Genomic DNA, 72,089 nt, shown 5'->3' on the forward strand with positions numbered 1-72,089 from the left:
TCGTGCCAGTCTCCATCAAAGAGAATGTCTTCAAATCACAAAGTGTAGAACATATTTGGGCATGGTGGTTAAGAGGGAGATAATGAGTTGTGGAAAGAACACGAGCACTGAGGTGAGACTGGGATCTGAATTCAAATCTTTTTTTTTTTTTTTAATTAATTAATTTTTATTTTTTTTAATATTTATTTTTTGGCTGTGTTGGGTCTTCGTTTCTGTGCGAGGGCTTTCTCTAGTTGCGGCGAGCGGGGGCCACTCTTCATCGTGGTGCGCGGGCCTCTCACTGTCGCGGCCTCTCTTGTTGCGGAGCACAGGCTCCAGACGCGCAGGCTCAGTAATTGTGGCTCACGGGCCTAGTTGCTCCGCGGCATGCGGGATCTTCCCAGACCAGGGCTCAAACCCGCGTCCCCTGCATTGGCAGGCAGATTCTCAACCACTGCGCCACCAGGGAAGCCCTGAATTCAAATCTTTACTCCGCTGGTTCAGCAGGTCATCTGCTCTCTCAGAACCTCAGCTTCCTCATCTATAAGTTGGCAGAGTAACATCTACTTCATTTGGCTGTTTTAAGATTTAAATTTCAGTGGGTAACATCTCAGGGTTAGTTTCCATTCTTAATCAGTTAGAATGTTTTGAGTTGCAAACAGCAGATAGACAAACTTAAACTGGCTTAAGCAAAAAAGGGGAATTTGCCAAAGTAAGTAAAAATCCAGATAAGGTTTTACTAGAGTTTATGATGTAATTAGAGCAGGTGGTAATTCTCACCCCCAGGAAGCTTAATGCCCAACCCTGGAAAAATTCTAAACTGGATATTGAACAGATGATCTATTAGTGCCTTGACCTCTAGGGACCAAAGCAAATTCACTAAGAACAAGTCATTGGAAGAAAGTCCTTTTAATTTTTTCAAAAAAAATTATCCCATCAGGGGACCAATGATTCTCAAGCTGTGTGGGCAGGCACCCCACACAGTTTCCAGAGGGAATTTCCACCAAATCCCCTTGTCTGGTAGAGCTATTTTAAAAACTGGAACAAATAATTATTGCACAGGGCATGGGCAAAATAAAATGTTTGAGAAGCACTATCACAGACATAGAGTGATGGGATCTCCCAAAGGATGTTTGATAAAACCCCTCTTGAGGGCTTCATAGATAAATAAGCTGGGGGAGTGTGGGACAGCTGATAACAATAGCTTCTATTGATGGAAACACGATGTAGTTTTGTGCAAAACACATAAAATCTTGAATTTTCTATTTAAGCAGAAATTTAAATTTTTTATTAAAAATGCATTAGTTATAGATGTTTTTTAAAAAAATGCATTAGTTATATGTATACTGCTCAATTAATTTTTACATATATATACCTATACACCTACCACTCAGATCAAGATATAACACATTTCCAGCTCCCCAGAAGGATCCTTCATATCCCTTCCTTGTCAATCCCCTGCTTCAGGAACCACTATTCTGATTAGTTTCACCTGCTCTTGAACTTCATGGAAGTGGAATGATACAGAATATACTCTTGTTTCTGGTGTTCTTGGCTCATTGTTTTATCTATGTGATTCACTGTATTATTAAATGTAGCAGTAATTCGTTCTTTTTCATCACTATGTAAATTTATTGGATGGGCATTTGGGTTTTGTAGGTACTTTGCTGATATCCTTTATCATAATAGCAACAAAATACTTATTGCTAACATCCAATTTAGTGGTAGAATATTGAACACTTTTCTCCTGAGTTTGAGAACAAGACAGAAATGTTGACTATCACCACTTATATTCAACTCTTTACCAGAGGTCCTAGCCAATGCAATAATTCAAGAAAAAGAAATAAGATTAGAAAGGAAGCCATAAAACTGTCATTTTTCACAGATGGCATAACTTTATACATAGAAAAGTCAAAAAATTCACTACTAAAATTAACAAGTGAATTTAGCAAAGTCACTAGCTAAGATCAGTATAAAACATCAGTTTTATTGCTATATATTAGCAACATTGAAAAATAAGATTTTAAAATTACCACCTACTTGCGGGCTTCCCTGGTGGCGCAGTGGTTAAGAATCCGCCTGCCAATGTAGGGGACATGGGTTCGAGCCCTGGTCCCGGAAGATCCCACATGCCGCGGAGCAACTAAGCCCGTGTGCCACAACTACTGAGCCTGTGCTCTAGAGCCCACGAGCCACAACTACTGAAGCCCACGTGCCTAGAGCCCATGCTCTGCAACAAGAGAAAAGTACAATCTATGAAAGAAAAAAATTCAATAAAGTGGACTGCATCAAATTAAAAAAAAAAAATTACCATCTACCAATAATGTGTCTGTGTGTGTGTCAGTGTGTGTGAGAGAGAAAGAGGAGAGGGAATAGTAAAGCAAATGTAGCAAAATGTTAGCATTTAGGGACTCTGGGTGAAGGGTATATAGAATTATTTGTAGTAATTTTTCAACATTTCTTTAGGTCTGAAATTATTTTAAAATAAAAAGTTTAAAAATGCCATTTATAATGGTATCAAAAAACATCAGATAACTAGGGATAAATCTATTAAAAGATGCACAAGAGCTACACTAAAACCATAAAACATTGCTAAGAGGAATTAAAGAAGACATAAATAACTGGAGAGAGCCACAATATTCATGTATTGGCAGACTCAGTATTGCAAGATGATACTGACCTAAAGAGTCGGTGCAATCTCAATCAAAATCCCAGCAGGATTTTTAAAATATAGATATGCAAAGGACCTAGAATAGCCAGGAGTAGGGGTTGGAAAACTTTTTCTGTAAAGGGCCAGATAGTACATATTTTAGACTTACAGGTCATTCGGTCTCTGTCACAACTTTTCAATTCTACGTAAAGTAACCAAAGACAATATATAGACAAATAGGCATGGCTGGGTTCCAATAAACTTTTATTTATAAAACAGGCAGTGGGCTAAATTTGCCCTGTGGGCCATAGTTTGCTGACCTCTGGCCAAGATAATCATGAAGAAGAAAAGAAAAATTAGAGACTAATATTACCAGATATCGCCTTATTAAGACTAATTATAAAGCTAAATGTGGCATATGACTAAAGTGGGCTTTGACTCCAGTCAGACTTGAGTTTGTGTGCTATAACCTCTCTCTCTCTCTTTTGCATATAATTCCCATTTTTATTCCAAATTCTTATTGACTTAATTTTGTTGTTTGTTTTTTGTTTTTTTATTTGTTTTTTATTGAGGTATAGTTGATTTACAATATTATATTAGTTTCAGGTGTACAACATAGCAATTCACAATTTTTAAAGATTATACTTTAAAATTTATAATTATTGTTAAATATTGGCTATATTCCCTGTGCTGTACAATTTATCCTTGTAGCTTATTTATTTTATACATAGTAGTTTGTATCTCTTAATCTCCTATCCCTATCTTGCCCTCTCCCTTTCCCTCTCCCCACCGATAACCACTAGTTTGTCCTCTATATCTGTGAGTCTGTTTCTTTTTTATGTTCATTAGTTTGTTTTATTTTTTAGATTCCACATATAAGTGATAACATATAGTATTTGTCTTTCTCTGACTTATTTCACTAAGCGTAATACCCTCCAAGTCCATCCATGTTGTTGCAAATAGCAAAATTTCATTATTTTTTTATAGCTGAGTAGTATTCCATTGTGTATACATATACCACATCCTCTTTATCTATTCACATGTTGATGGACATTTAAGTTGCCTCCATATTTTGGCTATTGTAAATAATGCTGCTAAGAGATATAACCTCTCTTAATGTCAGTTTCTAACATGTCAAAATGTAATAATAATAAAATGTAACTCCCCTTCCCCTTAAGTGGTTAATGTCAACAGAGGGAAAGTTCTCTCTAATGGGAAGCTACACAACTCTGTGTATGGCCTTGCCCTCTTCAATATTTTTAGTAAAGACTCAAGTGAAGATCTAACACCTGCTTATATTGACTCAAACCTGAGAAGAACGTCTAATATATTAAGAGAGAAAACTGAGGTTCATAGAGATTTTGACAAAGATGAAAGAATCAAGTAAAACCAGCCACAAATGAGTTGAATGCTGGGAGACAGTAAAATCTGGTGGATAAATCGTGAAGTCCAATTTATATTCAGAGAGATTAAAAAAGAGTTATGTACCAAGATGTTCACCATGGCATTATTTATAACAGTAGTGAAAATAACTGAAATATCCAACAATAGCGAAATGGTTCATAATTCATATAATAGAATATTAAGGTAAATACACACTAAATGAAGGAATTTTATATAGTCATTATGATCTTATATAGCTTTATTATAAAGTGAGGTTTTGAAGAATATGTAATGACATAAAATATATGATCTGAATTTTTTTTTAAAAAGTTAAACACACACAAATAGATAAGAAGGTAGAATGAATGATAAACATGTTAATGATTGATTTCTTTGTTTTCTTTTTACCTTTCTACATTTCCCCAAAGTCCCGCTCTTTTATAATCAAGTGGGGAAAATAGCAATAACTATTCTTTTAATATATCATGGGGTGTTTTTGCAGATCATAAGCCCCATATGAGTCAACAGTGGACAGACACATCTGCCAAAAATACTAACACAACTCTTAGCTTCATGAAGAGAAGCAGAATGTCCTGAAAATAGGAGGTGACAACCTTTGGCCTACAGATGGCTCATCCTCATATTAAACCTTGTGTCCAGTTCAGGAAACCACATTTTTAAGGACATTGGGACACTGGGGCATGTCCAAAGAAGGATGACCAAGATCATTAGGAAAGTTGATACCATGTCATATTTATTCATTAATGAATTCATCAATTCTACCTAAAAAAGTAACAACGTACCACTTAGGCACTGTGGTACTTAAAGTACCACTTTAAGTGGTACTTAAAGTACCACTTAGGCACTGTGGGTGAAATGGAAGAATTTTATCAAAAGATGGTTGATGCATCTAAGGACCCTTCTGGGGGTCACAATAGCTGTCTACAATATTTTAGGATCTATTGTGTGGAAAATGGACCAGGGGGTATGAAGGTTCAAGACAGCCCACGGAGGCATATATGGTCAAATGATTTTCGACAAGGATGCCAAGACCATTCAAGGGTTAAAGGACAGTCTCTTCATCAAATGGTGTTGGTAAAACTGGATATCCCCATGCAAAAGAATGAAGTTGGGTCCTTATCTTATACCTCATTTAAAAAATAACTCTAAATGGATCAAAGACCTAAATGTAAAAGCTAAATTTACAAGATTCTTAGGTGAAAACATAGAGGGAAAGCTTCATGACATTGCATTTGGCAATGATTTCTTGGATATGACAGCAAAAGCACAAGCAACAAAAGAAAAAGTAGATAAGTTGGAATTCATCAAAGGTTAAAACTTTTGTGTGTCAAAGGACACTATCAACAGAGTGAAAGGAAATCCATGGAATGGGAGAAAATAATTGCAGCAAATCCTATTTCTGATCCTTATGGAATATATATATATTCCATATATATATATGGAATATATATATATATATATATATATATACAGATCTTCCTTGACTTACAAGGGGTTACATCCTGATAAACCAACTGTAATTTGAAAATATCACAAGTTGAAAATGCATTTAACACACCTAACCTACTGAACATCATAGCTTAGCCCACCTTAAATGTGTCCAGAACACTTACATTAACCTACCATCAGGCAAAATCATCTAACAAAAAACTTATTTTATAATAAAATGTTGACTGTCTCATGTTATTGATTGAATGCTGTACTGAAAGCAAACAGTGTGGTTGTCTGGGTACAGAGTGGTTGTAAGTGTTATCGGTTGTTTGCCTTCGTGATCGCGTGGCTGACCGGGACCTGTGGCTCGCTGCTGCTGCCAGCACCATGAGAAAGTATTGTCCTACATATTGCTATCCTGGAAAAGATCAAAATTCAAAATTTGAGGTATAGTTTCTACTGAATGTGTATCGCTTTCACACCATCGCAAGTCGAAAAATTAAGTCAAACCATCATAAGTTGGAGACCATCTGACTGTGTGTGTGTGTGTGTTATGTGGTTACCTGCATTTCTAATCTTTTCTGACTAATGATAAGGGACTAATATATCTTCCATAGCTTAACAACCAAAAAATACACAACACAATTTAAAAATGGGCAAACGACTTGAATATACATTTCTCCAAAGAAGATTTACAGTGGCCAATAAGAACATGAAAAGATGAGCAATATCACTAATTATTAGAGAAATGCAAATCAAAACCGCAATGAAATACCACTTCACACCCATTAGGATGACGGCTATTATTAAAAAATAAAATAGAATAAAACAAACAGATAATAACAAGGGTTGGTGAAGATGTGGAAAAATCACAATCCTTGTATATTGCTGGTGGGAATGTAAAAAGGCGCAGCCACTGTGGATAAAAGCATGGCAGTTCCTCAAAAAGTTAAACATAGAATTACCATGCGATCTAGCAATTCTACTTCTGGGTATATACCCAAAAGAATTGAAAGCAGGGTCTCAAACAGATATTGTACACCCATGTTCACAGCAGCATTATTCACAAGTATCCATTGACAGATGGATAAACAAATGTAGTATGTACTTACAAGGGAATATTATTCAGCCTTTGAAACGAATTCTGACACATGCTACAACATGGATGAACCTTGAAGACATGATGCTAAGTGAAATAAGCCAGCCGCGAAAGGACAAAAACTGTATGAGTTCACTTATGTGAGGCACCTAGAAGTAGTCAAATTCACAGAAACAGATAGTAGAATGGTGGTTGCTGAGGCTCGGGGGAGGGAGGAATGAGGAGTTACTGTTTAATGGGCACAGAATTTCAGTCTGGGAAAATGAAAAGTTCAGTAGATGGATTGCGGTGATGGTGTGAAAATACGTAAAAGGAGGGTCATACCCACAAGAACAGCTACAACAAAAGACTAAGAATACCAAGTGTTAGCAAGGACATGGAACGACAAACTCTCATACATTGCTGGAGGGAATGTAAATTGGTACAACTTTGGGCAACTGCCTGGCAGTATCTATAAAGCTAAAAATATGGCCCAGAAATTCCATTCCTATATGGAAAATTCCTATATTCCTATATTATTTCCAAAGAAATAAGTTCAAGTGTGAACAAAAATACACAATACAAAAATGTTTATAGGAGCTTTATTCATAGTAGTCAAACACTAGAAACAAGCCAAATGCCCATAAACAGGAGAATTAATTAACTAATTATAGGGTAGTCATATAATGGAATACTACTCAGCATAAAAACAAACTTGAGTTTACAAAATGACATAAATGAATCTCACGGATAGTATGTTAAATGGAAGAAGCAAGACACAAAAGAGTACCTGCTATGTGATTCCATTTATATGAAGTTCAAGAACAGGAAAAACTAATTGTTGATGATAGAAGTCAGAATAGTGGTTGCCTCTGTGGGAGGGGATAGACAGGGAAAGGACACAAACGAATCTTATGTTTTATCTTTCCTTTTGGAAATATTATATGTCTTGATCTGAGTGGTGGTTACACAGTTTTGTCCATATATAAAGAATCATTATGTAATATATTTAAGATTAGAGTACTTTATGTACTCTGCTGTTATCATTTTAACAGAATTTTTTTAAAGAAAGAAATATTTTAGAAATCCAATTTAGGATCTCACATTGCATTTGGTTGTGGTATCTCTTTATATTTTTCCAATGTGATTCAGTTCCTCTGTTTTTTGTGACCTTGACACTTTTGAAGAGTACTGGTCAGTTATTTTGTAGAATGTTCTACAATTTTGATTTCTCTGATATTTTCTCATGATTAGATTAAGGTCATGCATTTGGGGCAAGAATAACACAGACATGATACTGTGCTCTTCTCAGTGTCTTTTACCCTCTCCCATTTATACCCTCTCCCATTACAATTATTTAAGTAATTGTCTTAAATAATTCTTCTATATATATTGAGAACCACATCAGACAGTGCTACGATTTTTGATTCAACAATCAAATATAATTTAGAAAACTTAAAAGAAGAAGGAAGCGCTATTGTATTTACCCATAGTTTTACTCCTTCCTTTGTTCTTTCTTCCTTTCTGATGTTCAGAGATTCCTTCTTTAATCATTTCCTTTCTGTTTCTAGAACTTCCGTTAGCCATTTCTTAGAGTAGACAAATTCTGGAGACAAATCCTCTTAGTTTTTCCTTCATCTACAAATGTCTTGATTTATGTTTATCAGTCCTGAAGGATATTTTCTATAACACTGGTTACAGTATTCTGGGTTGACAGTTCTTTTCTTTCAGCACTTAAAAAATGTTATATCACTTCCTTCAGGCGTCCATGGTTTCTGTTGAGAAATATACTATCATTTGAATTGTTTACCTCCTATAGGTAAGGTATCATTTCTATTTTGATACTTGCAAGATTTTCTTTTCTTTAATTTTTAGAAGCTTGATTATGTGTCTTGGCATGGATTTCTTTAGGATTATCCTGTCTGGGATTTTCTCAGCTTCTTGAATCAGTGTCTTTTGCCAAGTTTGGGAAGTTTTCATCCGTTGTTACTTCAAACACATTTTAAGCTTCAGTCTCTTTCTCCTTTCCTGAGACTCCAATGACACAAATGTTCTTTTGTTATAGTCTCATAGGTCCCTGTGGCTCTATTTTTTTCAGTCTATTTCTCTTTATTGTTCAGATTTGGGAATTTCTCTTTTTTTACCTTCAAGTTCCTAATTCTTTCATCTGTCCTCTCTACTCTTCTCTTAAGCCCATTGACTGAGTTTTAAAATTTTGGTTACTGTATTTTTCAGTTCTAAAAATTCTGCTTGATTCTTCTTTATAACTTCTATTTCTCTGCTGAGGTTTTCTAGTTTTTTATTTGGCTCATGCATGTTTGTCATTGCTTGTTGAAGCATTTTCACGATGACTACTTTAAAATCCTTGCCAGGTAATTCTAACAGCTGTGTCATCTTGGCATTGGTCTGAGAATCCCCTGAAATTTTATACAACTACAGTATGGTGGCCTGAGATGCTGAGAGATAAGAGTGGATAAAAATCTGTTGGTATCTGCACAATGGGGAGATTGACACTTCATTGCCTATTTGATGCCCACAGAGCCACCGGACTGCCCTGATGCTACTGGAGTGGTATAGTCAAGAGAGGGCAAGAACACTCCCTCCAACCCCAAGTTCCTGCCCACAACCAGGACCTGCAGGTGCCGGAGTTGGGGCTGTGGAGGGTAAGATGAGCTGGGAGGCTGCAGGTTTGCTGGAGATGAGGAGGCAAGCTGCACTGGGCACAGAGGCATGAAGAGCAGGTGCTTCTGGCTGGGCGTCAGCCTGAAGATACCGGTCTCAAGGGACTGCCAAGGTCTGGCAAAGTCGCTTGACATCATGGCATACCAAGGGGGTTGGTCTGCTTAGGCGGGAAGAAGTATTTTGTCACTTACATTGTTTAGTATTATCTGGGCATAGTGAGGATAAACGTAGACTGGCTTTTGTCAGTTTTATGATTGCATTTAAATTCTGTATGGACAGTGCCCCCAACACACACATCCCTCAATATGCCACTTGACAGTGATGTTGACATTGAGGCTCTTGCAGCTGGGCCCTTAGCAGGTGCCTCCTCTGACCTGAACCCAATCAAAGATCAGTGAGGGAGTAACCAAGAAGGATGGAGGGGCTGAGTGAGAGCAGACACACCTCACCCAACACACACACACACACACACCCCTTAGGCGGAAAGGAGCCTCATGGGCCTGGGAGGAGGAGGGAAGTTCGGAAGTGAATACAAGATCGAAGTTTTTAAATGGACAAAACTTAAATATTGTTAATATTAAGGCTTAACAACTTAAATGAGACCATTTCCTCCCCCCGCCCCGGCTTTATTGAGGTATAATTGACAAATAAAACTGTACATATGTAAAGTGTACAAAAGACTGTTTTATAAATGCAAATGACTAATGTTATGGGGACAGACCGAGAAGTCCTGCTGGTTGCTCATCAACAGAAGCTTACCTGCAGAAAAGAGGGTAGCACCACGGGCAGCAAATATCCGGAAAAGTGATACTATTCCTTGTTAAACAGTCACTGAGTTGCAATTCCTCAAGTAAAGCGGCTACATTGGAATTTTTTCTATGATAATGCATATGTACATATTTCTAGGAAGAAGGTGTATGCTTTCAACTTATTCTCAGAGGGCTCCTGGATCCAAAGAAGAGTCAAGAGCCTCAGGCCTCACCAGGCTGGCTACAGACCACCCAGACCATTACCTCAAATCACTCTTTCTCATGACACTTTCTTAGTATCCTGTGTTCAGCAGACATTGTCTCACCACTGTGTGACTTTGGATGAGTTACTATACCTCTCTGTTTCCAAAGTTCCTCACCTGTAAATGAGGATAACAACACCACCAAACTCATAGGGTTCTTAAGAGCATCAAATGAGTAAGTGTAAGGGAAGTGCTTAGAACAGAAGCTGGTATATAGTAAGTGCTATATAAGCAATGGCTATTATTATATTTTTTACTACTGTTACTTTCTAGACCTCTTAGGGAGCCTAGAGGATTTCTTTATGGATGTCTGGCTGCCTTGCAAGTGGCTCAGCTAAGTGATGCCTATTTCTGAGAAGTGTTTTTTCTACTGCAAAGTCAATTCTTAGAGCCAAAAGCCGAGAAAGGGAATTAGCCAAAGAGCTGAATCACTTGTCTCACCCAGACAGGGAAAACCCCACGGCTGCCATGCTCAGAACTAAACTGGGTGCCTCAGAATGCACTAGTTTAATAAACTGGGGAAGTTGGGGAGCTGTCTTCCTGTCCTTTGACTTGACATTGGCTTAATGTCCCTCCCATAACGGGAGAGCCCCAGCCCCTTGCTTCCCACTGCCTACTCATGCCCTCTGTTGCCCATAAAGCAGCTCGCCGTGCTACAGAAGACCGTTACTCATCACTCCTGCCATTCACTTGGCACCCTGGAAGAAACCTGTGTCTTCCAAAGGGTGCACAGCCAGAAGGAATCCATCCCTGGGCTGTCCCCAAGTGGAAACTTTCTCATTTAGAGGGTTGGAACCAGCAGATGGAATGGCTGCATTCACCTCTGTACCTACTCTCTTGTGAGGCACGTTGGTTATCGATCCAGAGAAGCTGGAAGCGCCCCCCCACCCTGAAATGGCCTACAGGAGCAATAGGGGTCACTCTGGTGCTAATCACTTGCACTTGCAATGCAGACGTTTGCAGATGGTTCCAAAGAACCAGATGTGAGAAGGCAAGGAAACAAACTAATTGAATCTCCTGCAAATGTGTATCAGAAAAGCTGCCTTTGTATACAAAGTCAAACATTGGAACTGGGCCAGTTTGGGAAAGCTAATGACCAGGATACTTGCCTTTGGGCAGGGACACTCTTACTACAGAGAGCAGGGTGGGCTTTCTTCCACTGTCCCAGGAAGTCCACACTCTAGGTGGAAATGCCAAAATGTGCACACTGGGAATTTCCAACAGCTGAAGCTCCTCTCAGCGCATGATGTCAGTGCTATTCGTCGTGTCTCCTTCGCCCGAAGACTCTCCTGGTTATTTCATTCTCTCTCTTGACAGCATCACACAGGGGTAAATACAGTATAGAGCAACCAGTGGAAAAAGAAGACGTGAGGGTTTTCTGGTGGTTTGTTCAAGCTGACTTGTTTGTATTACCTGTGTTGGCTGTGTCTCTAGAATCCATCTTTCTGGAAGTCAATTCTTTATGAGCAACCACCTCGCATCCCTGCACCAAAGTTAAAAATAAATGTGACACAGAATTAGGCATAGATGTGGAGCTTAAGTATGAGGTGACTGCTCTCCTCGGAAGAACCATCATTGATTTATGCTTTCATGGTTTCGTGGTAAAACAGGGTCCATTTCTGCTCCTGCGAAACTACAGCTGAAGACATCTCTGAGCAAGTATCTCAAATGCCTTACATGAGAATCTACAAAATTTAATCTTCCAACAAGGTAATGCCAGGTGCATGCTTCCTCCTTCAAACAAAACTAAATGCAGGGGGCTTCCTTGGTGGTGCAGTGGTTGAGAATCTGCCTGCCAATGCAGGGGACACGGGTTCGAGCCCTGGTCTGGGAAGATCCCACATGCTGCGGAGCAACTAGGCCCGTAAGCCACAACTACTGAGCCTGCGTGTCTGGAGCCTGTGCTCCGCAACAAGAGAGGCCGCGATAGTGAGAGGCCCGCGCACTGCGATGAAGAGTGGCCCCCGCTTGCCACAACTAGAGAAAGCCCTCGCACAGAAACGGAGATCCAACACAGGCATAAATAAATAAATAATTAATTTTTAAAAACGTAGGGAAAAAAAAAAACAAAACTAAATGCGGCTGCTCAGCTGCTTTCCTTCTCCATCTCCTTCAGATAATGATGATGAAACTCACATGGCCCACCATTTCTGTTTTTGCCTTGGGGGCTAGGAAGCTCAGGGTTAACTTTCATGCTCAAACTATTTAATCCACATTACTGAGAACATTTCCTACTTGGCCATAACCAGCTTCCAGTCCCTTTTAAAATTCTCCATTTTCACTGTATTTAAAATTATAAAACCCCTCATGTCCTTTCTTTATAAAAAGGCAGAATAAAATTAATTAACTAACTAAACCTGACTTTGGGGTTAAGCACCCATGCTACTTAAAATAGTTGATCACCTAATGTTCAGTGAGGCATTGGTTACAGCTATTGTTCACAAAGAATTGGCTCTGGGTGGGGTTTGGGTTGCTGATTTGAATCTGCTTTCTTGGAGACGATTTGAATTCATTGGTGAGGCTGAAGGACTGTCACTTCCTACATTCTTTTGTTTGAAAGGATTGTGTTTTGCATCACAGCCCAGGGAGACAGGCAGGTGCAGTGACTCAAAACAACTTTTTCTCCTCTCGGCAAAGCACTTCGCCCAGCTACACTCATCCATGTTCTTATCTTTGAGCCAAACCTTGCTACAACAAATAGCAGCCCTGCAACATTCTCAATAGAACAGAAGTTTCCTAAGCCCTGGGAACTAAAAGAGGTCCACTTATTAGAACAATTGTCAACTAGTAAAGTAGTAGAACAGCTACAATATTTGGAAGGAGCTCAGGGTTGGTTACAGTGAGGTGTGACTGTTTCTGGTTTACAGGATGAGTAAACACGGGACACAAAGTTGCCTTAGGGTTCCATTATTTACAAAACCAATCAACTACAATTCATTAATTAGAGCCCTCAGTTAACTGGAATCTTATCTACCCATCCTGTTCCTAAATGTAGGTGCTCCACCTTTAACATAAAAGGCCAAATTACAAGAAGTTACATGTATGTCTGAGAGGTAACAAAAGTACTAATATCCAAAGAAAGTCCTTGACTTAGTCCAAGTTCTTATACAGCTGTCTGTACGCAAATTGCAAGCAGCCTTGCTATACTGAGCCCATATGTGCTATAGCATCCTTAGCCACTGAAGGCAAAAGCACTGTCTTTCAATATAATTTTTAAAAAGGACACAAAAGTGTGTCAATCAAGATAGAGTGGGTTTCTGTTCAGTTAAACCAGGAAGAGCAAGATATCACACCAGTCTCTTCCATGAGCACCTTGGCAAAACAAGCTTTGCCCAAATGCATCTCTTCCAAATGCTTCTTCTTGAGACATTAAAAAATCCCGACACCACCACCCACCCCTTGTGTGGCCTGAAGGGTTCAAGTCAATTCCTTAAGGAAGTAATTCTGTCCTCAAGCCAACAAAAAGTTACTGAGTGTCTATTCTGTGCTTGGAGGAAGGCAGACTGCATGCGTGTGACCCATCTCCCCACCCTGCGCAAGTCAGATGTGGCTGATGGTCACGGGGCTCCTGCTCAGCACCGGCGGCCACCATTAATCCATGGAGCCTGGAAGACACAGCAGCTCCAACCTCCTACACCCATGTTCACTGGGTACCTACCATGTGCCATGCCAGGCTGGGAAGATAAACATGAATAAGGCACTGTCCTAGCAGAACTCACAAGCTACAGGGAGAGGCAGACATACAGACCGACTCCTAGAAGAGCTCTGACTGAGATGGTGCCTGGTGCTGTGTGAGCACCAGTGGTGTGGGCCAGTCATCAGGCCCAGCCTGCGCTGGGGGTCAGGAAGGCCCCCTGGAGGCAGAGGCTCCACATTGAGGCTTAAATACACTGCAGCAAAGAGGTCAGGCACCCAGGCTCTGGAGGCTAGCTAGGCGGGTTCAAACCCTACCTCTATCACTTTCTAACCACGTGACCTCAGGCAAGTTAGCCCAAATTTTCATTTCCTAATCTATAAAATAATAATAGTGTCTATCTCTCAGTGTTGCTAGAGGATGAAATTATAGACTCCAGGAAGGCAGTTAGCACAGGGTCTGGTACATAGTAAGAACTTGTTAAATGTCAGGCAGTCATGCATTTGACAAATATTTGTTAAGGGTTGACTGTGTGCCAGGCACTGTGCTGGGTGCTTGGGATGAATGGTGGGCAAAACACATAAACCCCCTGCCTTCCTACTGCTTATATCAGAGCGGAGGACACAGGTGAAAATGAAACAAAGAAGGAACCACATACTCTATTAGGAGATGGTAGGTCCGTGGAAGAACACAAAGCAGGAAGAGGCTGGGGAGTGTGGAAGGCTGCAGTTTTAAATACGGCGGTCAGGGGAGCTTCCACTGAGCAGGAGACAAGCGAACAAGAAATAGAAGGAGGTGAGTGGGGAGATCGTGCCATCATCTGGGGCAGGGGGGAGGAGGTCGGCGGGGAGGGTAGAGGACCATGGGAGAGCAGAAGGAAGAGCAAGTGCAAAGGCCCTGTGTGGGGTGGGCCTGGCAATGTCAGGAAAGAGCAAGGAGGCCAGAAGAGGGGCAGGGAGAGTACTGTCTAGTACCGGTAATAAGAGATGCTGTGAGAGGTCACAGGGCTTTTGGGCCATTTTAAGAACATCAGCTTTTTTCTGAGAGACACAATCCGCCACTGGAGGGCTCTGAGTGGAGAAGCGGCATGATCTGACTTACACTTTAGAAGAATGAACCTGGCCATTGTGGTCAAGAACAATTTACTAGGGGCGGGGGGCGGGGGACAGGGATCGAGGTGGGGAGACCAGTTAGGAGGCTATTAAAATAATCCAGGGGGGCTTCCCTGGTGGCGCAGTGGTTGAGAGTCTGCCTGCCAATGCAGGGGACGCGGGTTCGAGCCCTGGTCTGGGAAGATCCCACATGCCGCGGAGCAGCTGGGCCCGTGAGCCACAGCTACTGAGCCTGCGCGTCTGGAGCCTGTGCTCCGCAACAGGAGAGGCCACGATAGTGAGAGGCCCGCGCACCACAATGAAGAGCGGCCCCCGCTTGCCGCAACTAGAGAAAGCCCTCGCACAGAAATGAAGACCCAACACAGCCAAAAAAATATATAATTAATTAATTAATTAATTAAAATACTTATTAAAAAAAAAAAAAGAAACAATTCTTTTGACTTTGCACCTATTTTGACTGGCACTTGTGAAAATAGAATCACCAAAATTGTACTGAATTATTATTTTGAATTGAATAGAATGTTGATAATAATATAAAATAAATTATAAGGTAGAGATAAACTTCACTGATAATCTCTTCAAAAAAATAATTATATATAATACATAAATGTATATTTATATTATATAGAAGAGTTATGTAAGTATTAAATAAACAATCTTTGGCATAATTTTAAATGGTTAGATTTTCAGGAAATTTTATTTGTTCTGATATTTCTATTTATTGCTGAAAAGAAGAATGGAGTGAATTATAGTATTTTGAAGTGAGGTGGTTGATCTCAATTACACAAAGTAGGAAGTTTTTAGGAAGAAGATCATGGTTTTATTTTTTGCCTGTGGTCTCAGGATAAAATATCATTTTCACTGTCAAATTCTTTTTTCTTTTCGGTCTTAAATTATCTCAGGATTCTTGTAACCTCATAAATAAGACAATAGACTAACTAAATCAAGTGCAAGTGTTTTAACATTATATAAATTCTAATCTTAAAAATATCTACCTGCATATTCATAAAATTTATTTTTGAGTTATATCTAGTACAGTACTTTTTTTAGCACAGTATTTTATATTGAAAGCAGTTTCCTATTAAAAATACAGCACTAAAAGGATAAGAATCCCACCTTTGAATATTTACAAAGCTGTTTAAAAATTCTGAATGCTCTTCAATCTGCCTCTGTTTGTGCCCTGTTTAATATGTATTGTCTTAATTATTTGGAAAATGCTAACAAAAATATGAAGTAAGGGAAAAAAGTCACTCAGGAGCTTTTTTTTTTTTAATTGACATAATATTTATTCGTATTACCTTTTTTTTTTTTTTTGCCGCACCGCATGGCACGCGGGATCTTAGTTCTCCGACCAGAGTTCGAACCTGTGCCCCCTACACTGGAAGCGCAGAATCTTAACCACTGCATGGCCAGGGAAGTCCCACTCGGGAGCTTTTAAAACATATCAATGCCAGGGCTCTACCCACAGATTCTGATTGAATTGGTCTTGACATCAGAGTTTTCAAGCCCCTCCCTCCTGGTGATTCTAGTGGGTAGCCAGGGATAAAAACAGCTGCAAGTAATATGGGTTAGCAAGCAACTCCCAAACCTAGAGTCTGTTGCCATAGTACCCTGTGTGAGAACAAGTATATTATTATACTATAATTATTCTAAAGTCGTTTCATGTGTGTGTGACCTCCCCCCATAAAAGGAACTCCCCAGGGACAGGACTGGTGCCTCCCACTGAAACATAGAGGGTTCTGTCCATGGTGTGTGCTCAGTAGATGCTAAATGGGTGTCTGGTGGCCGGATTTCTATTAATGAAGACCTCCTTTGGGCTTATTCTCAAATACCTGACCACACTAGAGGGATCGCAACCTTCTGTAGACATTACATGACAATCGTAAGGAAAGGTAGCAGAGCAGTAGGGAGAAGATCCTACCAGCCTGTGGACACAGAGGGTGTCCCATTAACAGTAACAACTCAAAATTCCCTGACCCTCGTGCCATATACTCATGTACTTCTGGGAGTTTCCCAAAGGTGTTTCACGTGCGCCCACGGTTGAGGCCGCTCCTGCTGAGCCTTGGCTTCTCCATGGAGCTGTCACAGGGCACTACCATGGCCACCAGGCATCACCACCTCTCATCACAGCCAAGACCCAGGAGCCCTTGAAATGTGAAAGTTGCAGGGGGTTCTGGTGCAAAGAGGAAGACAGGCCTTCTTTGAATTATACTCCTTTGAGTTGCCGGGGGGTGGGGGGTTCCCTGAACAGTCCATGGGAGGCTGGGCAGGTGTACAAATCTGGGTGAGAGATCATCAGTCACTGGCCTCTTTCCCTGCCTCAGTCATTCTTTTTTTTTAAAAAAAACATCTATTTATTTATTTGGCTGCATCGGGTCTTAGTTGCGGCAAGCAGGATCTTTCGTTGCGGCGTGCGGGCTTCTCTCTAGTTGTGGTGCTCGGGCTCTAGAGCTCATGGGCTTAGCTGCCTCATGGCATGTGGGATCTTAGTTCCCCGACCAGGGATCAAACTGCATCCCCTGCATTGGAAGGTGGATTCTTAACCACTGGACCACCAGGGATGTCCCCTCAGTTATTCTTTTTTTAATAAATTTATTTATTTATTTTTGGCTGTGCTGGGTCTTCGTTGCTTCGCATGGGCTTTCTCTCGTTGCGGTGCACAGGCTTCTCATTGCGGTGGCTTCTCTTGTTGCGGAGCACAGGCTCTAGGCCCGCGGGCTTCAGTAGTTGTGGCATGTGGGCTCAGTAGTTGTGGCTCGCGGGCTCTAGAGCGCAGGCTCAGTAGTTGTGGCACACAGGCTTAGTTGCTCCACGGCATGTGGGATCTTCCCAGACCAGGGATAGAACCCATGTCCCCTACATTGGTAGGCGGATTCTTAACCACTGTGCCACCAGGTAAGTCCCCCCCTCAGTTATTCTTAAAGTCTCCTTGTTACTCATGGCTGTATCACCTTCTTTATTTAGAACAAGCTCTTGGGGCTTTTCCATTCTTCATGCAAATAGGGTTCTGGAAAGCCATCCCACTGGGTCTTCAGACATGTCTGAACCCGAGGTTGCATTCAAGCTGGTATCACCACTCAAGTCACAGTCTACATACCCAGTGGCAGCAATCAGTACTAGAGGGCAAGCAAGGCACCTCCAGAATATAAAGAGAAGGGGTGCCTCTAAGAGGCAAACCCGTCAAATCAATACTTAATATATGAGATTAGCCACCTGAAATAGTGGAAAGCGGAGACAAGGAACATTTCCAGATCACAGATAGTTTTCTAGATATTACATCTATTTTATGAACACCTTTAGGAGGTGGGTATAGTTACCCCCATTTTATAGATGAAGAAACAGAAGCTCAGAGAGACCATGTGGCTCAGATTTTGATCTCAGAGATGTTTGCCCTCAGTGATCTACTTTCTGTCCCTACAGTTTTGCCTTTTCCAAAATGTCAAATAAGTGGAATCATACAGTATGCAGCCTTGTAAGCCTGGCTTCTTTCACTAGCACAAGGCAGTTGACATTCATCTGTGTTATTATATGTTTCTTTTTATTGTAAAGTAGTATTTCATTGTATAGATGTGCCACAGTTTGTTTTTACTTCTTCAATGAAAGGACATTTACACTGTTTCCAGGTTTTGGCAATTACTAATTATACACCTATAAACACTCACATACAGGTTTTGTGAGTATTCATTTCTCTAGGAGTGAGATTTCTAGGTCATATGATAGATGTATGTTAACTTTACAGGAAACTGCCAAGGTGTTTTCCAAAATGGCTGTAGTATTTCTGCATTCCCACCAGCCACGTGTAAGAGATCCAGTTACTCGGCATTTCCAGAATTCCAGTTAGTCAGCATTTGATATTGTCATTACTTTTTATTTTAGTCATTCTAAATAGTGTTATATCATTGTAGTTTTAATTTGCATTTTATTAATTACTAATGATGTTGAGCATCTTTTCATGTGTTTACCATATATCTTGCCATCCATGTTTTTGCCATCCACATATCTTCTTTGGTGAAACATCTGTTGAAATCTTATGCCCTTTTAAAATTATGTTGTTTGCTTTCTTATTGTTGAATTTTGAAAGTTCTTTATATACAAGTCATTTATCAGTTATGTAATTTGAAATTATTTTTTCTGAGTCTATGACTTGTCTCTATTCTCTTAACAGTGTCTTCTGAAGAAGTCCAATTTACAATTTTTTTCTTTTACAGATCATACTTTTGGTGTTGTATCTAAGAAATCTTTGTCTAACTCAAGATCACAAAGATATTCTTATTTTGTTTTCTAGAAGTTTTGTAGTTCTAGGCTTTCCATTTTGGTTTATGATCCATTTCAATTTAACTTTTGTAGATGATGAGAGATGTAGATCAAGATTCAATTATTTGTATGCAGATATCCACCTGTCCCAGCACCATTTGTTGAACACCCTTGTCAATTTTGATCTAACATTACAGTCTTTTTCTGCCTGTAAATTTTACCTTTTCCACCATATGCCAATTTCTTGGGTCATTCATTTGCCCATCCTACCATCATCCACTTCTTCTTGCTTACTTAATTCCAGCCATACTGGTCTTCTTGCTGTTCCTCTAACATGCCTATTATGGACCTGCTGGGTCTTTGCACTTGCCATTCCCTCAGTCTGGAATATTCTTCTTCCAAATATCCACATGATTATAATTTTTGTGACTTTCTGTTTGAATAAAAAAAAAAAATCCCACTAATATCCACAAAGCTCACTCCATTTCATTCAGGTCTCTGCTCAAATATCACCTTATTTAAGAGACTTTCTTAAGGTCTGAAGACTCTGTTTAAAATGGCTCTCCCAACCCTATCTTGTGCTACTGCTTTACTTTATTTCTTTTCACAGCATGCATCACAATCTGACATTCTTTCTATCTATCTATCTATCTATCTTTATTTGCTTATTGACTATATACTCCTTCCCCCAATGCTATCAGAATATTAAGCACCATGAGAGCAGGAATATTGTCTGTTCTATTCACTAATGTATCCCTGATGTCTAGAACAATTCCTGTACACAGTTCATACTTAATAAAGAGTTGTTGGGGCTTCCCTGGTGGCGCAGTGGTTGAGAATCTGCCTGCCAATGCAGGGGACACGGGTTCGAGCCCTGGTCTGGGAGGATCCCACATGCTGCGGAGCAACTAGGCCCGTGAGCCACAATTACTGAGCCTGCGCGTCTGGAGCCTGTAATCCGCAACAAGAGAAGCTGCGATAGTGAGAGGCCCGCGCACCGTGATGAAGAGTGGCCCCCGCTCGCCACAACTAGAGAAAGCCCTTGCACAGAAACGAAGACCCAACACAGCCATAAATAAATAAATAAATTAATTAATTTAAAAAAATAAAGAGTTGTTGATCTTACCGAATAAATTCAAACAAGAAATATTTACTGAGTGCCTACTAGGCACCAGGCACAGTGCTAGGCTCTGGAGATATAACGGGGAGAAAAACAAACATGGTCCCTGCCCTTATGGAGCTCACAGACCAGCAGGAAAGACCAACATTAATTAAATAATCACAGAAATGAAATGGATAGTAGCTTCTGGGCCTTGAAGAAGAAATACATGGTGCTGGGGAGCTTTAACCTAGTCATAGGGAATTAGTCATGGAGGTGAGGGAAGGGTTCCCAAGAGGCAGCTGTGACCAACCTGAGAAATAAGGATTAAAGGTGGTTCACTAGGTGAGGAGAAGGGAGAAAGGGCCTTCCAGGTACCTGGCACTTCCTGTACAAACACCCTGAGAGGTTAGGGAGCTTGGCATGTTTGAGGAGCTAAAAAAAGATGGGTGTGCCCGGTGGCAGTGAGTTAGGCAAGGAGAGAGGCAGGCAATGAGGCTGGGGCGCGAGCCAGGAGCTCACAGACCAGGTCACGCCAGCCAAGGAGGGGGCTGCTCTTTACTTTAAGAGCAAAGAGAAGCCATTGAAGGTTGGTTCCACCTTTTTAACCACCCAATGTACATGGAACATAATAAACACTCAATAAAACACGCCTGCATGTTGAAATCAGTCCTACATGTTACTGGTGGAAGTGTACATTGATCCAACTTCTATGTAGGGCAATTTCACCACACCGTTCAAAATTACAAATATAAAATATATATACCTTTTCACCCAGTAATTCCCTTCTCGGAACGTATTCTACTGATATGCTTGCCCATGTATGAAATGACATTTGCTCAGGGTTATTCACTGCAGTGTTGTTTCTAACAGCAGAAGAATGGAGACAAACCAGATGTCTCTCAATAGGAGATTACTGAAAAAGTTGTGATGCCTCCATGCAGTGGACTAAAATGAACCATAAAAAAGGGATAATGAAGCCTTTAATGCATTTTTAAAAAAGAATTCCAAGACACATTATTAAGTTTTAAAAAATCAAGGTCAGAGCAGAGTTTGTAAATGACTACCATTTGTGTGGGTTAAAAACAACAAACAAACAAACAAAACCCCAAAACAACAACAACAAAAAAACAGGCACAGGGAAAAGAGATATGTACAGCTTTTCTGTGCTTAGCATATCTCCAGAAGGAGACCTAAGAAACTGGTAATGTTGTTTGCCTCTGGAGAGGGAAACTGGATGGCTGGGCAGTGGGTTGGAGGGAGACTTTTACAGTGTACCTTCTGAATTTTGAACCATGTGAATATCTTACCTATTCTAAAACTAAATAAATTCACATAACAAGTACTCACTGGTTAAAGGAACTAACGAACTAGAAAACTAATTTATTAAACAAATGGCTTCCATCCAGTACTCCTCTCTGCTATTTAGAGGAAAAGGTTTCAGGGATTCCTAGCTTCTGCCCCTTCCCTAATTCCTGGCACAGTCCCCATGGGGAATCCACCAACAGAGGATCCCTTGTGGCCTTTGGAAAGGCAGGTGGGAGGAAAATATTTATTCTGGTCAATTGGCATAATTTCCAGGAAAGGCCTCCCTCTTTCATCTTGAAACCACAGCTTGTCATGCGGCCCCACAGAGACACATCAGTTGGAGGCCTTTGCCAAGCTTGTTTAATTAGGTTCCTTGCTGAAAAGCTGCGCCATTGGTCTCCGAGGTGGCAAGTGGCCCCAAAAGATGGAATCACTTTTCCACAGGGAACTCTTATCAGAAAGGCTGATATTTCATGCCTTCCTGCATAAAAACAAGCACCTAAAATTTATTTGCAATATTGAGAAAAGCAAAGTGGTCATGCCAGAATGTCTTGAGCTCCCGAATTGCAACGACCCAAAGAGCTGGTCTGTGAGTTCTGATTAAATTCCAGTGGAAAGGCCAGGGAACAGCACGGGTTCGTGTCTTGGGCAGCTCGGTGTCATCACCCGGGCTTGATAAGGAGGATGAAAGGGAGACCAACAGGCTCACCTTCAGAAGGAGTTCCCTGTTCCTCTGGGACCAGGAGGCGGCTCCAGGTGCTCCAGGTACTAATGAAGGAAAGCAGCTGGGCTCTGCCCTGGAGTCCTCTCCGGAAGGCCTAAGGCTTAGGCAAGCATGCGGGTCTAGGAGGGGCCCAACAACGAAAGGAGCAACAGAAAAGAATGAGAAGGAGGTGAGGAATGGGGATCTTCAACCCTTCGTCTCCGTTTGTGCTATAATGTGATCATTTCTATAGCAACCCTATGCAGAAAAGGATTACCGCCCCCTGCCTACCTCATTCTACAGATGAGGAAACAGGCTCAGAAAAATGCAGTAACTTGCCTAAGGTCTCACAACTAGCAAGTTTCCGGCTCAGGGCATGAGCCCAGGGCTCTCTGATACCAGAGCCCATTCACTTTTTTTTTTTTTTTTGGCCATGCCGCAGCATGTGGGATCTTAGTTCCCCGACTAGGGATCGAACCTGCACCCCCTGAGGTGGAAGTGCAGAGTCTTTACCACTGGACCACCAGGGAAGTCCCTGTTCACTTTTAAGTCAGAAATAAACATTTAGCTTTTAAGAACCTGTGCCATTTTTCTCTTAAATATTGCATCTCAATGTACTACTTGACATCTGTACATTATTTCTATTCCAAAGACAAAGAAGATGAATTCTTTCTTTTTTCTTTCCTTCTCACCTTGAGTTCATCCATATGAGCTGAACAGGGGATTCTCAAATCCTTTTATCAGTCAAGAAGACAAAGAGAAAATACCCAGGAGGCCCAGGGCAGCCAGAGCCCCTTCCCGGAGGCAGGGTCTGGCTGCTCCAGTTACTTGGGTATTCTAGATGCCAAAAGCTTTCCACAGGGACAAGACCAGTATATTTTCCATGCTGGGACTTTCCATAAACTGTATCTTTTGCCTCTTCTGAAGACAAACCCAGGGAAAACAACCTTATGTTAGCAGCGTGGACTTGAGTTAGACATAAGAAAGAACTTCCTGACAAATGAACAAGGGATGTTGGATCATAAAATGAGTGACCCAGAAAGGACAGTCTTGAAATAAACTGGTTGGCAGGTGCCATGCACATAATCCAGATTCAGGGGACTGTAGTCGATTTGATTATCTCACTACCTCCTGAGACACCCTGCCATCTAGTCTGCGTCTTGTCACAGCCCCACATATATTTATACCTCTGAGCCTTTGAATCTTGCTGTTCCCTCCATCTGATAATGCCGTTCCCTCTCCCTGACTGTCCCAATTCTATCTATCAAGGTCTAGCTCAAGTCCCTGGGTCTGCTCAAAGCTTTCTCTGCCCACTCCAGCCCATGTGAATCTATTCCTCTTGGAATTCTCCATAGTCTGGAACTCAGTCATGATCATCTTGTTCCTGCAAAGTCAGGTGGCCAGGTTATTATCAGAGAGAGGGGGAAAGGACGCTGGGAAGCAGAAGCAGCAACTGTCACAGCTGTCTACTCTGCTGGAACCTGCCACACCAACCACGTGACCATTGTCCACTCTGCCAAGAACCTGCCACATGCAACCATCTGACCCTCATTTGCATTCTGTGGGCCCCTCTTCTGGGAAGAGAATGCCCTGAAGGCACACACAGATATCTGCCAACTATATTTCCCAAATGACACCATATTATGAAGCTGGCATTCTGGAACATGCCAGTTTTTGTTGGTTTGGAGCACAGTTTCCTCAGCATCCAATCATCCCTGATACAGTGATGCGTTATAATTTGAAAGGTGCTCTTACACATAAGAATTTATTTTATCCTCATAACAATCCCATAAATCCCATTTTATAGATGAGAAAACTGAGACTGGGGCAGGGCAAGTGGTTTGCGCCAGCTCACATGGCTAGAAGATAGCAAAACTAGCACTAGAGGCCAACCTCTTCAGACAACGGGCCAGGGTACTTTTCATCATACCATACATGGTTTGAAAAATGTCTGTCCCCTGCTGCATAGCACAGGGAGATCAGCTCGATGCTTTATGATGACCTAGAGGGGTGGGATAGGGAGGGTGGGAGGGAGGCTCAAGAGGGAGGGGATACGGGGATATATGTATACATATAGCTGATTCACGTTGTTGTACAGCAGAAACTAACACAACATTGTAAAGCAATTATACTCCAATAAAGACGAAAAAAAAAAAAAAGAAAAATGCCTGTCCCTAAACCCAACCCCACTCCAAACTGCTGAGATGTACACATAGTGGACATTACCCATACTGTCATTGACAGGTGACAAGCCTGTCAGTGTTCGTACCAGTTAAAATTCAGACTTTGACCTTAGCATAGAAACACTCCTACTTATTAATGTCTTGATCTGGCATTTGGGTTCTGTTGTCCACCTACATAACCTATACAGGAGCATCTGGGTCACCTCCATTATTTCCTGCAGCTCACACCAAAGGCAGGGGATAGACCAGCCTGGCATACCAGGCTCTGAGTGTGATGCAACTTCTGCCATTTGAGCTGAGTCGAGAAACCCCAAAGCTGTCTGTGCCAGTCACCTGGCTCTCTTGGATTATTCCCAACCTGCCTCTCTTCAGGCTCATTTCTGCCAGACACTGAGAACTTGACTACAGACCACTCCGCAGGGTTTGCCTCTGTTTTCTGGTTTGACTCTTGACTTTCCCAGATAGACTTTGGCCTCCTGGTACCAGAAAACAGAGGTAGATTATAATGGGTCTTTATGTAAGTTAATTAATGTTTGTAAGGTGCTTAGAACAATGACTGGCACATAGTAAGCACAAAGTAAGTGTTGGTTATTATTGTTATCATTATTATCCCCATCATCATCATCATGACCATCATCTACCACCTGCTTGGTATAATACATCTCAAATACTTAATCCAGCCTTCCCAATCCCTTGGTGTAAAGTCCCAGATCCATAGCATAGCTCTGCCTGGGCTCTTCTAGATCATCTCCTGTGGCTCTCCTCCTTGTGCTCCGAAACACCTGTACCTCCTTTAAGTCCACGGAGGTGCCAAGCTCTCTACACCTTTGCCCTGCTGTATTCTCCATTGAAATGCTCTTCATTTCCTGTCTCCCTCACCACCAAACCCCCCCAACCCCACAAATTTCATCCTTCAATTCTCAGCTGGAATCTTACTTCCCCCAGGACATCTTCTCTGTGTCAATTCCCCACCCAACACATCAAGATTAGGTTAGGTCTTCCTGCTACACTTTCTTATAGCATCCTATAGTGACTATTCTAAATAGGTATATAATTATGTCTTTCATGTCTGTCTTCCCACTACACTGTAAGCCTCATAAGAACAGGAGCCACACTTAAAGACTCATTGCTGTATCCTCAATGCCTAACAGGATTTTTAGAATGAGAAGGAGCTTAAAAACACACCGAATTGCACTGAACTGGATCAAGATAAATTGAAAAATGATGTTGGCATTGATGCCAATGAAACAATGACCTTAAAGCTTAATGTGCTATTATTTATTGACTGTATTTGCCATGACCTATTCAAAACCAGAACCTAGAATCTAATCAATAATAAAAGGATGAAGAATAGAAGAAACAGATAATAGAATCAATGTTTCTTTGTGCATCCGTAACTATTGCTACCCTGAAAGGAGACATTAATTAAAGCTGAAAGGAAAAGATGAAGGTCATGGGTATCAGGGATCAAAGATCAATGAGCAAGTTACTCATCTCTGATTGGTCAACCCAGAGGATGCTGAACTTTGCCTTGTGCACAAGGATACTGCCCAGTACTATTGGTGATGTCTTTTGAAGACCACTGAAAATGTCTTCGCCAACCCAAACAAAGCTGAAATGACCAACAAGGAAAGCAAAGGGCACCACAGCTCACCTGCCTTTTCATAGTGATGGTTTCTGTCTACCAGGACCTAAGGTTCAATTCACTTCCAGGCAACAAGGACCTGCCCAATCCCTCTCTCTGGCAACAACAGCTCACTGAGTAAGTTCTAATTTCTATGATGAGCACTGGAGGGCTTGCCCCACAAGATCCATCAGGTTCTGACCCATCACTGAGAACTTTCGTTTTTTCCTGTGGATGAAGAGTAAGAAGTTCTCCTGACAACTCACTTAATGGAAGTGAGAACTAAATGAGATAATGATATGTGATAGCTCTTTGAAAAAGTTGAAAATTTTATATTCAAATGTCATGATTTTATTGCTGTTAACAACAGCGATTGTTCCTTGCTTTTCCCAGTTAATTTTTTCTTTCCTGTTCTTAAAAAAAAAAAAGAAAATAATAATTGCAGCATCCTTCTCAGGAGCATGGGAATGCTGTTTAATGAGAGCTTTCTAAACAGCTGTTTATTAATGCCCACAGAATTTCCTCTTTTACACACCTCTGTTGGAATGGAGAGTCCTCTAGGGAATGGATGGCATCATCTACTCTTTATGAAATGCCTCTTGGGTCTGACTCAGTGTGGATGATAAAGTTGGGTGATTAATATGAACGCCATGACTTCCCCCAGCTGCATTTCTGCCTTCTGCTTCCCCGACCCAGCCCTCTACCCCCAACTTTTCCTTGACTCCATCTGCAGTGCTTGTGAAGGGGTTTTAGCCTCTCCATAACTTCTATCAAGCCACTCTAAAGCTGCCTTACAGAAACATGCAGTCCATAAAAAGCAGTATGACTGTTGCCCAAATGCAGCTTCAGACCATTGGAAGGGAAGGAAGCTTCCCTTCCAGCTGTTACTCCAAGCCCCTCCTGTCAGGGGACTGTTGAGAATGCACAGCGACTACCCACTGTAGCAGCAACCACCTGCTGAGTAACCCAATTCAACCCGGCAAAACTTGACGGAATGTTGGAGTCACACAGACCCAGCGTCAATCCTGGTTCTACCATTAATGTCTGTGAGAGCCTGGGCCAGTCCTTCACTTCTCTGAGCCCGGGTCCTCATCGGTGGAAACATGAATGCTTCCTCACATGGTTGCTGCCACAATTCGAGGTAACATACACCGAGCACCTAGCTCCATATCAAGTGCCCACTAAATACACACAGAATGGGTGGATATTGAGCAAGTGCGAGAAACATTCTAGAGACGGTAGAATTCCTAGGGAGAGATCAGGGTTGCCTGTGGATAGAGGTCAAGAAAGACTTTGCAGAGGAGCCTTGTAAGAGCCTTGAAAGAAGGGTGAGGCGTTTGGCAAATGGGCTGAGGGGAGGGCACACCGGCCAGGGGAACAGCACGAACAAAGCTGGGACTAGAGCCCAAAGCACTGGGCCCACTGGGGCAGGTAACAGGATGCAGCTGGAGCAGAGTAGGAGTGGGGAGGGAGCCCTGGAAGAGGAGGCCAGAGCCAGGAAGCTAGATCAGAAGCGCCTTTCAGGGTCATTGTTAAGTTGTAGGGGACATGGTTTGGTCCACAATATAGCGAGATTCTTGTCATGAATTCTTGTCACTCTTCTTGTATTCTGACATGGCAAGGGCCATGTCAGAATACATAAATTACAATAGCAATTGGATAATGAAAATTGAATGTCGTATATTAAAACCCCCAAAATGTAAGGGTCTCTGAACGATGGAGACGTTTGTATCATCTGAGAAGAGGTTTCCTAATCAGAGAAGATGGCAGAATAATGAGAAGATGGGGGATAACGATGAGACTCGTTTAGGAAAACTGAGTCCTTTGGATGCTTCTCGTATTGGTGCATTAATGATGCTGTGAAATCTAGTTCTTCTCTAGTCCCAGAGGCTTGGATGGCAAGTCAGGTCTCCAAGTCAAGTCACAAGTCCTAAAAAAACAACCTTGGAGAGTCTTTCTATTTCAACTCTCATTGTGTTCTTACCACACACAGGGCATTGCTTTTGGCTTTGGGGGCACAGAGATGAATAGGACCCAATCTGTCCCATAGGAACTTACAGCACAGCTGGGGAGACACAGACAGGCCTCAGGGCCCACCCCAGACTGGTACCCACAGTGAATGTTCAAAGATGGTCAGAAGCTGGCTGAGGCTGGGTCTGAGGGGTTTTCCTCTGTTATTATATTAGACCCATGCTTCATTTTATCCATGTTGGAGTGGCCATCTTTTTAAAAAATATATATGGGAGTTTTTTCCATTAAGAAAAATGTGACAAATTCAGAAAGCTAGAAAAAACTACCCATAATTTCACTACCACTCTTCACATTTTGGTGGATCTCTCTCCAATTTCCGTTTCTCTACATAGGCAAGTTTGTCTGATGGTGTGTTTGTTAAATGATCTCACTGTACATACACTTTTGTGTACTACTTTTTCTCAGGAGCTTCATACCATAGGCATTTTTCTTTTCACTAAAGATTATTTTTAATGATCATCTTTTTAAAACCTCATGACATTTGATCACGTGACTATGTGAGAGTCTACTTGGTCATGTCCCTTATTGCACTGCAGGCTGTGTGGTATCCAGTGGTGGGCACAGGCTTTGGAGTCAGGCAGACCCGCGTCCTCTCTAAATCCCATTCTGACACTTAGCTGTGTGGCTTTGGACAAGTTACTTAATCTCTCTGAGCCTCAGTTTTGTCATCTGTAAAATGAAGATAATCAACCACTTTGCATGGTTTATGAGGATCAGAGCTAACACATGAAAAGCACTAAATAAAGCAAGTTAAGAGTCCTAGAAATGAATGATGTTCATCTTAAATTGGAAGATCTGAGGCCAGGACCTAAATCTAAGCATTTATATATAGAGCCTAACACAGCCACCGGCACACACAGGCACTTTTGCAGAGAGAGGCCCCAAAACGACCAATAGGACACCCCCTACAGCAGCAGCTATCCAAGGGTAGTGGTACAGGAGGAAGAACATGGGATTTGGAGCTTGACCGTGCTGGCTTGGAATCTCATGTCTACCACTGTGTGCCTCCGCAACTCATGTAACCTCCCTGAGCCTCACTTTTCTCATCAATGGGAATCATAAAACAGGACTTTGCGAAATTTCAATCAAATGAACTATTGCATGGAAAGTGCTTAACACTGCGAACGTAACAGGGGCTTAATACATCTTCCCGCCCCATCCTCACCTCCCCTAGAATCTTTCTGGTTTTCTGGTGATGAGATGATGAACTTGGAGACAGAGCACAGAGATGCTCTCGCTGGATTTGCCATACACTACCCCATTTCAGGCCTCTTTGTGCCTCAGTTTCCCTCACTATACACTGGGGACAATAACCCCTGCTGCTTCCTTCACACAAGCGATGGGCAGTCAAGAACAGGCGAAAAGGAGAACATGTTTGGGCCTCTAGAAAGGGCCCAACCTGGGAGATGTGTGTTTTTTTGTTTGTTTTTTTTTTTAATAAATTTATTTATTTATTTTTGGCTGCATTGGGTCTTCGTTGCTGCACACGGGCTTTCTCTAGTTGTGGCGAGCGGGGGCTACTCTTCGTTGTGGTGCGCGGGCTTCTCACCGTAGTGGCTTCTCTTGTTGCGGAGCACAGGCTCTAGGCGCGCGGGCTTCAGCAGCTGCAGCACGCAGGCTCAGTAGTTGTGGCTTGTGGGCTCTAGAGTACAGGCTCAGTAGTTGTGGCGCACGGGTTTAGTTGCTAAGCGGCATGTGGGATCTGCCCAGACCAGGGATCAAACCTGTGTCCCCTGCACTGGCAGGCAGATTCTCAACCACTGTGCCACCAGGGAAGCCCGATATGTGTGTTCTTGAGATGTGACCTTGGACGTACGTCTTAGCCTCTCTTGGCTTGTTTCTCTCTGAAGAAAAGTGAGAACTGCCCCAAAGGATTACAAAGCGAGCACAGTGGGTAAAGAAGGCATGAGGATTGGCCCTCATTCCCAGTAGAAAAATTCAGCCTTGGACACCACTGGAGAGAGAAGACAAGTGTTCCCTTCAGAAGAAACTAATCAAGAAGGAGAGAATTTTCAAGAAATTAATGATAGTTTGGGTGTTACTTTCCAGATGCTTTGGGATTTATTCAGTTTTCTCCTGGCATTTTATTTTATTTTATTTTTAGGAGTTTTATTGATATAACTCACATACCACACATTTCACCCATTTAAAGTATACAATTCAGTGGTTTTTAACATATTCACAGAGTTGTACAACCTTCACCATAATCTAATTTTAAAATATTTTCATCACTCCATAAGGAAACCCCACTCTTCCCAACACCAACCCCTCCCAGCCCCTAGGCTAATCTACTTTATGTCTCCATAGATTTGCCTATTATGGATATTTCACAGAAATGGAATCATACAATATATCTTTGTATTTTGTGACTGGCTTCTTTCACTTAGCATAGTGTTTGCAAGGTTCATCCATGTTGCAGGGTGTATCAGTACTTCATTCCTTTTTATTACTGAATTACATACTATTGTATAACTACACTACATCTATTTATCTATTCATCAGTTGATGGATATTTGGGTTGTTTGCTTTTTTTTTTTTTCTTTTTGCTATTATGAATAAAGCCATGAACATTTGTGTACAAGCGTTTTGTGTGGATGTATGTCATTTCCCTTGGGTATATACACAGGAGTAGAATTGCTGAGTCATATGGTAACTAACTCCATGTTTAACATTTTGGGAAACTTCCAAACTGTTTTCCAAAGCAGCTGCACCACTTTACATTCCCACCAGCAGTGTATGAGGGTTCCAAGCTCCTCAAGCAGCAGTTTCTGACACAGCCAATTATGCATAGGGGCCTAGACCAGAGAGAACATGCATCAACTCTGCAGCTAAGATGAAAAAAAGAATGAGAATGTTCATTTACCTACATGCCTAGAGGCTGGATGTTGAGGCTAGACTGACAGTTTGGCGCCTTGGGCAATTCTCCTTATCACTCCAATTCAAGAATTTTAAAGATTTACGGTAATAGTAAGGTGAAAATGTCAGAAAAACATGTTTTCAAAGTCATTCACCATTTCTCAGCCAGACTTGTCAGCAGCAAATGTTATATGTGTGTGTGTATATGTGGGCTAATGTCTATAAACAGGAAACTTTCAGGAAAAAAAATATATATATATTTTTTAGTTTGATTAAAAAACTAGATTCCTATGGATAATCATGGGTGCCCAAAACGAAATCTCTCCATACATCTCCAGAAACCATACAGATCAATAAGGAGAGCAATTAAACCACCCATAACACAACCTTAATGAAACTATAGATGGAATTTTTGATACATAAGAGGTGCTCAATGTTGGCTGAATTAATGAATTAATGAATAAAAGGCAAAACAGCAGAGGAAATGAAGTGTGATTAACATGCTAGATCCACGTTCTACTAATTCTGACATGCTGGCCTTATGAGCCAAAATCAATAGGAAAATGTAATTGGGATCCAGGTTAAGGCCTTAAATTTAGGTACCCTACCAACACCTGGCACAGTGCCTCGCACATAGTAGGAGCTTCACATACATTTGCTGAATGAGTTGAAGTCATGATCCTTGCCACTGGAACTCACTATCTTGTGGAACAGAGAGACCTTTAATTCCATAAATACCATCCCGTCTGAGAAGTACAGGGGTCTATATGGGTAGCAGTGGGTCCCAAAGGAGGGGCATGCCCTTGAGTGGGCACTTGGATAGCTTCATTCAGGATCAGGTTTCTCCAAACCATCAGAATATCTCTATCTCTACCTCCTAACCTTTCATCAGCTGCTGTCAATACCATGGAGACACAGCATCTCTGAAGAGAATGAATCCCTTTCCATTGACATCTGGGGAGGTACCCGTTCCCTTTCAGCTTTGAGTAATGAATGCACAAGAGCTTCATTAGAACTCTGAAACTGACTAGGGCTCATAACCTTGAGGTTGGCTGAACCCAAGAGCCCCTATGCCTGTTAATTTCAGCCACTGGCCCAAAGCAGGCCTCTCTAATCACCGGTCTCACCTACTCCTATTCCCAAACTGATGTGGGTTTTCCTACCCCCACTGCTGACCTCCCTCTTGCCGTGTCCATGATGTTCTCTGGCACCCTTGTACCTTGCAAATAAATTCCTCACTCTCCCAGCACCCCAACCTGTTCATGCCATACATATTTGCCCATGCTTCTCCTCCCATCTGCAACGCTCTACTTGCCTCACTTATTCACCTGAAAAAACATTCTTTTCTCTATGAAGACCGAGCTCAAGCATTACTTCTCCTATGAAGGTGTCCTTTGCTTCCCTTAGCATCGTGTCTTCTAAGATTTTTTTCATGTTAACTGCCGAATGCAAACCAATCAGATGACACTGGTTCTTTAAAAAATGAATACAATCTTAGGCCAAATTAACAAAGGCATGGTATCAAGAAGGGAGGTAAAAATCTACTTTGTATTCTGCTTTATTCAGTGTACATATAGAGACAGTGATTTTCAAGTATGGTCCATGGACTCCTGGGAATCCCTGAAATCCTTTCAGGGGATTCTCAAAGTCAAAACTACTTTCATAATCATATTAAGACTTTATTTGAGCATCAGTGATAAGAACACACACACACACACACACACACACACACACACACACATACACACACACACACACACCAGTGCTTGGCCAAGAAATAATCACCACCTTCCAGCCTCCCCCATTATTAAAAAGCAATAAACACTCTAACAAAAGAGAGACATCAGGTTGCCTGGTATTATCATTCTCCCATTCAACAAATGCTTACAGCTCACCACCTGGGCAGCAGGCACACAGCTGGCCCAGAACATTTTGCACTGACCAGCACATGGTCCCTGCCCTCCAGGGGTTCACTCTCAGGTGGGAGACAATTACATAAAGAGATGATTGTAGAACTGTCTCTTCCATCCACAGTGTCTCAACCACACTGAACAGCGTGGGAGTTCCTGAGCAAGTGGTGCTATTTGGAGCCTTTGCTTAAACTGCCCCTCTGCCTGGCATGCCCCTCCACTCCCTCCCCACCCCCAAGTTAGCAACGGCCGCCCACCCGTGCCCCCTTCTCTGACAGCGGGTTTCCCACTGCAGCAGATCCCAACTGGAAGAGGGGAGATACCACCACCTTAATTCAAGTTTTGAAATTTTATTTTTACCTAGGATTGGACATTTCAATTAATGAATTAGGACTCTGAAGAATGATCCCTCCCAGGCAGCTTTCTGTTTGCCTATCTCTAATCCTCAACATCTAGTATGACAGCACACAGTAGGGAACAACATACACCAGAGCTTTCACAAATTGATGTATTTACTTCATTATCTGCTGATCAACTGAGTGCACATGGGCGTATCTCAGTCACTTTAAGTCACATGACTGCAAGGACACAGATGTACGCTAGCTCATCCTCTGGTTGAGAGTCCCTGGGGGACACTTGCATCCTGGTGTGGCTTCCCTCTGCATCTTCTGGCTGCTCTGCCCACTCCGGCCAGTTACCCCGACATTCCCTGCTGCTCTCCCTCTCTCCTCCCTCCCTCCCTCTCACCCTTCCTTCCCTCTTTCCCGGCTGCTCTCCTTTCCCTCCTAAATCTATAGTATTTGGTACATTCACAGACCTGGCTTAGCAGTTTTGTGACCTTGAAAAGGGGCTCAACCTCTCTGAGCTCCCTTCTCCCTGGCTCCCCAGGCCGGGTTCTGGGTGAAGCACTTGGTGTACATTAGGGCTCATGACTCCTCACTGTGGCCCCGTGAGGTAGGTACGGTCATTACTCCATTCCTCCAGACGGGGAAACCGAAGCTGAAGGAGAGGAGGTAAGTCACCCAAGAGTAACTTGTGTGCAGTTGGGATGTGACCCAGGTCTGCATTCTCCACCGATTTCAGGCTCACGATAACCTCATGACTGCTGGCTTGCTCCTCCCCGCTTTCCTGCTAAGATGGAGTAAAGTAGGCAAGGGCCGGTCAAAACAGATCACAGGTTCACACAGCCTGAATGCGCCGGCGTCTACTGCAGCTGCTCTGGCGTTCTTTGTTTCGCCACTCTGGGACACAATAAACCCCAAGATGGCAAGGACCAGGGTTTCTGCCTCTCTGGGCTGATGTCAGGAAGAGCAGCTGCTGGGCGGACCGCTGGGCACAGTGCAACTGCCGGGGCTCGGGGGCCTGCGGTGACAGGCAGGGACGGGACCAACCCACAAGGAACTAAGACCTGATGTGGAGGGAGCTAGAGAGATGTGTGACCGCGGGAGCAGCAGAGGACGGCTTCCTCAGAGGGATGTTTACTGGCCCCACCGCATACCAGGTCCTACATCAGGCTCTTTGATTTCATCTTATCTAATCCTAATGAAGGAGGAAACTGGACTTGAAGCCAACACCCTTGAAAAGCCGCTGAGCTGAGATTCAAATCCAGATCTGTCTGGTTCTTAAACCCATGCCCTGTCCTCTGAACACGCAGCTCTAGGAGGGCACATCGGCTCTGGGTCTCAAAGAATGATGTCCAGAATAAATGAATCACTTTCAGTGCAAAGTGAGAAAACACATTCTCCCCAAATCTCACATCATAACCAGCTGGAAAAGCAAACATAAAGGAGACACTGGAGACACAAACATGGCAAGAAGATCGTCTGAGCAAATATCAGCTTCTCCTACCCCTGATTTCCTGCTCCCAGCCAACGAGGCTAGTGGATATTCCAAAACTGCTGCTGCTGATTAGTGCCAGGCGAAGTGAGGGCTCTCAATATCAGTGTCTCCAAGGCAGCTGCACTCACTACGTCCTGGAGTCTCAGTTTTGTTTTTTATACTGTAAGACAGAGAGATCATTACGAGCGGGTGAGGGAAGCCAGCGGGGGGAGGGAGGACCCGGGAAGTCCTAAGAACTGTGGTCACTAGGCCTCAGCCGCCTCCTGCAAGGGCTTCTTAGAGGCAGTGGAACCCGCTCAGCAGGCATCAGACAGTCTAGTCTCTAGTTGGTTCCAGTAGAAAAGGAAGCTGATGGGGTTGGGGAGAGAGGGTAAGAAAGACACTGGGAACAGTGGAGTTGAAAACCGTGGTGTGTCCAGTCTTCCCTTCAAGCTGAGTCTCGTTCAGAAGAAAAAAAAATCTCCGGTTATAGAAGACAACATTCAGAAACCAACTAGTCCGATCACTGAGTTTAAAAAACAAATCCTGGACCCCACCTTTGGAGATCTGATTCAGAAGGACAGAGTGGTGGCGTGTGCTCCAGCTCTCAAAGCTGTTCTAATACCAAGTGTAAGGACCAGCAAGCCTGTCTGTATTCCTGACTCCCTTCCTGCCTCTACCAAAACAGATACTTGAATGTTTCCTCAGTAACCCTGCCTCACCCAGCTTTCCTCTCTGAGCTGTCACAAGGCTGCTGCCAGCTTTGGCACTATTGCTACCAGGAAGACGGTTCTCTTCCTTCTTCCTGTGGCCCCATCTCAGCTTATTCAGCACCGTGAGGCAGAAGTTTGTCTTTAGGGATTAAGGATGCGCACCCCCTGGCAGAAAACGCAACCAGAAGGGCATCTGCCATCACCTTTGGGCTTCTGGAGGAGGGGAGCGGCTGGTGAAGGGAGGGGGGGGGCCTCCACAGCGCTGATCGGTCTCAACTGTGGGGCAGGGGCGACCCCTGGTGGTCACGGAGATTACAGCCCTCAACCCCAACTCGCAGGGGGAAGTCGGAGCCGAGCACTTACTTTGTTCAGGATCCAGTCAGCATCTTCAATGGCTCTTTTAATAATCTGCTGGATCCTCTCAGGGTTGTCTTCATCCGAATGAACTCGGAAACTCTGGAGGTTTAAGCACAGGGAAAGATGACTAGGCAAAAATCACAGGACTGGCAGCTTCAGAGCTGCAGTTGTGGACCAGGCACACTGTGGGCACTGTACACTCAGCATCGCTCTTATCCCTCCACAGACCGTTATGATGATCCCACCCTGAGATGAGGAAACAGGCTCAGAGACTCTAACTTGCCGTTAAGCAATGGCACCAGCATCTGAATCCTGGACTATCTGACTACACAGCCTGTACTCCTACCAGCAGGGCAGCCGTGAAAAGGAAGACTGGCCCCAAGTTACCCCCAAACCAAGCTGGGCCCAAAGGTTATCGGGTAGCAGAGGCCTAAGGGAAACTTCCATCTCTCTGCTTCGTTTGCTCTTCCCAGGAAGCTGCTTTCACCAGGCTGAGCTCTCTGCATGGCTTCACCACAGAGAAGAGCAGAGTTTCTCCAGACCCATGCTGGAAAGCCACGCAGGGAAGGGAGGGGCAGCGGAGAGGGTGGCTTTGGAAAATCCAGCCAGGCCCAAAGCAGAGCAATGCAGGGCTGCTGTTTGCTTTTTTTTTTTTTTTTTTTTTTTTTAAAGTTATTTATTCATTTATTATTTATTTATCTATTCATGGCTGTGTTGGGTCTTCGTTTCTGTGCGAGGGCTTTCTCTAGTTGCGGCAAGCGGGGGCCACTCTTCATCGCGGTGCGCGGGCCTCTCACTATCGCGGCCTCTCTTGTTGCGGAGCACAGGCTCCAGACGCGCAGGCTCAGCAATTGTGGCTCACGGGCCCAGCCGCTCCGCGGCATGTGGGATCTTCCCAGACCAGGGCTCGAACCCGCGTCCCCTGCATTGGCAGGCAGACTCTCAACCACTGCGCCACCAGGGAAGTCCCCTGCTGTTTGCTTTGACCAGATGTTCGCCTTTGAGAAGCAACATGAGATTCAGGTTCACTGGTGTGGCTCTCATGGCCCTTCAAAAGAACTGGTTACTTCCCTCTGATATGTCACTCTCAACCCCACACGTCCTCCTACTTATCTTTAGCAGCACCTCAAATGCTCACCTCCAGGAAGTCCTCCCAGACTCCCTCAGACAGCTAACTACTCCTTCTCCATGTTTCCACAACCCTCTGTTGCTACTTCTATTTTTTTACTTTCCATACTATATACAAATTTTAGCTTCTAACTTTTTATTTGGAAATAGTTTTTAATCTACAGAAAAGCTGCAAGAATATTATGAGAGAATTCCCTACCAGAATCACCAACTGTTACTATTTTGCCACATTTGCTTTATCATTCTCTATATGGGTTTGTATAAAAATTTTTGGAAGCATTTAAAGTTTCAGGTATCATGCCCTTAACCCCTGAATACTTTGGGTGTGTAAGCAAGGGCATTCTCTTACATAACCACAGTAATCAAATTCAGAAAATTGAACACTGATATACTACTACTATCTAATCTACAGTCCATATTCCAGCTTCATGAATTTCCCCAATAATGTCCTTAATAATCATTGCTTTTTTCTGGTCCAGGATCCAATCTGGGATCACTCCTTACACTTAGTTGTCACATCTCTTTAGTCCCCTTTAAACCAGAGCAGTCGTCTGCCTTTGTGCTTCAGGACGTTGACACATTTGATGAGCACAGGCCGGTTGTGTGGTAGACGGTTGCTCCGTTTGGGTCTACCTGATGTTTTCTCATGATTAAATTCAGGTTGTGCATTATTGGCAGGTATGCCTGTCAAAATGATGTTATGTCTCACACTCTATTTTAATCATCTGTTTAGCTGCCTTATTCAAGCGCTGGCACAGAGCTGCTGTGCTGGGTGCATCCTGTTTCCGGAACAGAAACCAGCGAGAGGAGCTGGGCTGGCCAGCACTGCTTTCCGGTGGCTCTTAGGGAACTGCCACCCCCACCCCCACCACCGGAAAAACCATCCCTGCCCACTGCCCCTGGCCCCCAACCCTGTGATAGGCCCCCTATTACAGGAAGCCCCCCACCCCAAGCCCAGTGGACCCTACTCCCACCTGCCTGACAGCATGCTTATAATGCTCCTGGATGCCCTTGGTTGGCAGCTGCCGGCAACAGCGTAGCAGGTATCGGTAGAGCTGCAGCGGCCTCTGGACCAGCTCTGCCCCCGGTAGCGGGGCCATCTGCAAGACCTCTGTCCCTGGAAAACACAGAGCATCACTTCTAGGCATCAAGCCAATACTCAGCCCTGGCCCCCAGCTTCCAGCGCTCTGGGAAGCAGACGTATTTGATACAGTGCGCAGCCAGGTCCCCAGGGAACCCAGACCCGGAGCTCAGGCTGGGCATTCGGCCCTGCAGAAGTCTCAGCTCAGAGCAGGCCTGCAAGGACCAAAGGGGAGAGGCACAGCCTCATCCTGTCGTCTTCCTTCTGGAGACCAGCTTCAGGTGGTGGATGAGGAGGTGTCACGCCAGGAGGAACAGAGAGATGAGCAGGAAGATCCTGCGTCACAGTCACTGAGAAACCAGCTGACTTCAGGCAACAGAGGGGAGAGTGCCCAGAGGTCTGAGCCTCGCTACTCAAAGTGTGGTCCTGGACCAGTAGCATCGACATCACCCATGAGCTAATTAGAAACACAATGTCACCCCAGACCTACTGGACAGAACCTGCAATTTAACAAGATGCTCCACAGGATCCTGCCTGGACCTCTACTACAGCATCTTGCCTGGTGTCCCTGCCTGAAGCCTGTCGCTCCCCAGTCGCCCCCACAGTGATGCCAGAATGAGTTTTGGAACCAGTTTCTCAGCTCACCCCAGAGTCAGACACAAGGAACTTGTCCCAGACCCTTTCAGCCGGCAAGTAGGTCACCTCTTGTGCCTTTGCACACACAACCCCCTCAGCATGGAGCTCCCTTCCCCGTCTCCTCCATGTGAGGAACTTGTGTTCATCCTTCCAGGACCAGGTCAGTGTCACTTCCTCTGGGAAGCCCTTCGTGACTGTCCCTCCCTGGAGGGGGTGGAGGGTGCAGTGCCACGTTCCTGGAGCTGTAACAGCGCTTCCCACACTGCTGGGGATTCATCAGCTGCCAGACCTACTGAGCCTGGCCCGGGCCCCAATGCTTCGTGCCCTGTTTGTTGAACTGGACTGAATGGAATCTGTTATCTCCTCTGCACAGATTTCCCCTCTCTGACAGAGAAGCTCACTGTGTTCCAAATGGAGATGCTAACAGACCAAGATTAAGTGAGGGGCCTTAGTTTTAAAGTAACATAAAAAGAAGACAATCCCCACCCACTCAAAAAAAAAGAGAACCAGAATACTAAATCTAAATACTAATCTATCTCAAATTAGGAAAGGAAACTTGCTAAGGAGCTAGTTTCAGAGGCTCCTTCATTCCATTTCCAGCATATGATCTTCCTGGCAACAATAAATGTCTGTCTCCACAGTTTAAATTTGCCCATTGCTCCTGGTACTATGGCCTTTCATTCTGACACTGGGGTGGGCAGGTGGTCGCCTGCCCCCCCCAATCCTCCAACCTGGTAACATCCTAGGATGAGCCACTGGGAATCCACCCCTCCGGGTCTCAGCCCACAAGGTCTGGGTGGGGCTCCACTCCAGGCCTGACCAATGAGAGCCCTTTATCCACATGGTCACGAGGACTAGTTCACAGATGGGCACATGACAAACTGGTCGAATCAGAGCAAACCTCAACACCTCTGCAGGAGTGAGTGGAAAGGCTTCATTCTTTCCCTCTAGACTTGATGCTGAGAGGACTTCACCCTCAGGGAAGCCATCTTGCCTCCTCTTGAAGCCTGAGATTGAAGCCACAGAGCAGACGGCAGAGCTGAGACCCTGATTGAAACCAAGGCTAAAGAAGTCACCTGAGCCCCCAAACCATGCACCTGAAGGCAGTCCCAGATTTGCCTAGGGTCCCAACAAACCACAGGTTCGGGTTTGTTGTTTTGTCACTTGCAACCAAAAGGGTCCTAACTGATGGACAGATCTAGCCCTCCCAAATTCTGCTTCGCCAATGAGCTCTGATGGTTCCAGCTCTAAGGAAGAGTGCAAACAGGGCAGGGCTCTTCAAGGTTCTCTTGCCACGTATATCAACCTGCCCGTCCGACTAGTCACACTTCAGCACAACAAACAGAGGGGAGCCACATATCATGGGGACAGAGACCCTCAAGGGCCACCACAGAGGACACAGCGCCGAAGACTGATGGGCAGACTCCACTGGCAGGCTTTCCCAAACTATATAAAGTGCTAATCAAATATTGTAAAATGCTAGTCGTGTAACAGATGGTTACCATCTGCAGTCTTTAAAATTAACACTTGGAAAGAACACAACTTTGTTACATTACTTAAAAACCCAAGCAATACTTAGAAACCAACCCAGCAAGTATGGGCGGGAGATTATTTTCAGCTCAATTATAATACTTAGTCATTCTCAGTAATAACTAGAAGAGAATGCCTGTGTGGGTCCACTCAGACGAGTTAAACTAAAAATGTTTTAATTTAATTTAAAGCATGGGTTTGCTATTAAGGCACAATGAACCTCACAGCATCATTGCTAAATCTGTAGTCAAACCCGGTAGCCCTGGGAACCCTTGCTTTGCATATCCTGCTCTTTGGATTCGACCTTAGCCTCCCCACCTGAGCTCCCTGCCTCTGTAAAGACACCTCTGTCTTCCCAGGCAACCAAACCAAAGCCATCACAGAGACAACCTGCCTCCTCCTCAATCCCCATGCCACTGGTCTCTAAGTCCTATCAAATTCTACCTCTGGACGCCCCTCACATCTGTCCCCTCCTCTCTATTTCCACTGCACATCCTCGGTTCAGACTCTTATCACAACTCAGGCAGACACCTGCAAGAGTTCACAGCAATCTATTGTCTGACAATCTATTCTCCACTCAACAGCCAGAGTGAATCTTTCCAAAACATAAATCTCAGCATGTCACGTTCCTGCCTAAAACCCCTGATGTCCATCCCATCCCTATCACTCATGACAACTTTTCCCAAAATGTGGGACAAAGATGAAAATATTTTAAGCAGTGTATGGACCAACATCTTTTTATTGTCATGCTTTTATATTTATTTTCATGTGCAATGAGAAAAAAAATTCCATAATCTCATAGGTATTATGGCTTACAACAGTTTAAAAAATGAACGGGCAGAAAAGTGATTTTTAAAAATGTATCAAGCGGGCTTCCCTGGTGGCGCAGTGGTTAAGAGTCCACCTGCTAATGCAGGGGACACGGGTTCGAGCCCTGGTTTGGGAAGATCCCACATAAAAAAAAAAAAAAAAAAAAAGCTACAAAAATGTATCAAGCAAGTAAGAATGCAGTTGAAATCTGGATATGCCAAGAATCATGAAAGTGGTATTGAACTTTGGAAAAGCACTGGTCTACAGAATAAAATCCATACTGCTTCCTATGGCCTCCAAGACCCCCTCTTGCTCTGGCCCCTGCCAACCACCCCACATCACATCACCCAACACTGGCTACTGAGTCCAGGCAAACTGAGCTCTGATGGCACACGACAGCCTGTGTCATGTTTGCCTGCTATAGTCTCAGCACCGTGACAGAATGCTTGGCATATAACAGATGTATTAAGGTTCTCCAGAGAGGTAGAACCAATCATATATATATACAGAGAGAGAGAGAAAGAAAGAGATTATAAGAGATTGGATCACATGACTATTGAGGCTGGAAAGTTCAAAATTAGCAGACCTGATATCCCAGTTTGAGTCAGAAGGCCAGAAGCTGCTGCAGAACCAGGAAGAGCCAATGTCTCAGTACGAAGGCCGCGTCAGGCAGGAGAATTCTCTCTCGGTAGGGAAAGGTCAGTCTATTCAGGTTTTCCAGTGCTTGGATGAGGTCCACCCACGTGAGGGAGGGCAATTTACTTTATTCAGTCTCCTGATTTAAATGTTAATCTTATCCAAAAACACCTTCACAGACACACCCAGAATAATGTTTGGCCAAATATCTGGGCACCCCATGACCCAGTCAAGCTGACCCATAAACTTAACCATCACACATGGCTTTCCATCACCTAGTGAATAAAGTCTTAAGCTCTTTAGGCTGATGCCAATTCCTAAGGCATCTTCATCTGCCCAGATTCATCCCTCCTCACTCTTCTACCTGCCAGGCACACTGACAAAAACCACCTATAGTTCCTTTAATGATAATAACAATCATCATCATCATCGTCATCATTTACAGTTATTATTACAACTGCCTTGCTGAATACTTATCATGTGATAGGCACTATTCTAAAAATGGACAAGAATTAACTAATTTTAATCTTCTCAGTAACTCTACAAGAGGTACCATTATGCTCTCCTTTTACATATAAAGAAACGGAGGCAAAAAGAAGGGAGGAAATTTGTCCAAGGTCACACAGCTGTGAGAGCAGAAGCCAGGCGTTCCATATGGGAAGTCCGGCTCCAGAGCCCGCGGTGAGTGCTGCCTGGAACACTAGCCCCTGCCCCCAAAGGACTTTTATTCATCCTGTAATACATTTCTGTGGTTCTTCCTAACAGCTTCCTTCACCCCCAATTTTCTTTTTGAGGGATGACTCCTTCCCATTGAGCGTGGCCTGCTGAGACTGCCGCCAGTGGCTGCATCTCTCCCGGCCACAGGGAGAGCATCAGACCCAAACTAGGCCACTTGAGTATCTGCCACCTCTGGAAATAGGTTCCTGAACATGGTGACAAAGAGCCGGCAAATGAGTTTATGGACCCCTGAGAAGTGTGTCCTGATCAGCTTCTTCCTGCTCTGAACTGTCCTTGAAGGTCCTGCTGCCTGGCCTTCCAGAAATGTCTAGATTCCTGCACACTTCTCTAGGCTTCTCCCTTGGTTCTGGGAGCTCCTAACACTCTTCCAATAATTTCTTTTTGGTTAATTCCTCCTATCCCTCTTACCCCCACACAGAACTAGACTCCCATCTTTATTTGTGCGTCCACAGCCTGTTGCACGTGCAGGAATCACCCTGTGTTTGCCTGTCCATCTCTCCCACCAGCCCACGAGGGCAAGGACTGTGTCAGATCCTCTGCCTCAGTGCCTAGCACAGTCCTAGCACACAGTGGACTCCTCCATCAATGCCTGCTGACTGAACAACCTCAAAATCCAGCCAACCCCCAAGCTTGAGAAAACAACAGCTCAGCCTCCTCCCTGCCTTCAGGCCCTGGAGGTCCAAATGTGGCCGAGACAGCCTGTGCTCCTGCCCGTTATAAAGCGAGGACCGCTGCCCTCTGCAGGGTCCTCCATGCCTCAGTACTCCTGGCCATCCCCTCTGGCAGAAACACCCTCCCTTTCCCACCCAAATACTCCAGGCCTCTTCCAGTCTCCTCAGCCTCCCTCCAGCTCACCAGCAGGAACTCCCGCAGGCCACTGACACCTCCTACCTCACTCAGGCTGGAGAGGCCATCAGACAAGAATATCCTCGGCTCCCCACCACCATGAAATTCAGCCTCACCTGAGAGCCGACTGATGCGTTAGGCATGGTGCAGTTTTACAACTACCCTCTGACAAAAAGCATTATAATCCCCACTTTGCAGATGTGGAAACTGAGGCTGAAAAGTGGGCTGACATGGCCATGGATACACAACCAGGGAGTGGTGGAGCTGGGATGTGGGCTCCGGCTCCAGCTCCAGTGCTCCAACCTCCCTGAGTTCTTGAAGGAAAGGGGGCCCCTCCTTTTCCAAGGACCCGTTAGGCTCTCAGAGACTCTCTCCAGGATTAATCCAACACCCTTCTGAAACGTCGACTCTTCAATCCCTCCCTATGCTCAGCCAGAATGAGCCTCTAAAAACAAAAATCTCATCTGTGAGCCCCTTGCTTGACATCCTTTAATGGCACCCACAGAACAAACTCTAGGGTCATTAGTATGTATGCATGGTGATGGAGGGGTGGGGTGTTGAAGACTTTCCCCAATCAACCACCAACCTCTCTCCCATCTGTAACCAAATCCCCACGCACTCTACGTTCTTCCCGGCTCGGTCTCCTCTGTCACTTTGTCACTCCCACAGTGCCTGGCACACAGTGGCCACTAAACACAGGGGTGTCAGATTGAATCTTCCCTCTTCCCAACAACTTTCAGGCCACTTTTCTGTCCCTGAGTACTGACTGAGTGGAAGAGTGAAGCATGTGGGCCCCAAACCATGGCAAGGCTGATGTGAGGATTAAATAAGAGACATAGACGCCTGGTTCATGGCAGCAGCTCACTGAGTATGAGGTTCCTCTCCCGGGCCCTTCTCTGCCCCTGGAAGAGCAGCAAAAGGGAAAACAATATGTTATGATGCCCTTTTAATGCTTCTACCCGAAATAGGAATGGCCTGCTAAAGGAAGCCTCTGGTGCAGACTGAGGTCAGAAGAGGTTTGTGCATTTCATTGATTCAGTTAGCTCTCTATACATCCGGGAGAAAAAGAAATACATCTTTTTTTTACTTTTAAGTCAAACTACAGATCACGTGAAACTTATTTAGCTTTTTCCCAAATCAGAACTGAGTTCTGGTTACTCATCCTGCGGCCACCGAAGTAGCAGGCTCTCAGGAAAAGGTGTTAACCTGAATGAATAGAAACAGGGCAAAGTAGGCCACCTTTCAAAAGCAGGATGCCAAAGAACTGAAAGTGACCTTCTCCCACTCGGTGTCAAGGAACTTCTTCTCATTGGCAGGGAGTCACCCACCTTTTCTCCCTCAAAGCGTTCCCTCTAGGCAGGGCGCTGAAAGTCCTTTCGCTTCTGAGCTAAGATCTGCCCTGTAAAATTCTACTCGCCGTTCTGAGCTCTGCCCTTTGGGGCTAAAGTCTCCCTAACCTACCACCAAGTCCAGTCTGTCATTATTCAAAGGCAATCATCCCAGCCCCCAAGTCATATCTTTCCCGAGATAAGCATCCTGAAGGTGCCGTAACCCCCAATGCTTCTCCATCTCACCGCCCTCCTCTTTCTGGACACACACACATCCCTTCATTAACCATCTCACTCTTAAACATATTGCCCAGAGGGAAAAACCATGGTTTGCTTGTGTTCTGACCGGCTCCGTGGGCACTGGCGCTCACATGGCAATGCCACCTCCTTTACTTGGGAATCCAAGGAATGCAGCCCAGACTGCATTCTCTGCTCTGGCCCTCACATGGCCCTGGCATTCGGCTCAAAGGAAGCTTTTTTCCACGAACTATTCTTAAGTCTGTTTCCCCATCTTGTATTTTATTAGTTCAGTCCAGAGTCACAATCTGCCACAATCTCTGGGATACCTTATCCTGTCTGTTATCCAAGTCAATTCAGCACAACAAAAGCACAGAAACAATCACATACGAGGTACAAAGGCGGTACAAAGAGAGAGAGTAAGCCCAGCAAGCTGTGTCAGTCACCCATGCAAGGCCATTCTGAGCATCTATCCCGTGTGTGACTCTGGACTCAGCCCTAGGACCACAGAGATGAACAGCCTGACGTGTTACATGGCTCTCCTACCCCTGGCCTCTGCAGAGCTGATGGCATGTCTTACTACCTACCATTCAGGGAGTGATTAGCATATGTCAGGGAGGTGTTGACAGCTTTACACGTGTTATCTCAAGTATCCTCACAACAATCTTATGGAGTAGGTATCATTAGCCCCATTTTACAGATGAGGAAACTGAAACTCTTGAGAGGTTAAGTAACTTGCCAGAGGCCACACAGCTAGTACATGGTCAGATAAGGAATCAAACCTAGGCCTATTTTATTCAAAAGCCCATGCCCTTACCTGCTTCTAACACTACCTATGTCTATATCTGAGCCACTCGCAAATGCTGCCCAAATCAGGGCTAAGGACCCCACTGAGAACTCTCCCCAGGGCTCGTTCAGGGCCAGGTCCAAGCATTCATGAAAGCACCTGACTGTATTATATCCAGTTCTTGGTTTTCAACCTTCTCCATAAACCCTTGTTCCATGCTTTTCAGAAACCCAAGGACCTCATCTATGGCTTCCCCCTGCATACAGATGAAAAAACAAGTCCCAAGACTAATGTCAATTACACAAAGAAAAGGGGCAACTAGAGAAATACTAAAAAAAAAAAAGCTCTTAGGAAACCCAAGGAGAATGTGACAGAATAAAGGAAAAGAGTGAAAATAAAGTCACAAAGGGAATTTCCTGGGAGCCAAATGGTATCACCACTACAGATGCTGAGAAACAGGCCTTCAGCCTCATTTAATCCCACTGTCTTTCCCTAGCCTGTGCCCTGACATAAGGCACATAAAAATAAATGGAAAAAAAAAAAAAAAGTCATACATTAAAAAAGAAAGAAAAGAATGGAACTACAGAAAATAACCAGAAATTATGCCCCACTGAGCACTGATAAAGCTAAATTAAGCCTGCACAGGACATTGTTTAAATATGCAATTATTCTTCTGGATGGGTCAAGTCGCAATACAGGAACAGAATGGTTCTGCTCCCCCCAACTCCGGGGCTCCAGCGTGAACGCATGTTCTCCTAAGCCAGAAACGGGGAACAGTCATCGCTCCTCCAGTCTCTCTCCTACATGGTCGAGGCTCTCAAGATCCAGCCCCATGGACACTATCTCGGTTCCCAGCTTTGCAACAATGCCTCCTTATCAGCCTCTCTCTTTCCAGTCCAGCCCTCACAGTGCCACCCAAGGACACGTCCTAAAAAACACACCCTTCTCCAAAACCTCTGTGGAATGTTCTTTATCCAAAGCCCTCTGAAGTCAGGTTCCAACTTCTCTCATTAAATTCACCTTCTCTGGCCTTTGGCTTCCTCCTCTGTAAACTGGACAACAGCATATGTACCTCATGGGGGGTTTGCAAAGATCACTCAAGCTAACATCAGTACACTGCCTAGCCCAGGGGCTGGCACGTGTTAGGTGCTTGGATGTCTCACCCTTTCCTACTCTACCTGGCTACCTGTGTTCCTTGCTGTTTGCCAGCTTCTGGAAGACGGAGACTATATTAGTCACCCCTCTATAGTCAACAGTGCCCGGTACATAACAGAGGCTCAATAAATGTGTGCTGATGGATTCCCACTTACCAAAGAGGAACTAAAGCCAGGAAGAAGGGGACTGTCCTGAAGTCACAAAGCCAGCAGGTGGCAGAGGCAGGTCTCAAACTCAGATCCTTTGGCTCTGAATCCTCAGCTCTTTGTACCACACCTGCTGTCTCAAAGGATCCTGAACATCACATTTGTCAGCCCAAACCACCCTGGGCCTTGACAGTTTGAAGTGAACCTGGTGAGCTATTCCAGCCAAAGCAAACCAGAAACATCATCCAAAAGCAAACATGCTGGTTGCAGAGTAGAGCAACCAGCAACCTCAACTGAATCTAGTGATATTAGACTGCTTTGTGCCAATGGCCTTGCCCACACAGGCCACAACACACTCTGCTCGAGGGCCAAAGACAGGAACTGATGTATTGTACAGCTACCAGGTGTCAGATACTGGGGCTGGGTACTTCAAAGGGCCTAATTAAGCTCCAATCCTGTTACTCCCACTTTACAGAGGAAGAAAACTGAGGCTCAAGGTCACACAGAAGAACCAGCTAAGAGCCACAGCTGGGCTTCTCCCTTCCTAACTCAAGCTCTTTCTACACACACCCAGGGCTTGTCTCCAAGGACCCTTGAGCTGAACGTGCCTGGTTACCCTTTCTCTCTCGTGCTCCTCCTCCCTCTGGCCTCCTTGCTTGTCCTCACATATACCCAACCACTCTTCCAGGCACCCACGTGGCTCACACGCCCATGTATCCAAGTCTCACTTAAGAGACCTTCTCTGACCACACTATAGTCCCTTCTTCTTTTCTTCACGGCATTTTTCACCACGATATATATTTACTTATTTGTTTGTATTCATTCCCCCACTGGAACGTAAGCTCCACGAGAGCAGGAAGTTTATTTTGTTCATGGCTGTATCCCTAGTACCGCACAGAGTCTGACACACAGAAGGCACGTGTGTGCTGAAATAGTCATTGGGCACCAATAAGGTGTTAGCTGCTGGCGTTACAGAACCAAGGCAACCCCTGACCCCACAGAACTTACACAGTAACAGAGGATAATAAAAACCAAGTATTCAATTATAACTAAATACTACAAAGTGGAATTCAGGTCCCTGAGAGACTGGCTCATGGGGTCCCTCACCCAGTCAAGGGTCAGAGAAGGTTTCTTGAGAAAGGAACATTAAATCTGAGGTCTGAAGGACGAGTAGAGTGTGGCTGGGTGGACGTGGACGTGGACGCAGAGAGCGCAGCCTGCGTCCTGCGACTAAACTAAAACACACTGAATTGTGCACTTGAAGTGGGTGAACTGTATGCTGTGTAAAAACAAACAAAAGGAAAGATTAGTCCTAAGGGCTCAGGGGTTTCGGCCACGGAGTGACTTGATCAGTTAGGCAGAAGCGTAAATCACAAGGTGAAGGTGACTCGAGGTAAGCGCGCTCACGAGGTGCTGCGGACACTTGGCCCGTGCAGGGGCTACGACTGCTTTTGAAAATGGGCAAACTGAGGCCGACGGCGGAGACGTGTGCCCGTCAGGAACATTCCACCAGCGGGCCCGGCGCCCGCAGACCCCTGGGCTCCCCGTGGCGCCCCCAACCCCCCGGCGTCCTGGGCCTCCTCCGCCCGAGCCGTCCCCGCAAGGCCTGCGGCGCGTCCAGGAGCCGCGCTCCGGGGCACACGGCTCTCCGGAAGCAAGAGGGTCGGGGAGGGAAAGGCAGCGGCACTGAGTCTTCCACAAGCCGCGCCAGGCCGAGGACGCCCGAGACCTCACATTCCCAGCCAGTCCCCGCCACCCCGGGTGGCTCAGGCCCCCGTGCGCCCGCCCGCGCTCCCGCCCTCCGCCGGCGCCTAGCGGCTCACCGGCCTCCACAGGATCCCGTCAGCCTCGGACGCGGCGGACACGGCGGCCACCAGTGCGCTTGCGCTCCCGGATCGCCGAAGCACCGCCCCTGCAGGGCGACTTGAGCCGAGCGCCCTCTATCGGCCGCGCGCGGGACTTGGGGTCTGTTAATGAGGAAACCCTACTGGGTGCCCTTTCCCTGATCCGAGTACACACGGTTGAAAAAGAAAGCTGTCCCACTCACAACCTTCTTTACCTTAAACACCCACTCTTCCTTTTGGCTTTTGCTACCTCGGATATAAGCCCTGAAGACAGGCTCTCCCCATTTTCCTGAGTATGGATTGCTGCTAAAATATGAGGGGTGTTCAAGATCCGTGAAAAGGCTTGCAGACGGACTTTTCCTAAACCACTCTTGTTGATGACAGGAATTATATTTGGATGGGAATCTGCGTTTTGAGTCATTTCATCAAATTACAGTCCCATAACACCTGTCAAAAGAATAAATATGAGAGTAATAGGCATGCTTCCTTTCAGACCCATCTATAATTATAATTGAGGAAAAGAATACAGAATTTAAACTCACAGCAACTGCCAGTATCCTTCTTTGAAAATGAAATAATGCTGTTTTATTAAATAGGCTCTCCCCGCTTTCTAATGTTTAGAGCTAAAGTGCTTCTCTGAATTGATTTAAATACAAGTTTTATATCCTGAAAGAGATAAAGATGAGTCTTTATCTTAAGACAAACCCCTGTTCAATGATGCTGCTGATCTTCTCTCAGCTGATGCCTAAAAGGGAGTTAGGTTGTTAGTGGATAATATTGCTTCTGTTCACGTCCCTCTTCTCTAGGGCTTTTTAAACCTATTTGTAATGAAAAGGCCGACTACCTTACACAGACAGACTCCATGTGTAGCTGATTTAACAAGACAACTTTTTATTTTTCCTTTTTTTTTTTTCCTTTTTCTTTCTTCTTCTTTTTTTTTTTTTAAGGAAGACATTGCTCCCTGGTGGCACCTGGGGATCTCTTTTTCTCCTTTAAGGTAAGAAAAGCCGGAGATATTTCATAACAGAAGTGTTTTTTAAAGTTTTTCTCTTTTTTTCCTAACCTCCTTTAGAGTCTCCTTCCCCACTTCCTCCCTTCCTTCCTTCCCTCCCTCCTTCCTTCCTTCCTTTCTTTCCTTTCTTTCTTTTTTATCCCTCTTCACCTAACATACTAGCCTTCCTCCAAATCATTTGGGGGTTCCTCCCCTGAAATATTCAGATAATGACCTCAATCCTTCAATTTATTTTCAATATGTAGACTTGGACCAAATATATCTGAAACATACGATTGTATCCTCATAAATCAGCCCCCTTATTTACACACGCATAGTCAAAGGCACACCGTTAGTGTAGATCCAATCGATAAATCATTAAGCTTTTAGAGCCCTTTTAAGGAACAATCTGCAGTCACCAAACATTCCTGTTTTCAGCCTTAGGATCACTTAATATTTTGAAGAAATATTACAGTCTGTTCTTTGGCCCTATCTCCCTTTTGTTCCATGATCGCTGTGTTCCTGCATCAGAAACATTGTTCTAATACCTAGATCTTATAAAATATTCAAGATGCAAGCTGTTCACTTTACCTCAGAAAGACTCCACCTTCAGAACCATGGGTGCCTGTTCTGTCTTTACAAACACACGAGATTTTACCTTTCACAAACATTCCTTATAAGCGTCCAAGAAAAAAATAATAATAACACAAAGTAGAGTAGGCTTGGATACCAATTTCCAATTGTTTTCCAAATCGTAATGGAAACCTAGATTGTGAACTAATTGGATTATAATACTTTTAACGTGACAGCAACCTTGGGTTCTTACAGCTTCAGTAGTAAAACTGGAGAATTCTTACCAGTCCAAACCTTCACTAAAATGACACCAGGCCCACAATCTAATGAAAACCCAACCATTCTTACCATGTCATTTTCCTTTCCACTGACATTTTAGCAGATGAACACCCTCGTGTCAGACGGTGCATGATATTTCGAGACGAACAGAATTAAAAGACTTTTTACTTGAGAACTTTGTCACCCAAGAGTTGGCTGTCCAGGGGACATGTTTTCCCAGGGGCGTTTATCGACTTTCCTAAGAAATACATCATTCCGTTCTCTTGATTTCTGACAATATGTCATTTAACCTGACAACTGCAGGTTTATAACCATATTTGTGGGGAAAGTTACAAGTCCTGAAGTTTCTTCTAGTTTAAACCTGTTTTTAGATTTCAAAGAGACAAGATACATTTGCATCCTCTGATTAAATCAGGTTATTGTCTCAAAGGCTGACCATGTAAATAATTCAAACTCATTCATCACTGTACAATAGATTTAATAAGCATAATAAACACTTTGAAGAAAACACTTAGGACGCTTGGTCTGCCCTTGTTCTCATTCCCCATTTTCTCAGATTTCCTTGTGAACAGATTGAGTGGTACTACGGGGTTCTCTTCTATTCAAAATATGCAAAGTTGCTATTGACCAGTTTGCAATTTGCATGTCTCAAATCCTGCCAGAACACAGGGTGAGGGGCATGAGGTGACTGGTGAATGTGCCAAAAGGGGACATCAGGATGAAAATGGAAACCCCAGTGAACAGATCTTCTCCACCCTGGGGTATTGCAAAACATAACCCTCGCTGACTACTGAAGATTTCTTTTTTTAAGACAATGAAGATATTGGGTATGAAAGGTTATGTGAAATCTCAGACAACTGGTGTCTTCTTTCTTTAATTGCTGGGTTGAAGAACGGGATGAGCAAGGATTTAAAGATATTTATAAAAAGAGTAAAGAGGGAGAAGGGTACAATTGTGACTGTTTACAACACACACTTGGAGAGTAATTTACCACCTGGGTTTTAGCCTTCCTGGACCTCTCTCTGTCTTGTGTTACTTTCCGCAGCTCCATAAATCTAAACTTGCTGACTGGTATATATCGTTCTATATTCTTAGTGTGTTCTGTGGTCATATATTTACAGTGGCCACACGTGAGACCACACTGATGATCAGATGTATGTTATCTCTGAATACTGAGTCTCTACTTTTTCATCTCTTGAAAATATGCTCAATGTCTCATGATTTCAGATTATAAATAACATGCACACAGACATGAAATTTTTTGTATAAATCAGCTTTGGAATGGAATTTTTCCCATAAAAAATATACGCGCCTGCTGGGTGTGTATGTGGAGATATTAACAAAGTAGTGAATGTGCTTGGGAATATTTTTCTTTTTTGCATTTTGATGGCATTTGACTAAAGATCCACTTTAAAATCACCGTGTTCACAAAGTGTAATTCTGTTTCCACTGACTACATCTGCAGAGCCTTAAGATGGCCACAGACAAGAATTAAATGCCACAGGTAATAGAAATGGAGACTGTTTGAAGTGATCAACTTTATTAAATAGGATTATTTGGAGGAAGATGAGAGACAAAGTATAGAGGGGGAGGTGGGAGAGAGAAGAACGGGACAAAAAAAGGAGAGGAGTGGAGAATGAGAAAAAGTAAAGGGAAGTTATCTTTTTGATCCTTCCCCAAAGAGAAAGGCCTGATAAAGTTAAGTGAAGCAGCCCTGAACAAAAGAGCATCATTAATTAAGAGAAACCATTATTCATTTTGGCCAGGAAGTAAGGTGTTTTGGTCAATCAAATAGGTAGTTAATAGTTACCTTCCACTTCAGCAAACATTTGTTGAGACTCCTCCACGTGCAAAACTCCGTGCAAAGCCCAGAGTCTTAGCAGAAGGCTGTGGGCTCCATCTCTCCCAGTCCCGCTCTCCTGTCCTTCTCCACTTTTTGTTAGAAGCACATCTGATCTTGACACTGTCCTCCTTTAGCCCCTGTAATGGCTTCTCAATGTTCTCTGAATAGATATTCCAGACTCCTTACCACATCCAGCAATATCCTGCAGAGTCTGCCCTCTTAGGCTTCACTTGGTGTTCCTGGTCCCCTGCTGCGGCCACTGTAGGCTTTCAGACCCTCACATGCCCCATGTTCCTTCCATCCTGCTCCTCCTTTAGATCAACTTCCCTGATGCCCCTACTCCCACTAGACACTGGGGCAGATAACCCTCTCCTCCCAAACAGTAGCCTGTACTTCTCTCCGAGGCATGCATCACAGTTTATAATTATATAACCTTAGTTTGGGTTCCCCCAGAAGAAGATGACTTTGAAGTGAGGTTTCGAGAGCAAGTAATTTATTTAGAAGGTGAGCCTAGAAAATATCCATTAAGGGCAGTGAGACAGGGAAGGGAAGGCAGCCCATAAAGAGAATCTTGCCCAGCAAGTTACCACCAAGGGCAACAAGCTTCAGCCTGCTGGGGAACCAACGTGGAACACACACCTCAGTTATCCCACCGGAGGGTCGTGGGAGCCGGGGTACTTATACATCAGTCCCTGTTAGTTACTGGTTGAATGATGCTCTCAGCAACACTGACCCCCTGATACTTCTGGCTTGCAATGCTCTCAGGCAGAGGTGCAGATGCTGGCAGCTGCAAGTCAGCCAGGTATGCACAATGTAAGGCTCAAGGAATTATGGGTGAGGCACTGACAGTTCTGCTAGTTATATACACATGTACATTCACATTTAATACATACACATATATGTATGTTGTCTTCCCCACTAGAGCCCCATGAGAGCAGGGACTGAGTAGCAGTGTTGCAGTGTCCCCATGCCTGTGCCCCACTTCCTGTGGTCCACCATTAAAATCACGCCCCCTTACCAACACCCTCAACTCCCTGGTTCCTCTTGCCCTCTGTCACACGTGCTCTGGATGACCCTGTCATCCTCCTTCTCCAACCTGCACCCAAGTGGATTAATGTTGGGAAAATGACACAATAGAGCTGATGAGTTTCACTTTATTATTGTTTTAAATATTTATTTATTCATTTATTTATTTTGGCTGTGCCGGGTCTTAGTTGTGGCATGCGGACTCTTAGTTGCGACATGCGGACTTCTTAGTTGTGGCATGCGGACTCTTAGTTGCGGCCTGCGGACTCTTAGTTGAGGCATGCATGCGGGATCTAGTTCCCCGACCAGGGATGGAACCCAGGCCCCCTGCGTTAGGAGCGCAGAGTCTTACGCGCTGGACCGCCAGGGAAGTCCCATGTTTCACTTTAAATTTATGATCCAAACTCAAAGGCATACTGGATGCTGCCTGGAAAGAAAATGACAATTTCTCAGAACTCCCACAGCCCACCTCCACCTTCCCTCTCTGCTGATGACCTCATTGAAAAGTTAGACACCCTCAGTCAAGAACTTCCCTTCTCACCCCTTCTCCTTTTCTCCTGTTACAAGGAGGAAAGTGTCCTTTTGCCTTTGAAAAAACCAAGCCCCCTGCTGGTTCTCTGGATTCTGTCCCCTCTGCCTTCCTGCGGTTTACCCCTCTCTCCCACACCATTAACCTCCTCTTCTCCACCTGTTCATTTTACGCAACGTACCACCGTGGTCCAGAGGCCTTGCTACTCAAAATGGGATTCACGGACCAGCAGCACGGGCCTCACTTGGGAGCTTGTTAGAAATGTAGAATCTCCCACCCCACACCTACACAATTAGAATCTGCATTTTAACAAGATCCCCAGGCACATTAAAGTTTGAGAAGCACTGGGCTATTTCTCCAGTCTATTTCTCCACCCCCCCACCACAGCCAAATTTTATCCATTCATTCGACATATGTTTAATACCTACAGGTACCAAGCAATCTTCTAGGTTCTGGGGATACAGAGAAATAAAACATGACAAGATCACTGTGCATGTGTGGCGTCCTGGTGGCAGAGAACAGCAAAGAAAGAAAAAACACACGATCAGATCATAAATAAGTGTTTTGCAGAGAAATAGCATATAGTCATGTGATAGTCACCAGAGGGCTACTTCAGATCACTCCAAAGAAGTGACATTTAAATAGACATCTAGGGACCTCCCTGGTGGCGCAGTGGATAAGCATCCGCCTGCCAATGCAGGAGACATGGTTCGATCCCTGGCCCGGGAAGATCCCACATGCCGCGGAGCAACTCAGCCCGTGCGCCACAACTACTGAAGCCCACACGCCTAGAGCCCGTGCTCCGCAAAAAGAGAAGCCACCGCAAGGAGAAGCACGCGCACCGCAACAAAGAGTAGCCCCTGCTCGCCACAACTAGAGAAAGCCCACGTGCAGCAACAAAGACCCAACACAGCCAACAATAAATTAAATTTAAAAAAAATTTTAAAAATAAACTGATATCTAAGGGAAGAAGCCATCATTAGTTGTCTACACAGGCTGCCTCATTTCTTCACTCATTCACCCGTTCACCCTTTGGGGGATACAGTTGGCTTCCATCTTCATGCCACTGAAGCTGCTCTTAACAAGGTTTTCAGTGGCGTCCACGTTGTCATAAGCCATGGCTCATGCTCTGTCCTTAGCTTTCTCTACTTCCCAGCAGCCTTTGCATCAGCTGACGACACCTTCCTTCTTGAAACATTGTCACATTAGGTTAGTTACGTAATTAACATTTTCTTCGCCATATAGTGTTCAACATTAGCTCTTGTTAGAAAAAAAAGACTTTTGTGAGTAAGAGAAGAGAGGGCAGAGAAGATAAAGGGGAAGGAGATAAATGAGATATATTTTATTCAAGCATAAACATGTAATTCCAAATCGGACAAAAAAATACATTTTATGTTTTTAAAAACTCTTATGTCGTGTCCGGTGTATCTGGAAGTGAGAGACATAACTGCTTTGATCCAGGTCACAAAGGAAAAGGTTGGTCCAGTGTTCCTTCCAGACCAGCCTCTCTGAGCCCTACATTAGTTCTCAGGGGACCTGGGCAGGAAGGAGAGCTGGAGGGGGCTAGGAGGCTTCCTGCAGGACCACGAGTCTAAACCCCCCTCCCAGTCCTGGAGGGCAGGTTGGTGAGGGACGGGGAGATTTCGGAGGAGGAAGATTACTTGCTGGAAACTACAGAATCTTACCCAGGAGATGGATGGAAGGTATTATTAGCCTGCTGATGTACGGAAAGACCTAATTCAGCACCGGGAAGTTGGTTTAGGGATGTCAGTGTGTAGTGTACCAAAACGTGGGTTCATAAAAGTAGAGGACAGTCTGTGTATCACATTTACCACACACGGATTGTTAAGGAATTTCTTTTTGATTACCAAATACTGTTAAGCCCATCGGGAGCGCTGCCCTAGTACTTGCATGCTGAAGCTTGGTCCCGGTCCACAGGGCGATAGACCCACAGCCACCGATACGTGCATACGCCATCATGGTTGCTTGACACCCTGACTTTGTGGTTCTCTGCTGCCCTGGATCCAAGCTCATCAGCACTTGGCTCTCTGTGGTTATGGGGATATGTTCCAAAGTAAAGAAAAACTCAGAGGTTAGGAGATGGTTACAGCTTCATGCCCCTGCCTACCACAACAGCAGAGGAGAGTAGTAAGCTCAAAAGAAGAATATATTGTGACACGTGAAAATTATATGAAATTCACATTTCAGTGTCCATACGTAAAGTTTTATTGGAACGTAGTGATGCCCATTCAAGTACATGTTGTCTCTGACTGCTTTTGTGCTTTGATGGCAGAGCTGAGCAGTTGTGACAGAGACCACGGGTCCCTTGAAGCCCAAAATACTCTCTGGACCTTTAGAAAAAAAAAAAAATTGGCCAATCCTTGCTCTGCAAAAAGCGGTGCAGGTGTTTCAGCCTTGGATGCTAAGTTCTGTGCAATGGAGCCCTGACCTACCTTTGCAGCATTCCCTCTAGTGCTTTCCTTCATGTCCCTCCTGAAAAGGCCATGGTAAACATCTTGTTCCTCATTTAAATTTCATGCTGTTCCACCTCTGTGTTTTCTTCTTGCCGTTCCCCTCTTCTAGAAACCACACCCTACACCCTCAGTTTGCTTTTATGCCAATTTGCCCCAACCTTCAAGCAGGCCTTCCTAACTCCCTCAACTATAATTTATTCCTCCACCGTCTTTTTTGGCCATAATTCTTTCTGTACTGTCTCATGACACACCAGTTCTCTACTTTGCATTATAATTATTTATGCACATGTTTTATTTCCCCGCTAGACTATAAACTCCTTGAAGAATGCATTGGCTCATTACAAAATTAGCATTCTGAGAACCCTGATTTGCATCACACATAAGATCTCTTGTCTTCAGCAAAAAGGAGTATACTTATGACACATATAATTGGCACTTATCACACAAATCAGTGATAATGGGGAAGAAGGGCAAGATGGTTAATTAAAACCCACAGCAAATTCCTCCAAAATTCATTTGCCTTCCCCACCATTTTACCAATATGATATGCACTGGTTTGTATTAGACCCCCTTTCCGCACACTTTGTAGATGTGTAACTGCACTGCTCACCATAAAGTGAGTAGGAGCAAAAAGACCAGAAGTGAATAATCCACCAGCTGAAATCATCAAGCCTCCAGTAATGGGAAGCTTCGGGGGCATTCTTTCCGGGGAGGGTTATGAGCCTCTGAACTTTCCACCCCCAGGGCTGCATAAAGATTTGAATTTGTTTGTATGTCATTTGCAACTTAGACATGGAATAATAATCTTTTGGTATGGCCCTGATACTCAAAAGAATAGGCAAATTTAAAGTTAAAAAATAAATCAAACAATCAAGTTCCCTGCCCATATGTTTGATAACGAAGGCCAAATATTCTATTGCAAACATTAATTCAACAAGAGATGATAAGGAAATAAAATAAAGATGAAGAATAACCCTGCTTGCCAAAGCACCATATGCGTTTGGGATGATTCTCTGCACCCATGACTAGTGTACACAAATATTGTGTTAAACCTCTCCTCCTAATAGCCTTATTTCTCACATGCTCTTCAGAGGGAAAAATGTGATGCTAATTTAAGATGACTTATCCTGCTAAGCACATAAATAAAAAATAGTTCAGAATCCAGAACATGACAGAACTCCCCTTTCACATCTAATTAAGTACTTTTAATTGGCAATTCAATTGGCAGACTGTATATTTCAGGCTGGAGAGAGGAATTCAGAACAGACCCCTAGTAAGATCCAAAAGAGGAGATGTGGGGCATAGACAATTGCTTTATCGTATGAGATGCCGAAATGGGATGCCAGGCGACTATCTGTACATCTGGGAAGGAATTAGCAGTGAACAGGGCAAATGCTAGAGGGTCTGATCATGATTATAAAATGTCATTTAGAAAGATATTTACATTGTTAATTAAGCAATGAAGCTGATAACTGCTACGCTGCAAATTGTGCTAATTACCCCAGTGCCTTGGAAGGTTTTCTAATCAGCCATATCAATAGGCTCCTGGTTTATGCTAATAATGCAGTGTCATCCTCCGAAGTGCTTTGCTTACAGCAGTCTGAACCCAGTACAGCTCCCGCCCACTGTCCTGTGCTAGAGGCAGCCAGCATTCATCTGTCTGCCCACATCACAGTGGTGAGGCTGATGCCCGCTCACCCCCATGGCCCACAGCGAGGAAACAAGAATCCCATCATGCACTGCGCCTCCACCAATTGTTCAGGAGAGAGGGCTGAGCCTTTGTGCTCTGTGAGATTTTTATGTGGCCACAGCCCTGTTTTCTTCCGACCATTAGAAATATCACATAGTCCTGAGAGATAAGGGCCACGAAGGAAGACCTAGATGCAAGTCTCTGCTCTGCCATTGTCTTTGATGAGATGACCTGCTTTGATGAGATGGTCAAAGAAGGTCAAAGAGGAGACCTTTTTCCAGTCTCCGTTGTAGCCATCTCCAGCCATGTGACTAGGTCCTGAAAATGGGATGTGAAGAGATGGGAGATGTGCTGCTTCCACCTTTAAAAAGGTCATCTCATCAAAGAAGCAGGACACACCAGTTGTTTCCACGAGGCTGAGTGTAGACCAAGTGAGAGGGTCAATTCAGTTCAACTACTGGGTGGACTTTTAGGGTCTTTTGTTTGTTTAATCACTGAATTAAGTGATTGTTAGTATGAACAGACTGGTCTTTGAGCCAGAAAAATCAAACCGCTTCCAACACAACATCAGCCTCTCTGGAGCCCCAGCATGACAATAAGGGATCTGAAATATGTGATAAACGACAGAAACAGTCTAATGCCACGTGCTCTCATGTGTTCACCTGGCTCTTGGTCATCCACAGGAAGGGGAAGAATGGGCATGAAGGAGACCCAGTTCTTTACCTCATCACAATCTATAGTTTTTATCTTTTTCCCCCATTAAAACGCAAACCAAAAATCAGCAGCTGGTAGCCAAGTGGCCTGGTTTGAAGATGAATTTTCTGTTTCTCTCTCCTTCCTTGGTAGGTGCCCTAATGAACAGTCAAGATCCCACTTGGGGGGCTTCCCTGGTGGCGCAGTGGTTGAGAATCTGCCTGCCAGTGCAGGGGACACGGGTTCGAGCCCTGGTCTGGGAAGATCCCACATGCCGCGGAGCAACCGGGCCCGTGAGCCACAATTACTGAGCCTGCGCATCTGGAGCCTGCGCTCCGCAACAAGAGAGGCCGCGATAGTGAGAGGCCCGCGCACCACGATGAAGTGTGGCCCCCGCTTGCCACAACCAGAGAAAGCCCTCGCACAGAAACGAAGACCCAACACAGCCATAAATAAATAAAAATAAATAAATTTTAAAAAAGATCCCACTTGGAGGGTAAACAGGGCAAAGAAGAGAATTAGCAAAGGGCTTGGGTAACTCACGGGTTGATAATCTGTCTCCAAATTACCGAGAGTCAACTACACATGAACTTGAAGCTGCAGCCAAGGGAGAGCTCGGAGGTGGAAAGCCAGGGTGAGAGAGATGCAGAGGCACAATAAGGGTGGGAAACAGCTGGCATCCATTTCTCCTCTTGAGAAACAGAACTCCTTCTGTACGCCTCTGCATGGGGCTCCCCAGCTTTCATCGCCAGCTCTGGGGCCCCCATGGGCAGAGCCTCTGAGTTCAAGGCCAGCTCCTGCGCTGGGCTTTGGGATGGGGCCAATTTGTTGAGTTGTTTCAGTGCTTTGATGTGTAAACTAATCATCCGTCATTGTGCTCTAATTAAACTTAAGTGGTGCAATGGATTTGCTGTCATAGAGGCCAGGGCCCTTCCTGGACTGGGGGAGGGAGGGGCAGTGTCTGTTGGCCGAAGGCAGCCCTGCCCCAGGAGTGCAGACAGCGAGGAAATGCCAGGCAGGAATATGAAAGGAGCTGGAAACGCTGTGTTTTGGGTCCAGGAGGCTGGAGGAAAATGTGACAAATCAGAAACTAGGGCAGGTCTATGAGTCTCTGATTTCCTGGGTGATGTCGCCCTCAGCATGAGTGTCTAGACATAACAAGCTCGGGTCAAGTGGGTAATCACAAGGTGACCTTACTGTTTGCCATGGTAACAGACCTCTCAGGGGCCAGCTGGTCCTGGTATCGCCAAAATGTAACCCAGATGCATAAGGTGGATGAGCTATTTCCACTTCTACAAGCCAAACCCGCTGATCAAAATGTACAGGGAAGGTAGTATCAGGACCCTTTAGAAACTGTAGATCCTCGTGACTATTTACTCACCCCTGCCCCCCTTGGTATTTGTATTCTAACTTAAAAGAGGTGTTTCTAGAATTACGAAGGGGAGAGTGGGTCCTCCTTCTGAAGGAGAGCCAGAGGAAAGGGGGAGAAGATGGTGGTGGTACAGTTGACATCGTGACATGTGTCCTGGGAGTAAAGTCACTGGTCCTAGATCTGACTCTTCCCTGGCTCAAGTGATCACCAAAGGGCAGGGAAGAGGATGTTTATGTCCCTTACTGCTTCCACATTTTGTGAGAACTCCACATGGATGATACTGGTTTATTTGTACTGTTGACTCAATGTAACTGATATATCCCATTCCATAGAGGCAAGGTAATGGCATAATGACAAAACTCTTCTCTTCTTCACCCATGTATTCATTCAGCAACTATTGATTGAGTATCTAGGTACAAGGCATGCTATACGATCAAGGCTGTGCAAGATACAGATGAAAGAATTCATGCTCTCAGAGGACAGACAAGATGACCATACATGATTCAACAATTGCAAGTAATTCAATAGAAAATGTACCTTGGCAAGAAAAAAAATGGGTCAAGCATATCATATGGAACTATCTGGACATCTACAATAAGACAGTATAAGAAAAGAGAGTATAACCAACAAGGTCCTACTCTATAGCACAGGGAACTATATTCAATATCCTGTAATAAACCACAATGGAAAAGAATATGAAAGACAATATGTATACACAGGTATAACTGAATCACTTTGCTGTACACAAGAAACAAACACGACATTGTAAATCGACTTTACTTCAATAAAATAAATTTGTAAAAACAGAAAAGAAAGTGTGGCAGACACTGCTACTTCTGCCCTCCCCACACCCCCGTATCTGTTCTTTCCTTCTCTAGCAATAGAATTTTAATCTTAGATGGCTGACCAGATGAAAACTACCTTTTTCCAGTCTCCTTTGTAGCCATCTCCAGCCATGTGACTAGGTCCTGAAAATGGGATATGAAGAGATGGGAGATGTGCTGCTTCCACATTTAAAAAGAAAGTGGTCTGTCTTCCCTCTTTGCCCCTTCTTGCTGCCTGGAACGCAGATGTGGCAGTGAGCCGCCTTCACCCGTGCAAATAAATGGCGACATACTACAGGTGACAGAGCTACCGGCCAGCAGGATCCTGGGTATCCCACACCATGAAGGCACCTTATCACTGTGGACTGCTTCTACTCTTACTCTTACGTGGAAGCAATACACTCTTGTTTAAATCACTGATGTATCCCAACCAATAAGGAGTGGAACAAACCAATTAACAGAATGGTGCAGAGGAGAGGAAACTCATCGTGAAAAATATTCAATTCTTCCCAAAATTATTTTTCTTATCAAGAGCTTATTATGTGCCAGGCATTGTTTTGTCTCTGGGGATTCAAAAATATATGAAGTCCCTGACCTCAAGAAGGGAACACAAAACACAATCTTTTTTTTTTTAATTTTTAAAAAATTTTTATTGGAGTATAGCTGATTTACAATGTTGTGTTAGTTTCAAGTGTACAGCAAAGTGAGTCAGTTATACATATAAATATATCCACTCTTTTTTAGATTCTTTGCTCACAGAGGCCATTACAGAGTACTGAGTAGAGTTCCCTGTTCTATACAGTAGGTCCTTATTAGTTATCTCTTTTATATATAGTAGAAAACACAATCATTTAATACGGAAATAGCAGTGATAGAAATAATCACAGGGTATCATGAGTGAATGGGAAATGGACAGTTATTTTGGCCTAAAGGCATCAGGCATTCAACCTGGGCCCAGAAATCCAGGATGGATGTTAGTGGGGAAGATGGGAGTGGAGGAAAGCCTGTTAGCAGAGACTGCCATCTTGCCTGGCTTGCATTAGTCCCACGACCTGGTATTGCTGCCTGGGAGGGTCTCCTCTCTCTCCAGGTCCTCGCCATACTCACAAACATGGTGTAAATTGCCACCTTCTCTGGAACATTCTGCTGAGCCTCCCTCGCCCTGACTCTGAAGTAATTTCTCCAGTGACACTGGTGTTGGGCTGCACCCTGCAGGCTTGCAAGCCCTGTACTTGCCCAGCCTCAAGACCAAAGAAAGAGCCCTGAGTCAGCAAGAGAGACATCAATGGTTTCATGGATGGAGGGGCTTACATGTCTAAAGCAAGGTCCTGGAGCAACACCCCACCTTGCAAGGCAGACGGCGGGCAGGACATGGCAGCAGTCTTGCTACCAGGGGAAGAGGGAGGTTACCAGTTAGAGGGGGAATTGACGTCAGGTCGGCTCATCGGTTGCCAGGGAAACCAGCAGAGGGGCGCGCCTCTCACCGCCCCTTTGATAAAATATCCTAGTGGAGATAGTTCTGACCTAAAGATTAGAACAATCACTAGCTGGGTCGGGAAGCAAGTACATGGGCATTTGCTGATTAGTCTCTATGATTAAGAGGGAAGGTCAGTCAGGTGAGCAGGGTGTAGGTGAAACAGGCACTAGTCGAGGAGGGGGATGTACAGAGAGCAAGAGAACAGCCATCCGGGGTGGCCTGATCATACAATTGGCATTTAACTAGCACTGCAAGGCCATATGTCAAATAGGTCTGCAAGATTGTCTTCCCTCTCCTTTTGGGTTAAACTCCTCAAGGACTGGAATGATGTTTTCTGAAGTTCTGTGCATCCCGCCTCACACATGGCACAGAGCCAGAAACTGGGGAGCCCAGAGCAGTATAAAAAGAACTTGCCGTTTGAACCAAGGCTGATAGAGGTTCAGCTCCCAACCCTTCCATTCATTGGCTGTGTGGGACTTTGAACAAGGTACACATCCCTCTGAGCCTCAGATTCCTCACCTGTGAAAAGAGGAATAACAGAACCTATCTGGAAAAACTGTTGTAGCAACTGAAGAAGATGATGTTTGTAAAAGTACCTAGCAGAGTGCCTGGCACAAAAGATAATTTCTTTTCCTTTTTTAAAGAAATATTTGTCCAAAAAGAATCCTTAACTCTGCACATGTTATATCATTGATTAGAAACTGCAATGCACAAGCACTCTGCTCATTCAGATTGACTGCATGATGAGGAGTCTGGAAGATCCCAGTAGATAGAGCCTAAATTCAGCTGATTTGTGTCATGATCATCGCTGATACTAAGCAGGGGAAGTGCGTGTTGATTGTGTGAAAGGCAGATAGGAGGAGTTTGCTGGTCATTTCTGCGTCTCACAAAGTTGGCTGTTAAGACTTGCCAGATAGGACCTACAAAGTAAAAGTTGTTGTTAGCAACCCAAGCTGGGAAAATAGATCATCCATGTCCTGGATGCCTCCTAGTAACATTTTTCACAGAAAGGAGATAAGACATGGTATTTGCAGTTGCCTGACCTTGAGTTTTCGATCCCTCCCACACACAGTCCCGTTCCCCCACCCCCACCCCCCAAAAAAAGCCCATTCCTGCCCTCATCTTCCCTACATCAATAAATGGCACCACCATCACCCAGTTACCAAAGCCAGAAACCCAAGCTTGGGTTTCCTTGATTCCCTTTCCCTTTCATCCACATCTGTCCTTCAGTGTCGATCCTCTCCCAACCTATCTCTTGAATCCATCCTCTTCTATCTATCTCACCACCAACCTAGTCTAAGCCACCATTATCTGTTGCATAGAGCCTTGCCACCCAAAGAATGGTTTGGGCACCAGCAGCATTGGCATCACTCTGGAGCTTCTTACAGATGCAGAGTCTCAGGCCCCCACCTAGACCTGGAGAATCAGAATCTGCATTTTAATAAGATCCCCGGGTGATCCATTTGCACATTAAAGACCAAGAACCCTGCAAAAGAATACAGGAGCCTCCTAACCTGGTCTCCCTGTCCTTGTCCTACCTAATTCCAACCCATTGGTCTGGGCCCAATTTGCTAATTCCCACACCACTCAGATAGTGTAATTTTTTTTTAATCTACCCTGCCACATGGCACAGGATGGCAGTTCTAATTTTTGACAGATTATTTCTCCCACCAGACCAAGACAAGATTTCTTGTTTCCTCCCTGAGCTGGTGAGGGAATGTATTTTAAGCCATTTCATTGGGGATTGGGAGACCACTTTCAGGGTCCTGCGTTTATGAACGGATTTCAGCTCTAAGTCCCCTTTTCAAGCGTGCCCAGCACAGACATGAAAACTCCAGCCCCCATCCATTAGGGTTTGTATTCTGGAACTTTCTCCTGGCCTCACTCCCTTCCCCACTTCCCCAGCAGCCAGAGTCCACTCAGGATCTTCCTCTTCTGTGTTTAACTTCCCTCTCAGTCTCTGATCCAAGATTATTTGCCTTTCTTTCTATCAAACTCAGATACATAGTTCAGTTTAATTTTGTTTAGTTTTGTTTTTTTTAATGAAAGGCATTCCTATGTGTTTGGGGGTGGGGAGGAGAAAAAAAGGATCCCTATTGGCCCAACTTATCCTGTTACTAGGCAGAGCCATCTTTTTAAAACTGAGATCAGACCCCACCACTCCACTGTTTAAAACGGGTCAGTGGTTTCTCCTCTTGTTTAGAACAAAATCCCAAACCCTAAGTAGGCACTCTGGTCCCTGCCTACTCAGCTCTTCGGCCATTTGTGCCCAAACACACAGCCATCCTTTCTGCATCTCCCACACCAAGGACTTTCCAGCCTCAGGGTCTTTGCACCACCACTGGCCTCCCCTGGAAGGCTCTGCCTCCCGCTTCACATGCTGATTCCTTCTGTCCTTAGGTTCTAGCTCAGATGGCCCTTCCCGAGAGAAGGCTCCCCATCCCCAACCCCCACCTACCACACTCAAATGCCCTCCCAACTCACTCTGAGGTAGCTGCTCATCACAACCAACAATTATTTTGTTTATTTGTATGTTTACTTCTTTACTACATCATCCTCTCTAAAATGTAAATTCCATGAGGTCTCAGACCAGATAGGCACCTCACAGGTGCTCATATTTGAGGAATGATGTGGTTGAAAAAACTACGTTCTAGGACTGTCTCTCTGATGCAGTAGCCACTGGCCACATAGGGCTTCTGAGCGCTTGAAATGTGGCTGGTCCAAACTGAGCTGCGGGGACTTCCCTGATGGTCCAATGGTTAAGACTCCACGCTCCAAATGCAGGGGGCCTGGGTTTGATCCCTGGTCAGGGGATTAGATCCCACGTGCTGCAACTAAAAGACCCTGCACGCGGCAACAAAGATCTCGCATGCCGCAACTAAGACCCGGCACAGCCAAATAAATAAATAAATATTTAAAAAAAAACAAAACAGAAAACTGAGCTGTGTGCTCAGTGCAAAATACACATTGGATGTCAGGATTTAATGTGAAAAAAATGTGAAATGCCTCATTAATAAAATTTTCTATCGACATGTTGAAATGATCATACTTTGAATTTTTGTGTTAAATAAAATATATTTTAAAAATTAATTCCACCTGAAAAATATGGCTACTAAAGAATTTCAAATGTGTGGCCCACATTATATATAAATATATATATATTTTTTAACATCTTTATTGGACCATAATTGCTTTACAATGGTGTGTTAGTTTCTGCTCTATAACAAAGTGAATCAGCTAAACGAATACATATATCCCCATATCCCCTCCCTCTTGAGCCTCCCTCCTCCCCTCCCTATCCCACCCCTCTAGGTGGACACAAAGCACCGAGCTGATCTCCCTGTGCTATGTGGCTGCTTCCCACTAGCTATCTATTTTACATTTAGTGGTGTACATATGTCCATGCCACTCTCTCACTTCGTCCCAGCTCCCCCTTCCCCCCCCACCATGTCCTCAAGTCCATTCTCTACATCTGTGTCTTTATTCCTGTCCTGCCCCTAGTTTCTTCATAACCATTTTTTTTTAAGATTCCATATATATGTGTTAGCATATGGTATTTGTTTTTCTCTTTCTGACTTATTTCACTCTGTATGACAGTCTCAAGGTCCATCCACCTCACTACAAATAACTCAATCTCATTTCTTTTTATGGCTGAATAATATTCCATTGTATATATGTGCCACATCTTCTTTATCCATTCATCTGTCGATGGACACTTAGGTTGCTTTCATGTCCTGGCTATTGTAAATAGAACTGCAATGAACATTGTCGTACATGACTCTTTTTGAATTATGGTGTTCTCAGGGTATATGCCCAGTAGTGGGATTGCTGGGTCATATGGTAGTTCTATTTTTAGTTTTTTAAGGAACCTCCATACTGTTCTCCATAGTGGCTGTATCAATTTACATTCCCACCAACAGTGCGAGAGAGGGTTCCCGTTTCTCCACACCCTCTCCAGCATTTATTGTTTGTAGATTTTTTGATGATGGCCACTCTGACCAGTGTAGTTTTGATTCGCATTTCTCTAATGATTAGTGATGTTGAGCATCCTTTCATGTGTTTGTTGGCAATCTGTGTATGTTCTTTGGAGAAATGTCTATTTAGGTCTTCTGCCCGTTTCTGGATTGGGTTGTTTGTTTTTTTGATATTGAGCTGCATGGGCTACTTGTATATTTTGGAGATTAATCCTTTGTCAGTTGCTTTGTTTGCAAATATTTTCTCCCATTCTGAGGGTTGTCTTTTTGTCGTTTTTATGGTTTCCTTTGCTGTGCAAAAGCTTTTAAGTTTCATTAGGTCCCATTTGTTTATTTTTGTTTTTATTTCCACTTCTCTAGGAGGTGGGTCAAAAAGGATCTTGCTGTGCTTTACGTCATAGAGTGTTCTGCCTGTGTTTTCCTCTAAGAGTTTTATAGTGTCCGGCCTTACATTTAGGTCTTTAATCCATTTTGAGTTTATTTTTGTTTATGGTGTTAGGGAGCCACATTACATTTTTATTGGATGTCGCTGGTCTAAGAGTGAAGTCCCAGGAACCGGAAGTGGTGGCCAGCATCATTTGAACTCACATCTCGTTTCTGTCTGCTCTGGTCTTACTGGGTGCCTCGGGAAGGTCAGCGATTTGGGAAGCCATTCATTCGGGGCACCGAGAGCTCATCCCTGACTGTGCTGAGGGATGAGCCCTCTCACAGGGGAAAAACAAACAGCCACATCGGGCTTTGTTCTTAATGCTCCTCCTAAGTGCTGATGACACCCCTGCTGGGTCCAGCCTCAGGGGAAACAGTGGGGAACTGATTGACAGCCATTAAGAAAATGGAATTGAATGGCTCAGATCAGACATCAAGGCAGAGTCTTTATCAAGCAAGCATCAGACCCTGTCAGCTCTCCAGCTAGGAGGAAGGCTTGCCTGGAGAACCTTAGTTGCTTGTGATTATCTGACAGTCTCCTATGCAGCTTAATATTTTAGGATTAGAATTGTAAACAGACACTAGCCTGTACTGCTTGCCGTTCATTAGCCGTGTGGGCAAGTTAGTTAACTTCCACCTCCCTCGGTTTTCTCACATGTAACGTGGTGATAATAATTGTACCTACCTCAGTGTTGTTATGAAGACAAAATGAGCATCGAACAATGCACTTAGAACACTGCCTGGCACACAGTTAGTGTTCGGTGGAGACTAGTTGCTATTCTTATTATTGCTGTTTATGTTTAATATGAAAACTTTCGTACAAAGAGCCTTTTTCTAGAGCCAAAAATCTTAAGCTAAAGCCTAGAGGTGTGCTGCTTATTACCCCACAAACAGGACAGCTGGGCCTGTTTGTTTGTTTGTTTGTGTGTTTTTTCGATCTTGTTAGTTTATTGAATAAATCAATCCTGGGTAAAGAAAAAACAGAACTAGCTTTGGGGACAGAGGTCGGGGAAGTGAGAGAATCCCCCGGCCCCTGTGGTGTGGGTAGAGGGGTCGCTTGTAAAACTCATGCTCCCGTACGTCCTTCTTGATGACTGTCTTATCCACCGGTGATGGACCCATCCTGAAATATTTTTAATCTAAGATTCTTTTGCTGCTATAGTGGTCATTTATCATTTTGGCTGTCAAGTATGCATCTCCCTTTTTCCCAGTACCCTGATTTTCTTTTGGGAAATAAAGCTTCCCTCATTTTCTGTGGGTGGTAATTCCTAGCATCCCTCCCGGTATAAGCCCAGGTCCTGCCTCCGGGTCTGGGTACAGACTGGGGCAAGCATGACCTAAGCTGCTCAGCTGGACAGATGTCCTCTTGAGCACCTCACTCAGGGAAGAAGGAGCAGGTTCCAGATTAGTCTCTGCAGCCGCAGTGGGCTCGCCAGGCTGCCCGTGCAGTGAGTCCGTTGCTAGGGCCCCACTGGTCCAGCCTGCACAGCACTTTTTCCTGTGAGCTGTCCCTCAACAATATTCTTCAAATCCTTTCCTTTTTCTGCAACTCGGGGAAAGTCAGTTTCTGTTGCTTGCAACCAAAAACCCCAGTGATGAAATCCTTATCCCTCCCTTTACTTTCTCCCCTGCTCCCGGCTCCAGTCTTTGTTCCAAGTGTCACCAGAATATAGAGCAGACCAGATGGTCAGAGGAATTGGACTTCTATAGGTTCTTTCTTCAGAGTTCGAGGGTAGGAGAACATTCCACTTTCCATTAAACAGCCTGAAATCAAACGTCCTCTAACCCGCAGTGTTATGACTGGAGAGGCAGCACCCTATAGTGGAAAGTAAACTTCGTAGTGCGAGGGACCTGGATTCACATCCTGCCACTTCCTGGCTACTTGACCTTGTGCAATTACTTAATTTCTCTGATCATCAGTTTTCTCATATGTACACACACACACACACACACACACACACTCTCACAATTGTGGGGGGGTGGTAAGTCTAAAATCTGTAGGGCAGCCTAGAAAGTCAGGCAGGAGATGATTCCTCAGTCTTTTTTTTTTGGCTGCGTTGGGTCTTCGTTGCTGTGCGCGGGCTTCTCATTGCGGTGGCTTCTCTTGTTATGGAGCACGGGCTCTAGGTGCGTGGGCTTCAGTAGTTGTGGCACACGGGCTCAGTAGCTGTGGCCACGGGCTTAGTTGTTCTGCGGCATGTGGTATCTTCCCGGACCAGGGCTTGAACCTGTGTCCCCTGCGTTGGCAGGTGGATTCTTAACCACTGCGCCACCAGGGAAGTCCCAATTCTGCAGTCTTGAGGCAGAATTTCTTCACCAGGAAACCTCAGGTTTTGTTCTTCGGGCCTTCAACTGATTGGGTGAGGCCCACCCACATTACTGAGGGTCATCTCCTTTACTTAAAGTCAGCTGATTGTAGATGTTAGCTATATGTACAAAATACTTTCACAACGATGCCTAGATGAGTGTTTGAGTAAATAACTAGGTACTATACGCTACCAAGTTGACATGTGAAATTATCACAGAGATCATAATACTACTCTGTATCCTTGAGGATTAAACAAGGTAAGTGCCTATATAGTTCTTAGCACAGTGCCTGACATTTACTAGGTACTTAATAGATGGTAGACTCTATTCTTAGAGGCAGAAAGGATAATATCATTCATGCAAGTCCTATGCACTGGCCTCTATTCTAAATACTTCACAAATATTAACTCATTTAATTGTATCCCCCACCAATCCTAGGAGTTTGGTAGTATTGTTTAAATGAGAAACTGGAGGTCCAGAGAGGTTAGGTAAGTTGCCCAAGGTCACACAGCTAGCATGCAGTAAGCCAGGATACATGTGACTGCCCCTCTGAATCAGGCTGCCCCTGAGTGGTCTCTCCGGCATGTGTAACTCAATTTCAGTGAAAATTCTGAGATGACGCGTGCCCTGCCTTGTCACTTTAAGTAAAACTCCACAAAATCCCACCAACCTGGCCAGATTTAGCTGCTAACATGTTTTAGAAAAATATTTTCGGGTAAAATATCACACCCACACCACACACCCACTGCACTATCACCTGCCACCCATGATGATAAAAAGCCAACACCTTTCCTTGAAGGAAATTTGGCAGAGGTCTTCCCACACATAAAGAGTGGCTCCTTCTACCCGCTTCCACTAGGAACATCACACAACAAATGAATTTTCCAAACAAAGAAATGTTGAGTCAGAAATAAAATCACTCGTTAGTTGTGGTTTTTCTGGAATGGATGACTATATAATATCCTAATCAAAAAGTTGGAATCACATTAGCATTTAGATAAAGGCTTATTAGAAAAGAGATGAGGATAAAACAAGGTTCTGAGACTGTGGGTGCTTCCCCAAGGCCAGTCATTACCGACAAGGGCAGGCAGCCAGCAAGTCTCAAAGTTGCCAGATTTTGGTCAAGTCCAGGAGGGACTCCAGGGATGCCCCTTCATGTCCAAAAGGTCTCTCAGGGGTCCCCCAAATTCTGCATCCACTATGACCATTAAGGGCATTCAAGCAGCTCCTCTACCAATTTGAAGTTAGCTGGAATCCTCTCTTATAGCAGGTGTTTTTTTTTGCTTTTCAAGAACGTGCAGGAAATGTAATATTCAGAGTGCCAAAATAAAGATGTTAAGACCAAGGGCCGGCGAGTTCTTAACTGTGACTGCTTTTTTGGGACAGAAGACAACTCCATATGGCAGGGGTGGGATAGTAAATACACAGGAAGACATTCCCAGGTGCTACTGCCCTTTTGGAATAAGAAAGATCCCACACAGACCGTGGGCCACGCTTGGGCACAACCGTGAAATACAGACATCTTATCTCCGTAGAGCTTCGCATTTTCTGTCTTCTTATTCCTCCCTGACACCAAGATTTTTTTCTCTCCTCTCCAGAAACTGGACTCTGGGAGCCCCCAGTCTAGAGACTGGGGCTGTCTGGTTGGGCAAATGGCTCCTCCACATGTCAATTCCAGAAGCCTCTCTCCACTTCCATTCCAAGAGGTGGAGATTCATATGCCAGGCCGGCATGATCCTGGATCCCAAGGATGAATTTGGTGGCCCTTGAATAATACTGGTTAAGCCCTGGCGTTTGGTTTCTCTCTTGTCTTTATCTGTCAATGTCAGTGTCAAATTAGGGAGAGAAATGAAATAGGACAAGCCAAGGGCAGCCTTTCTGGGAGTTATGCCAGGTTGGCAAGATGAGGCAATGTGCCGGCAGGAGGTCACGACCGGGTCATATGACAGAGACAGAGGTGTGTGCAGGGACAGAGGGGGCGCTTTGAGTCCAGAGGACTGAGCTGAGGTCAGAGGTTGGGGAGGTAAATGGGAGGCAGTGTTCAGAAATGCAGACTGGGCAGGAAAGGCATGGTCTGAGCTTGAGATCCAGGCCAGTCACAGAGAAAAACGGACTCAAAAGGCAACCTCCTTCCTGGGCCTGGGGCTAGAGAAGAAATGAGGTTCATGAATCGTAAAGGAGCACATTTCACTGGTCCTCTTCCCTGTCAACAACTTCAGAGCCAAAAGTCCCCTGAAAGACATTCTTTTGTTTTGTTTTTTTAACATCTTTATTGGAGTATAATTGCTTTACAATGGTGTGCTAGTTTCTGCTGTATAGCAAAGTGAATCAGCTAAACAATATACGTATATCCCCATATATCCTCCCTCTTGCGTCTCCCTACCACCCTCCTTATCCCCCCCACCCCACCCCCCCCACCCCCCCGCTAGGTGGACACAAAACACGGAGTTGATCTCCCTGTGCTATGTGGCTGTTTCCCACTAGCTATCTATTTTACATTTGGTAGTGTATATATGTCCATGCCACCGTCTCACTTTGTCCCAGCTTACCCTTCCCCTCCCCGTGTCCTCAAGTCCATTCTCTACGTGAAAGACATTCTTATTGCACCTTCCAGTCATTTCCAGGAGTCCAGAGAGATTCTCAAGTGGTGGCCGTCAAATAAGTGGCAACCACGAGGCCCTAGTTTTCCCTTTCTAGGCTCCTTTCTGCAAGATTCCCTGTGGGAACCTCCACTGCCCTGACAGAGCAAGCTCATGCGTCCATACCATCCGCCTCCCGCACGCCCGGATCACTGAAGTACCCTCCGAGGTGCTCATCATCTCTCCTGGGCCTCCCCACTGCAGCCACACCTGCATCTCCTTGCCTGAGGGC

The 72,089-nt window shown here is 44.4% G+C and overlaps 1 protein-coding gene across 3 annotated transcripts; it reads right to left on the reverse strand.

Annotated features, from left to right (window-relative positions):
• Positions 1-11,697: 11,697 nt before the first annotated feature.
• Positions 11,698-48,801, reverse strand: LYRM9 (LYR motif containing 9). 3 transcript variants are annotated; one of them, XR_011071909.1, is made up of 5 exons: positions 48,720-48,801; positions 37,941-38,083; positions 35,845-35,937; positions 34,799-34,949; positions 11,698-11,719 (listed from the first exon to the last, which is right to left on the reverse strand). XR_011071909.1 is itself a non-coding variant. In XM_068530453.1 (4 exons), the coding sequence occupies exons 2-4, from the start codon at positions 38,064-38,066 to the stop codon at positions 34,932-34,934; spliced, it is 237 nt and encodes a 78-aa protein (XP_068386554.1). In that variant the 5' UTR covers positions 38,067-38,083; positions 48,720-48,801; the 3' UTR covers positions 34,757-34,931. The 3 variants fall into 3 exon arrangements, 1 of the variants encoding a protein (XP_068386554.1); XR_011071908.1 differs by lacking the exon at positions 11,698-11,719 and adding an exon at positions 30,390-30,979; XM_068530453.1 differs by lacking the exon at positions 11,698-11,719 and having other exon boundaries at positions 34,757-34,949.
• Between the last annotated feature and the right edge of the window lie 23,288 nt (positions 48,802-72,089).

The sequence above is a fragment of the Eschrichtius robustus genome, chromosome 20 (genome assembly GCF_028021215.1).
Source record: "Eschrichtius robustus isolate mEscRob2 chromosome 20, mEscRob2.pri, whole genome shotgun sequence".
In the NCBI taxonomy this organism is placed as follows: Eukaryota; Metazoa; Chordata; class Mammalia; order Artiodactyla; family Eschrichtiidae; genus Eschrichtius; species Eschrichtius robustus.

What these genes read in the sequence shown, in the direction of transcription:
- LYRM9 (XM_068530453.1), bottom strand. Translation starts at nt 38,066, where the DNA reads ATGGCCCCGCTACCGGGGGCAGAGCTGGTCCAGAGGCCGCTGCAGCTC. An exon ending in ATAAGCATGCTGTCAGGCAG is followed by an intron (nt 35,938 to 37,940) that starts GTGGGAGTAGGG and finishes TTAAACCTCCAG; the next exon opens with AGTTTCCGAGTTCATTCGGA.